This window comes from Phacochoerus africanus, chromosome X (genome assembly GCF_016906955.1).
Source record: "Phacochoerus africanus isolate WHEZ1 chromosome X, ROS_Pafr_v1, whole genome shotgun sequence".
NCBI classification, from domain to species: domain Eukaryota; kingdom Metazoa; phylum Chordata; class Mammalia; order Artiodactyla; family Suidae; genus Phacochoerus; species Phacochoerus africanus.
Genome location: NC_062560.1, coordinates 86954056 through 87015003, shown reverse-complemented (window position 1 = coordinate 87015003; position 60948 = coordinate 86954056). Strand labels below are relative to the sequence as shown.

Genomic DNA, 60948 nt, shown 5'->3' with positions numbered 1-60948 from the left:
AATATCCAGGAGACTAAATCATGCCTAACAGCTCTTGCTTCATTTGTTATTATGCAGTTAGAACTACCACTGGAAAATCTGCACACATTGGAGGAGAGATAAGATGACTTTTAGAAATAATCAAGTTATGTCAGATAAGGTATTTCGGAGCTTGTACACACATCATTCCAGTGAGGGTTATCAGCAAGATCTTGTGTAAAGTAATCAGTACTGCCAGAAGTGGTCAGTAGAGGGAGCAAGAGGAGTTTTTGGTAACTTTCTGTTGGTTTTGTTTTTGTTTTCGTGAACTTAAAAACAAGAGATGAGTAAAAGCCAGGATGAACCTCCTCACGAACTTGAGAACCAGTTTATACTGCGTCTGCCTCTGGTAAGAAACCCTTGAATCTCAGACCATATATCTTCAGTGTATAATATTAGGTCTGTTTCCATTCAATAGCATTTCTGTTTATTTAAGGTTGGCTATAAAAACTGAAAACATTTGTTTCCCAGGAATCATGTCCTATTAAGCAGTCCTTTCCTATCATGTACTCTTTTAAGCAATATTTCTTTCGTCCTGCACATGCAACCTATCATTGTGGGTTGATTTCCTGGCAAACAGGTGGGACAATGATGGATTCAGTCATTTATGACAGATGCTAACAGCCTCGCCCACTGGACAGCCAAGATAAGGCTCTTCTAAAAGAGAGTTCCTTTCTGTCACCTCAAAAGGGGCAGTGGAGGGATCAGCACTGTCTCCTCAAATTCATCACCATGGAAGACTGTTGAAGCTCACCTCAATATTGTGTTAGGGTCTCTTCTATTAATACCTGTATTCAAGTCTTATTTAGTCTAAGAAAAGTATATTAAGGATGGGCTTCAGAAAGGTATTTCTCCAATTAGGATTAATTAATATACCCAGTAAACTGCAGCGCAACCTTCCCTTAGCAACTACAACTGAAGTTGTAGCTCATTCCAGTAAAAGGCTGGAATGTAAAGCTGGAAGGTATTTTCTGTAGCTACTAAAAGACAGCAACGAGATTAGAATCAACCTCATCCTAACTTGACGTACACAGTGAACAGTATCTCGTGGTACCATGACATTTTTCCAAATGTTTGGGAAGTTTAAGGTTTTATTTAAGAGATGTCTGTCTCTGACACATCTCCTTATTAGCTGCTAAGAAGATAATTCATCCTTCTGATTTTTCAATTTACCTCCTTTTTAGGAACATGCTTCTACTGTCAGGAAGATGGTACATTCTGGAAGAGCCATGAAGGATAAACTAAAAATTGACTTATCTTGTAAGTAGTTAATATCCATTCATCATACATTGAACAGTAATTTATTAAGGGATTGCTATGTATCAGGCTCAATACTAGATACCAGAAATGTGACAGAGATTAGAATGTGGTCTCTGCCTTGATGGACTCGTGAAGAGAGGCTTAAGTCACTTCCATCTTTTCTTTTAAGAAGGAAAGAAGGAGGAGTTCCTGCTGTGGCTCAGTGGAAATGAATCTGACTAGTATCCATGAGGACACAAGTTTGATCCCTGGCCTTGCTCAGTGGGTTAAGGATCTGGCGTTGCTGTGAGCTGTCATGTAGATGGCAGACATGGCTCAGATCCCAAGTTGCTGTGGCTGTAGTGTAGGCTGGCAGCTATAACTCTGATTGGACCCCTAGCCTGGGAACCTCCATATGACATGGGTACAGCCCTAAAAAGACCAAAAACAAAAACAAAAACAAAGGAAAGAAGGAGAACTTACGCAGCTTGAAGTAATTATCATGGTGTATATAAGGAAGAACTTGGGGGTCAACTGTGGGATTTGCATCCTGCTGATTGTCTCCTATGTGCAAGTTTTGTGATTTCTCACTGTCCAAGGGAATGACAAAGGCATGAACTATCATGTACTGTTCTTTGTTCATGAAATTGACATACCTTTCTCTCATTTAAATAATATTTATTAGATTTTTAAATACAGAGATGTGTATAAAGAATAAAATTTAAAATGGCCCATAATCCTAGCACTCATTGACATGAATGCATGTCAGGAATACAAGTGCATGGATTAAAAAATTCAAATAAAACAGAAAGGCTCAAAAGGAAAAGTGAAACACTACTTCACAGTGCCCCAACCTCAATGCAAAAAATAACTTTTTCTCCTTGCATTTCCTTATAGACAAAACTTTTATGCATAATACTGACATTTCAATAGTCTCTCTACATTTTTAAGGATAATTTACGCAAAAAGTGTCATGTCAAACATGGTTCTTCATCTTTCTTTTTACATTTACTATTAGAAGATTACATTTGAATCCTCTTGTGTCAAAAGACATTCATGTTTGAGACATCTAGGCAGGATTCAGAGGTTGTCTGTATATACACATATATGTATATATATATAATATATATATCCCCATATGTCTATTGTGTAGAACTTTATCTTTGTGAAGCTAACTAGAGATTGTAACTTGAGACTTATTAGCACTATCCAAGAATCAGTCCTTCCCTTACTCAGCCCTTTGAAAACACCCATGCCCAATGACATGATCAAATGCTCCTGATGGTGTCCAAATGAATGGGTCCAAATGAATGGAATTGGCTTCTCAAGATGAGAATGAAATATTTACCACTTCATCCACATTTAGTTCACAACCATTACCAAGAAACCTAGCTACTTTTGATGGCGTGACATACCCTGGGGGAAAAAAAAGAGCTAGATATACTCTGCCTTTTTTTCTCTGGGAAGTTACTGGTTGCCTACATGATTCTAGCATCATGAGAGATAGTAAGTTTCAGTGAAAGACTCGTGTGTCCCACATAAGTCTTCATCATTAAAACCCCAGGAGTCTTAAGAGTACATTGGAAAGATGTCAACTTTAATCTTTTCAACTTCTCTTCAGCCGACGGACGTCATGCAGTTGTTGAGGTGGAAAATGTCCCACTAGCTGCTAAGCTGGTTGATTTGCCTTGTGTTATTGGAAGCCTGAAAACTCTGGATAAAAAAACTTTTTACAAAACAGCAGATATTTCCCAGGTAAGGGACAAGTTTTCTTAACCCATCTGCCCTCACATCCTTCAAAGAATTCCTTTCTCCCTCCTCTGCTTTCTTTCCATTCTCCTTCATCTGCTTGTCATGTCTCATTTTTGGCTCAATTTTACAGGAATACAATGTCATGTTCTGGTTTGGTGTTTGATCCTCAACTTTTCACTATTTATCCAAATAACTTTTAGAGCCTCCTGTTTGCCATTTATAGTGACTTTCACTACTTGAAACATATGAGCGTCTGGTATCTTCATCTGGACTTCCTGCTAAAGCAGTATATTGTTGACTCTGGAGATTTACATTGATTCTTATTCATCATCTCTGCTGTTGATTTTTGTTTGTTTGTTTCCTTTCTAAGTATAAAGACAAAACAAAACAAAACAAAAAACCCCAGCAACCTCAGAGTCCATATGCAGTATTGCCGAGATAGAGGATGAATATGATTGTATATAATACATGGTTTTCCAGAAATGCCAAGTAACATTCTCCTTATTTGTATGCTCCAGGGTTGCTGGTGGCACGAATGATCATGATCCATTACTAACCCAAGATTTGTGGCCATAGTCAACTTCTTTGTCTTTGTTAAATGTAGATGCTTGTGTGCACTGCTGATGGTGGTGTTCATGCTCCTCCTGAAGAACCAGTTACCTCTACTGATGTTACAGCAATCAGGAAAAATGAAAAACAGGGACAGAAAAAATATATCTGGAAGCATGGCAGTAAGTCAGTGGTCCCTTGCTCATTCTGGCTGACTACATTTATCTGCTGAATTCTGATTACTTGTGAGCTAGGGAACTGTTACCACACTTGGGTATTTGGTTCAGTAGGCATCCAGACACTCTTAGAGGAATGAGTTGTGTTATGAGCCAGTGGCTTATAGCATGACCTTTCTCTATCAAATTCAGAGAGGTCTGTGACTACCATCCGTCATTTATACATTTCACCATGTTGAATTTATTTTAGTTACTCCACCACTTAAGAATGTCAGAAAGAAAAGGTTCCGAAAAACAACAAAAAAGGTTAGTTGCATGCTATTTCTGTGTCTACTGGGTGAATTGGAAGAAGATTATGAGTAGGGGGGAAGGTATTCGTTTGTTCACTCATTTATATGTTCAGTAAACATTTTCTGAGTGTAAGCTAAATGCCAGGCACTGTGTGCTAACAATTGGAAATGCATAATGAAAAAAACCAGACTTGATTCTTGAAGTTATAGACTAGTCGTTTAAGGATCTAAATGTGTCATGAATTTGAAACTTCTGCTAACACTTTTAGTTTTCAATTCTAAAATCTAGTTTTAAAGTGAATTTATCTAGAACTTGGGAATTGAGAATTGCGGTTGTATTCCTAATCTTACCTCAGATTTGTTAGAACCCTCGGTAAGCTACAGGAGTACTATGCTTTGGCTTCTTTTTTAATTAGATTTTTGTTTTGAAATAATTATAGATTCATATGCAGTAGTAAGCAATTAAAGAGAGGTACTCTGTACCCTATACCCAGTTACCCCCATTGTAACTTTTTGCAAAATTATTGTACAATATCACAAATAGGAAATTGACATAATTACTATTCACCAATCTTATTCAAATTGCTCCACTTATACTTTTACTCCTTTGTATGTGTGTGCATGTTTATTTCTATGTGATTTTATCCTATGTGTATGTTGGTGTATCCACCTTCGCAGTCACCAGAAGGATCCCTCATTTTGCCCTTTTTTTTTTTTTTTGTCTTTTTGTTGTTGTTGTTGTTGCTATTCTTGGGCTGCTCCCACGGCATATGGAGGTTCCCAGGCTAGGGGTTGAATCAGAGCTGTAGCCACAGGCCTACGCCAGAGCCACAGCAACGCGGGATCCAAGCCATGTCTGCAACCTACACCACAGCTCACGGCAACGCCGAATCGTTAACCCAGTGAGCAAGGGCAGGGACCGAACCCGCAACCTCATGGTTCCTAGTCGGATTCGTTAACCACTGCGCCACGACGGGAACTCCTCATTTTGCCCTTTTAAAGCCACACTGACCTCCCTCCCACCCCATACCCCCAAGTTTTATCTAATCCCTAGCAATCACTAGTATGTTCCTCATCTCTGTAATTTTGTCATTTTAAGAATGTCATATAAATGGAATCATACAAAGTATAACATTTACAACTGGCTTTTGTTTTTCACTGGGCTTGATTCCCTTAAGGTCCATGCAAGTTATTGTGTGTATCAATAGTTCCTTCCTTTTTATTGCTGAGTAGTATGCCATGTTATGAATGAACCACAGGTTGCTTAATTATTCACTCATAGAGGAACATCTGGGGTTTTTTGGGGGTTTTTTTGCCGTTTTAGGGCTGCACCCACGGCATATGGAAGTTCCCAGACTAGGGGTCCAATCAGAGCTGCAGCCACCAGCGTACAGCAACGAAGGATCCTTAACCCGCTGAACAAGGCCAGAGATCTAATCCACATCCTCATGGATACTAGTTGGGTTAGTCATCGCTGAACCACAGCAGGAACTCCTGTTTCTAGTTTTTGACTATTATAGATAAAGCTACCCTCAGGGTTTTGTGTGAACATAAGTATTCATTTCTTTGGCATAAATGCCCAAGAGTGCAGTTGCTGTGAAAATTGCATATTCAGTTTTTTTGTTTGTTTGTTTTGTCTTTTTGCCTTTTCTAGGGCCGCTCCCAAGGCATATGGAGGTTCCCAGGCTAGGGGTCGAATCGGAGCTGGAGCTGCTGGCCTACACCAGAGCCACAGCAACGCCATATCTGAGCTGCATCTGCGACCTACGCCATATCTCACGGCAACGCCAGATCCTTAACCCACTGAGTGAGGCCAGGGATCGAACCCCCAACCTCATGGTTCCTAGTCGCATTCTTAACCACTGAGCCACAACAGGAACTCCTGCATATTTAGTTTTAAAAGAAGCTATTGACAGCACTTTCCAGAGTGGCTGCGCCGTTTTACATTCACACCAGCAATGTCCGTGTGATTCAGTTTCTTTACCTGTTCACCAGCAGTAGATATTGTTACTATTTTTCACTTTAACCATACCGATAGATATGTAGTGATCTATCTCATTGTGGTATTAATTTACATTCCCCTGATGGGTAATGATGTTAAGCATCTTCTCACGTGCTTGTTTGCCATCTATATATCCACTTCAGTGAAATGTATGTTCATGCCTTGTGCTCATTTCTAAATGGATTGATTTTTATTGTTGAGTTTTAAGAGCTCTTTTTTACATTCCAAATACTGGTCTTCTGTCAGATATGTGGTTTGCAAGTATTTTCCCCCAGTGTGTAGCTTGTCTTTTCATCTTCACACAGTCTTTCAAAGAGCAAAAGTTTTTTGTTTGATGAGGTCCAATTTATTGATTTTTCCTTTGAAGGATCTTGCTTTTTGTGTCAAGTATAAGAACTATTTGCCTAGCCTAGGTCCTGATAATTTATCCTCTTTTTTCTAAAAGTTTTACATTTAAGTCTGCAATCCATTTTTAAATTAATTTTTTTAAAGATGTGAGTTAGTTCAAGGATTTTTTTTTTTTTTTGCCTTTGCATGTCCAGTTGCTCCAGCACCATTTGTTAAGAAGGCTATCCTTCCTCCATTGTATTGCTTTTGCACCTTTGTCAAAAATCAACTGGGCATATTTGTGAGAGCTTTTTTTTCTGGGTTCCCTATTCTGACCCATGTGTTGATCACCAATTCTACAACATAGCTTTTTAATAATTCTTGAAATCAGGAAAATTATTCTCACTTTATTTTTTATTCTAGATTGTTGTAGCCATTCTAGAGCCCGTACCTTTCCATATACATTTTAGAATAAGTTTATCTATGTCTATAGAAAACCTTGTTGGAATTTTGATAGGAATCATATTAAACCTATAGATAAATTTGGGGAGAATTGATAGCTTTACTGTGTTGAGTCTTTCAATCTATGAACATGGTTATCTTGGCTTTATACTGTTAATCAACAGCATTTATGAAGTACCTACTAAATGTAAAACTACATTAAAAATAGTTTTAGGGAGTTCTCATCATGGCACAGCAGAAGTGAATCTGACTAGGAACCATGAGTTTGCAGGTTCGATCCCTGGCCTTGCACAGTGGGTTAAGGATCTGGCGTCGCCATGAGCTGTGGTGTAGGTCACAGACATGGCTCGGATCTGGTGTTGCTGGGGCTGTGGCGTAGGCTGGCAGCTGTAGCTCTGATTAGACCCCTAGCCTGGGAACTTCCATATGCCTCAGGTGTGGCCCTAAAAAGCAAAAAAAAAAAAAAAAAAAAGGAATAGTTTTAGAACTCTGTAAGCTTTGGTAAAGTAGTAGAACAGTTGTAATATAACTACTTGTAATATAACTTCATTGTTTCTTATTTCATAGCATATTGATTTCAAACAAATCGAAGAAATCAGCTTTACTGAGGTAGAGCAATCATAACATAATTTTATTGTTTACCTATAGTGTGTTTAATTGCATAGCTCGTTAATTCCAAACAAATCAAAAAATCATAAAGATTACTTTCAAGCCTTCCTTCTCACATGTAACCCCCACTCATATAGACATACACTGAATTTGATTCACTGAAGAATGAATTCATTGTTTAATGTCTGATAACTCCTAGAGCAAAAGATACAATTTGGTCAGTGACCCTGTGTATTTTAGTTTGCTTCTTTTCTGTGATACTTATTTTAAAAACCATTTCTTGGAAGCCAGAGTTCACTTTTACAAGCAGTTGTTTGCAATTGCTTATTCTCCCTCAAAGTTCTAATTTCTATTTGTGGCATGACGAATTGGTTGCTGTGGAGATAATTGTCTAAAACTGGATTTAAGGGAGAACATGTAGCTAAGACCCAGTTTTTATAGGAAACTCTCTAATAATAAAGATGTGGGGAAGTGAAATCTGGGAATTTGGATCTTTAAAACAAAATTACTTCTAAGTAACAAAAAAGAATTATAATTCTTTGCCATTGTGGGTCAGGGTAAATAATTAGTAACTGAGGCTCACAGGTTGTGCCTCTGAGAAAGATCTTTAACACAGAGGTGCAGATTGACAAGAATAAATGTTTCAAGTAATTTGATTGGGAAAAATAAGCTTACTCTACAAAAATACAGACCCTGATTAAAGTTTCCTTCATAAATAGCATTGTTTAAAGTAGGAATTTGATTGGATGTATTATAAAGAGACCTAATTATTTGAATTCATTTGTATGTAGGAAAAGGGCATTCCTGCAAAACACAGGGTGTTAAATGACATTCCTGGTATTCCCCCTTCCCCTCCTACTTTGGTTCAGTATATTGAATCTCCTGATGTGGAAAAGGAAGTGAAAAGATTGCTGTGTTCAGATGCTGAAGCCGTCAGTGCCCGTATCCTTTTATACTAATTATTTTCTGGGTAGTCTGTTTCACCCCATATGCACTTGATGACAGGCCCTCAATTCTGATATTTGTTTGCCAATTTTAAGGTACAGAACTCAGGATTTGGGGATATGTTACTTTCTAGCTAGGAACAGTACATTCCTGTAATAGAAATTATTTATTTGTGTGATTCAACATAACTCACTTTTCCATACTAGGAATCCAAGTACAAATGGCCTGAAGTTGGACTAAATTAAATAGCACTTTCAGCCAGAGAGCCTCTTCCCTTTCAACTTTGCCTTCTCCTTTCAGCTTTTTTCCTTGACTGCCTCTCCTTTCAGGATGGGAGGTCATTGCTGAAGGTGAAACCAAAGAAATAGAGAGTCAAGGCTCCATTCCAAGCTTTGGGATAGCCTCAGGAATGAGTGGCTATAAGCAGGGTCCTATCTCACCAGGTACGTTACTATAGGTATAGCAGGAGCTTCAGAGAGGGTGAGTGTTGACTGGGTACAGGACCATTCTCCATGGACTCACAGGTCAATCACAGAAAACGGGTGCTTTTGCCCTTCTCTCCTCTTATTGGTCCCTTAACTCTAGGGGCTTTAGATTGGGCTTTTCATATCCCACCCTGTTATTCTAAATTCCTGTGGGCCCTTGGATTCTCTAAATATTTTGATCATTGAATACATAATGAATGTTACAGTATTCTGCATTTCCTGTTCTTGTTTTTATAAAGGGAATGATCTTCCTGTGAGAAAAATTATTTTGAAAATTCATTGGTTGCCCAATAGACTTGACGGGGAGTATAATTGCAGCTGGAGTGGGAGTCATTTGAAATGTTTCAGATAGTTTCACCTTACTTTTGCTTAACACCCATAGAATATAATGTGCTTCGGGAAGTGTTCAGTGAGTCTAGCAGTAACAGTGATAATGATGAGGATGAGGATGATGAAGAGGAGGAGGATGACTATGATGATGTGGATGATGAGGAGGAAGAAGAGGAAGATTATTTCGAAGAGGATCCAGAAGGGGAGCTACAGGCCAAGTTCATTGAATCTGGCCAGTATGAAGCAAAGGAAGGAACCAGTTCAGTGGGTGAGTTAGAGGAAAAAAACAAAGGGATGGGACACAGTGGGTGGCAGTGCTAAAGACTGTCTGTAAACACACATTAGATGCAAAGTTAAGTTTGAGAAGTTATTGCTGAAATGTGTGGTAGAGTTTCACGGATTTTGATCTTGGTCTACTAGTTTAGTCCATGTTTAGATACATGAAGTTTTGTCTATCTCTGTTAGTCATGGAAATTCAGAAGCAGACTTATTACGTGGAGAAAAAGCTGCAACAGATTCGGTGCAAAGCACAAAGACAGAAGGATCTCATCAAGAAAGTGGAAAACCTGACACTCAAGGTAAATTCCTGTTGGTTGGTATAAAGATATCTTGATATTTTACTTTCAAAATCCCATCTTTGTGTTTCCATTCATGTCATCTCTACGCAGCATTCTTGTTCTTTTTGTAAATCTGAATAACCTCTTAGAAACCCCTAATAGAAGATAGCCTATTTCCTTTTACCTAGTAATGTTTAAAATAAACTTTATTGGAGTACAGTTGACTTACAAAGTTGTGTTAGTTTCAGGTGTACAGCAAAGTAAACCAGTTATACATATAGCCATTCCTTTTCAGATTATTTTCCCGTATAGGTTTTTACACAATATCGATTAGATTACTCTATGATCTTACAATAGGTCCTTGTTACCTATCTGTTTTACATATAGTATGTATATGTGTCCATCCCAGCCCCCTAATTTACTCCCCACACACACATTTCCCCTTTGGTAACCATAAATTTAGTTTCAGAATATTTGAGTCTGTTTTTGTTTTGTAAGATCTTTTGTATCATTTTTTATTAGATTCCACATATGAGTGATCTTATAGGTTGTCATGACTGGTTTACTTCACTTAATATGATAATTTCTAGGTCCATCCATGCTGCTGCAAATGACATTATTTCATTCTTTTTATGTCTGAATAACATTCCATTGTATATATGAACCACATCTTCTTTACCCAAGCCTCTATTGATTGATATTTAGGTTGTTTCCATGTAATCAAAACTGCAATTAGGTATCACTTCACACCAGTCAGAATGGCTATCCTCAAAAAGTCTTCAAACAATAAATGCTGGAGAGGGTGTGGAGAAAAGTGAACCCTCCTACACTGTTGGTGGGAATGTAAGCTGATACAACCACTATGGAGAACAGTATGGAGATTCGTTAAAAAAACTAAATCTAGAACTACCATATGCCCAGATATCTGACTCCTGGGCATATATCCAGAGAAAACCATATTTCAAAAATATATATGCACCCCAATGTTCATTGCAGCACTATTTACCTATTAATTTTTATCATCTCATGTAATCTGTTTGGGAAGGGACCAGGAGACTTGAGACAATAACTGATAATATTGAGTATTTACTGTGTGAAAGGCACATACAGAGCTAAGCATTTTACATGTATTATCTCATTTCATCCTGACATCCTTAAAATGTGGGCATTGCCACTATTCCCGTTGTATAGATAAGAAATTGAAATTCAAAGAGGTTAAGTAACTTGCCAAGGCACCACAGTAAGTGGGTAGGGCATAGATTGAATCCTGTTGCTCTGTACCAAAATATAGTCATTGCAGTGAAAGAGAATTAAGGTAAATTAATTTAAAAATTTTATAATGTCTGCCTGAATAAGAATTAATATTGTGCTTTATTGTTATCAATACATATTTTATTAACACATATTTCAGCTAAAGGAAAATGTATGTTTAGACCCTGTTTGCTTCCCTTTTTATAGTGAGGGAAATTCTGAAGCATCTGGAGAGTGACTTGCCAGATTTCTTTTTCTGTAGAGTTATGGTCATCGAAGGGGAGCAACCTGACACTATACTTATTTAGAGGGTTGTCCTTCAGAATAAACAAGTGAGATAATAATTGTGGCTCTACTTTGAAAGATACAGATATGTAATATTATTACGATTGTTGTTGCATATAATACTAGTTAAAAATAGCAATATTCTGCCCTAGTGCAGAGGAATGAAGGAGTCAGCACCAAATTCCAAGCCAGCTTTTTAAATAGTTCACCACAGTCAAAGGATTTGTGCTAAACTAGAAAAAGGTAACATGAGGCATTCCAACTATTTTTTTTTTTTATGGCAAGAAAAAAAAATGCTGTGTAGGGTGTATAAAATCAAATCAGATGACCCTGTAGTTGAGAAGTATAGTTGGGGAATGCTTTAAGTTCTCTTTGAAAAAGTACTCTTTTGTTACGACTGGTGATTTTCTTATCAAATTATTTGCCAAACTCTTTGTCTGTCTTGGTTCTCTTTTCCTTTGAGACTCCGCATTCATTTATACAATTTGTTTTCCAGAGTCATTTTCAGTCTGTGCTGGAGCAGCTTAAATTACAGGAAAAACAAAAAAGTGAGCAGGTGAGAAGTGTTTTTTCACATCAACCAAAAAACATTTGATACAAAGAACTCCCCTCCCCTCACCCAATCTCATTTCTGGCTGTTCTTTTCACAGGAATAGTAGTGGCCAGATCTTCTAAATATGGGTAGCAGGTTGGGGCAAAGTCTTTGTGTAAATTCACTCACTCAGCAGATACTGAATGCCTGTTAAGTGAAAAGCACTGGATGTACATGCAGTGTTGAATGAGTCAGGTGCATTACTTGTCCTCATGGAGCTAACAGTCTAGCAGGGAAGATTGGCAGTCAACAAATTTTTGTACAGAGAGTTCCCTTCATGGCTCAGTGGTTAACGAACCCGACTAGGGTCCATGAGGATGCCAGTTCAATCCCTGGTCTCGCTCAGGGTGTTAAGGATCCAGCATTGCCATGAGCTGTGGTATAGGTCACAGACACGGCTCAGATCCCGAGTTGCTGTGGCTGTGGCTGTGGCTGGCAACTATGGCTCCGATTCAACCCCTGGCCTGGGAACGTCCACATGCCGCAGGTGTGGCCCTAAAAAGTAAAAAAAAAAGAACCAAATTATTGTACAAATACAAAGGTGCAAAGAATAAAGAAGAGCTGTGAGGGAGAAAAATTCACTGTTGCTATTCGAATAAAAAGAGTCCTGAATTAAATTTAGGGATCTGGGAGTTCCCGCTGTGGCTTAGCAGAAACAAATCTGACTAGCATCCACGAGGACGCAGGTTCAATCCCTGGCCTCGCTCAGTGGGTTAAGGATCTGGCATTGCTGTGGCTGTGGTGTAGGCCAGTGGCTGCAGCTCCCGTTTGACCCCGAGCCTGGGAACTTCCATATGCCAAGGGTGTGTCCCTAAAGAAAACAAAAAACAAAAACAAAAAAAATTCGGAGGATCATGATCAGCCTTTCTGAGGAAGTGATATTTAAACTGAGACCTGGAGGATAAGTCCAGACAAAAAGGGTATGAAGAGTTTCTTGGGTGGAGCATATGCCAGGTCCCACATGGGAAGAGAGCTTGGCTTCTCTGAGTACCTCTAGAGTATTTAAAACAAGTAGGAGAGTGACTTAACATGAGGTTGGAGAAGTAGGCAGAGGCCATATTGCATGGTCCCTTGCAGGCCATGTTAAGGAGGATGGATTTTAGTCTTAAGTGCAATGGGAAGTTTCCAGGCTAGGGGTCAAATCGGAGCTCCAGCTGCCAGCCTATGCCACAGCCACAGCAATGCAGGATCTGAGTCACATCTATGACCTACCACAGCTCATGGCAAAGCGGGATCCTTAACCCACTGAACGGGGCCAGGGATCAAACCTGCATCCTCATGGATACTGGTCAGGTTCATTGCCGTGAAGCAACAACGGGAACTCCCCCTTGGAGAGTTTTAAGCAAGAGAGTCACATTTAATTTTAAAGTTTTTTCCTTTTTTTTTCTTTTCTTTAATGGCCACGCCTGTAGCATATGGAAGTTCCCACGCTAGGTAGGGGTCAAATTGGAGCAGCAGATGCCAGCCTATGCCACAGCCACAGCGATATCAGATCCTTAACCTACTGAGTGAGGCCAGGGATCAAACCCACATCCTCATGGAGACTATTTTGGGTTCTTAACCTGCTGAGCCACAACAAGAACTCCTAATTCTAAAGTTTTAAAGATTGATTTGATTATTATCTGTAGAATGGATTGTGGGAGGACAGAACTAGAAGCAGGCTGGCCAGTTGGGAGGCTGTGTTGTACTCTAAGTGATGATGGTAACTTGAACTAAGGAGGTGGAAATGGAGATGGAAAGAATAATTTTTGTTCTCTTTTTTAAATTGAAGTATAGTTAATTTACAATGCTTTGTTAGTTTCAAGTGTATAGCAAAACGATTCAGTTATACATATATATTATTTTTCACATTCTTTTCCATTATTGTTTATCCCAGGATATTGAATATAGTTCCCTTGTTGTTTATCTATTTTATATATAGTAGTGTGTATATATATGTTAATCCCAAACTCCTAATTTATCCCTCCCTTTGCCCTTTGGCAATCATAAGTTTGTTTTCTTTGTGAATCTGTTTCTGTTTTGCAGATAAGTTCATTTTTTAAGATTCCACATAGAAGTGATATCATGTAGTATTTGTCTTTCTCTTTCTGACTTACTCCACTTAGTATGATAATCTCTAGGTCCATCCATGTTGCTGCAAGTGGCATTATTTCATTTGGAAACAATATATATTTTTAACTGCAATAAAACTGCTTTATAACAGTTTTATTGGAGTATAATTCACATACCATACAATTCACCCATTTAAATTCAGTGGCTTTTAGTATATTCACAAAATTGTGCAACCATCACTACAGTCCATTTTACAATATTACAACATTTTCATCCCCCTCCAAAAGAAACCTCTTCCCACTAGCAGTCGTTCCCCATTTCTTCTGAATCCCTCCCACTCCCACCCCTGCTTGGTCCTAGGCAACCACTAATCTACTTTCTACTACTTTGCCTATTCTGGTTATTTCATATAAAAGGAAACATAATATATGGTCTTTTATGTCTGGCTTCTTTTACTTTGCACACTGTTTTCATGTTGTGGTGCTTTCAGTACCTCATTTCATTTTATGGCAGAATAACATTCTATTATACAGATATACCACATTTTGTTTATCCACTCATACATCAGTGGACATTTGGGTTGCTTCCACTTTTTGGTTATCATGAATAATGCTGCTGTGAACATGTATATATGAGATAACGTATTTTAAAGGTAGAGTAGATGGGATTTGGGTCAGTTACTGGATGTTGAAGGGAGGGTTAAGGATGTATGCCATATTTCTAACTTGAATGACTGTATATTTAAAGCCACAAGAGAATGAGCAGAGTGAAAAGGGCAGTGTGGGATAAGGGAGGGTCAGGTAGCTGTTGCAGACATACATGTATGCAGATCCCAGCCCCATACTGTTGAGGGTAAGAGTTTTAAAGAGACTGGAGATCATATTATGAGGATGGACTTAGCATGAGGCTCTTAAGGTAGTGATGCCATCCCCCATGCCCGTCCCCATACTAGCAATCCAGGAGAATTCTTGTGTTCTGTATATTCCCTTCCTCTCAGCAAATCACTCACTCAAGTACTGCCTTTAAACAGCCATGTGAACAGTTAATGCTAGAATTGCTTTACCACCCACTAACCAGCTTTGCTTTCCTCCATGTAAGTAGTTAGTATTAGGGAGTTCTATTTTCAACACAGAACAATAGCTGTAAACTTTATTTGCTCGGAGCCCTTTATGGTGGCTCATTGATTCAACATAGATTTATTGGGTGCCTACTTTAAGCTAGGCTCTGCAGGGAACTACAGACTGCTTATGACACAGTCTCTGCCTTCAGTTGGGGAGAAATCCATGAGAGGGGTATGAATTTAAAGGAATGAGAGCTCACTTTTGTCCATGGAGATTACCGAAAACTCTGTAGAGAGGTGGTGTTTGTTTGGGGCCTTAAGAGATAGGTCGGGTTTTTTTTAGAGCAATAGAGAAATGAACGCATGCTGTATAGAAAGTAGCCTGCACAATGGTTCAGAGGTTGTGATGCCAGGCTTAAGAGTTTAGATTTTGGGGGTAGGTCATAATAAACCATAAATCTTTTTCACTGGGGGAGTAACTCGGGAAGATATCTCTGCCAGCAATATAGAGGAGAAACTGGACTGGGGAAAGACTAGAGGAAGATGCAAGTGATAGAAGGATTTAGAACTTAAAATTGATTGGATTTTCAGGACAAAAGGGGACAAAGAGAAGTATGGAACCTGGGTGATCGGAAAATAGTGTGCCACTAGCAGGAATGAAGACAACTTGAAAAGGGTTGTTGGCAGGTTAGGGGATGGGGAAGATGATGAGTTGAGTTGGAAGAACTTTGAAAAATGGGAGATTGGAGAGTGTCTTATGCATAGAAATGATCATTGAAGCTGTGGGGACAGGTGAGTTAGCCAGGTTGCCTGTTCACCACAGACCCTGAACCTGGGGAACCATACCCCCCTTTAGAGGGTGGTGGGAGGAGAAAGAGCCCACAAAGGGGAATGAACCTGAGAAGCCAGTGGTTGTAATCATGGTCGGCATCTGAGTGAAAAGTTGCTCTCAATCAATTATAACAGGTAGCAATTATAGCAGTTCTGTAGCTGATATATAGCCCAGGATCATTTTGTAATGCTCCATTCTTGTCATTCCACAGAATGGAATCCCACACTGGTCTGGGTCAACCTAAATTAAATAGTACTCAAAAACAATCTTTGTCTCAAAGACAGTATACCTCTCTAAGTGTTACTGGTCACTTTGCCATTTCAAGTAAAAAAAGAAAAAGTTCCATCCTATATCACAAAAGGCTCAGGGCTTCTGATTTAGAAGGCATCAGGGTAAGAGGAACATTATCAGGCTCCTGATTGGTTAGGACTCTGACCGGGTTTTCAAGGGTCTCATAATGTGGGAGGCGGCAGCAGCTAAGACTCGGTTTAAGACCCAATGTGTTCAGTGGGACAAGAGGCTATTGCAACTGCCTCACCTTATTTTTTATGGCTGCGCCCATGGCATATGGATGTTCCCAGGCTAGAGGTCGAATCAGAGCTGTAGCTGCTGGCCTACACCACATCCACAGCAACGCCAGATCCAAGCCGCGTCTGCAACCTACAGCTCACAGCAACACTGGATCCTTAACCCACTGAACGAGGCCAGAGATCGAACCTGCATCCTCATGGATGTCAGATTCATTTCTCCTGAGCCGCGACAGGAACTCCTGCTTTATCTTCTGACTCTTCAGCTGTGGCTACATTAATCCCATCTCCTTTGTCCCTACAGTGAGCTGTGTTCTCTGGACACTCTTCCCAGCAAGCATATTAACAGCAAGCATATTTAATTTCTTAAGCATATTCAGTTTTAAAGCTTCCTTTTATAAGGTTGGAGTGGTGAAGGACAACATCATTATGTTTGCGTTCTTGACTGTGGCACTGTTCTTTGGAACAATGTAAGACTAAGTTAACCTTACAAATGCCGAAGTACGATCTTTTCTTTGGGTTTATATAAGCAAATTCTAGATCAAGAACGGAACTTAAGATTTCAGATGAATTTTTTTCATGTTTTCTGCCTTACCCCACAGCTTATTTCTCTACGGGAACAACTAAACTATTTTCTGGAGAAGTGAGGAGAGCCTTCAGCCTGGCACATAAATCCTGGATTCACCATCCAGACTGAAGACAAGATGAAATTGTTCCTGCTGCTTCTCCTTTCATTGCCTTATATTGAATCATTTGTATTTGTTTCTCTGAACCTTTTTTGCTAGTTATATTGAAAGTTTGTAGCCATGTAGAAAGGTACAGAATATAAAAAAGTAGTAGACCTAAAGACCCAACTCATCTCTAGGACTTTGCTTCTCTTTATCAATTTGAGAATTACTTATATTGCCTCTGTCCTGTGGTGCCATCAAATGATTCAGCCTTGCTTACCAAAGTCAGACCTTCTAGCCTGAAGGCTATATAGCTAGTTTGCATACATTTTAGCGTTTTCTTCTTCTGTTTGTTTAAAATAGTTCCTAAAATACAGAACAAATCAAGCCATTTCTACCAAGGGCTAGGACCTGCCACAGTGAATTTAAGTGCCTACCTGGCAACAGCCGATACTAGATTGTGTTCTGTCTCTGTTCAGGCATTAGAGGCTGATTTCCTGCTGCTGCTGTCTTTGTTCCATTGTTGTGTTTTTAGGATGATGTCTAGCTGTTATTTGGCAGCTCTGGGAATAGTTAAAGCAGAGATGAAATTCTGAGCTCTTATCCTTTTTCTGAGCCTCTTCATTCTAACCTCATCAGAAGAGGTTAGGAAAAAACAGATACCTCTTATGCCTGTGAAAACCTCCTTAAAAACCCTGGGCTGGTTGGGGTTTTTTTCATCTGTATTAAGATTTTCTAGACTGTATTCTTTAAGCAATAAATAAATTCCTTATCTTAAGTGGATTACTATCACTTTATTAAACAGCTCCCATGATAAGTATATTAATATCCAGAAGGAAACTGGTGAGACAAGCAGTAAACTCCACAATTAGGAAATAACAAAAGATGCTGTCAATACTGGGGCATCCTTCCAAAGAGCTCTTAGGATAACTCCTAATGAACTAAGCAAATCATCTCATATTCACCATACATCATTGGGATTTCAAGAGAAGGTACAGAGAAGTGATAAAAATGGCAGCTCCAATATTTTCGTTGAATTATGTTGTGGTGGAAGGGACATAAGGTTGGAATCCTGGCTCTGCTACCTTCCTTGGGCAAGTTCCTACTCCTCTTGGAGCCTCTGTTTCCTCATCTGGAAATCAAGGCTGATTATGCTTATCACCAAGAGGCATCTGAAGGTTTTCTGGAAGTAGCCCGGCTAGACCCAGGTCTGATCCCAATTGATAAAGTTGGTACCACTATAGGAAATGAACTGTCAAGTTTTCTCTGCCATTTTTAGTGCTCCTATTCCAAGTTGAAGGTAATAAGCCAAGGGCAGAGAAGGGGAAGTCAGTATGTATGGGCAGGGCCTATGGAGGAGGGATGAAGACAGAAAGAATGCTGGGGACAAATGCAGGAATGAAATGAGACTAAGGGAGAGAGACAAGGACAAACAAAATGAAGCCCATATCAGGAGAGAAGTTAGAGGACAACCTGAAAACCAAGATGATTTTTTATTTTATTTTATTCTTTTGCTTTTTAGGGCCACACATGAGGCATATGGAAGTTCCTGGGCTAGGGGCTGAATCGGAGCTGCAGCTCGCGGCCTACAGAGGATCTGAGCTGTGTCTGTGAACTACACCACTGCTCATGGCAAGGCCAGATCTTTAACCCACTGAGCGAGGCCAGGGATCAAACACGCTACCTCATGGATACTAGTCAGAGCCACAGTGAGAATTTCCCAAGATAGTTTAAAAAAAATTTTTTTTTCAGAAACCCAGAATTTAGGAGTCGCCACTGTGGTGCACTGGGTTATGATCTGGCTTGTCTCTGTGGAGGCACAGATTTGATCCCTGACCTGGCACAGTGGGTTAAGGATCCAGTACTGTTGCCGTTGTGGTCGCAGCTCTGGCTCAGATTCAATCCCTGGCCTGGGAACTTATATATGTTGTGGGAGCAGCCAGAAAAGAAAAAAACAGAAGAAGAAAAAAAAAACCCACAGGGACTTCCTGTCATGGCACAGCGGAAATGAATCTGACTAGGAACCATGAGGTTGCAGGTTCGATCCCTGGCCTTGCTCAGTGGGTTGGGGATCCAGCGTTGCCGTGAGCTGTGGTGTAGGTCACAGGCAAGGCTTGGATCTGGAGTTGCTGTGGCTGTGGCGTAGGCCTATGGCTACAGCTCCGATTCAACCCCTAGCCTGGGAACCTCCATATGCCGTGCAGCCCTAAAAGGACCAAAAAAACAAAAACAAAAACACAGAAACCCAGAATTTAAAAGATGAGAAGAAAGAATATGGAAAAGGAATTGTCAGAGGCAGAAGCTGGGAGAAGAGGCAGGATTTGAAAAGAAGATAGACCTTTCCAGATGAAGGCTGACAGGGGACTGGGGCAGAAACCCACACTACCCTGGCTGGAGAGACCCAGGCCAGTGAGAGTGGCACATATGCCACAAGTGGCGTCCAAGGCTGAGAGAGGTAGAAGAGCCCTAGTTCAGCCTCTGTCCCGAAACTGCAGCCCAAGAGCAGCCAGAGCTCTGCTCAGAGGCAGTGGGGGAGGAAAGACAACAGGAGAAGGGGCAGCAGCACATGCGTGTACCTGCAGTGCCCTTCCACTCCCTCTGCTACCACATCTCATTGCAACCCCGCGGAACTTCCTCCCCACTGCCCTCCAGTCACCCAAGGCTTATTGCTGCCCTCCCTCCCCACAACATGTGATACCTCAGGAAGTTTTCCTTTTCTAAAACCCAGTGATTCTGACTTTGACGTGTTGCACAACTGCACTTCCAATATGGTATCCACTAGCCACATGGGGCTTTCGAACACTGGACACACAGCTAGTCCAAACCAAGGTGTGTCTCTAAAACATGCACTGGGTTTCTGCAGGGGAACTGCTCTGTGCTGGCTCCCTGACAACCTTGCACTCTCTACAGAAGCCAGGTAGGCAAGGCTCAACTTTAGGTGGCCCCAGGCAGGATGCCCCATGATTCTCCTGGAACCTGGGAAGAAAGGCAGCCTCCTGAGAATTCGTGACAAGACCATTTCTCATTCACCTCTCTATTTTGAGAGAAGCTGTCACACAGCATATTCTCATCTGCCTCCCTCATTCTGGTGAGGCATGGGACTTTCTGCTGCACCGCCCCCCCCCCTTGCCCCAAAGGGTCCAGCTGCAGGCCACAGAGCTGCTTAGCCTCAGTGTGGGGTTGGTACTCAGCAGCACGGTGTCCCGCCATTCATGGTGCATGTCATCTGGTCCCTTTTGTCCCAGTGTCATCCTATAGGACAGGGACACAGGGAATGGATACAAATGTGGGCCTTGCTTTTGCTGTTTCTATAAGTAATAAAGTGCCTGGATCTGTGTGGGTTTCTTGTTTCTTTACCAGCTGAATCTATTGGCCTGCTTGATAGATTTTCTTTTTCTCTTCTTTTTTAGGGCTCCACCTGCCACATGCAGAAGTGCCCAGGCTAGGGGTCGAATCAGAGCTGCAGCTACTGGTCTACACCACAATCACAGCAGCTCCGGACCTGAGCTGCATCTGCAATCTATGCCGCAGCTTGAGGCAATGCCAGATCCTGAACCCACTGAGCGAGACCAGGGATCAAACCCGAATCCTCATGGACACTATGTCGGGTTCTTAACTGGCTGAGCCACAACAGGAACTCTGATAGTTTCTAAGACTTAGTAAAATATATATGTATATGTGTATATACATATATAAATATATGTATATACGTATATACACATATATACATATATACACATATATAAATATATATATACATATATATATAAAAATCTCAATAACGGTTTTGTACTGATTACATGTTGAATATTTTGGATATATTGGGTTAATGAAATCTTATTAAAACTAACTTCGCCTGGTTATCTTTACCTTTTTAATATAGCTGCTAGAAAATTTAAAATTGCATGTGTGGCTCACATTATATTTCTATTGGACAGTAATGTTATATAGATCAGTGAGAAAAGAAAAATTGGTGGTGGCAAAGAGGGACCGACAGGATTTTATTTTGCCAGAAATGGCATTTAAAAAAAAAAAAAGCTAGCATGGGGAATTCCTGTTGTGGTACAGCAAAAACGAATCCGACTAGGAACCATGAGGTTTCAGGTTCGATCCCTGGCCTTGCTCAGTGGGTTAAGGATTCAGTGTTGCTGTGAGCTTGTGGTGCAGATCACAGATGTGGCTCGGATCCTATGTTGCTGTGGTTATGATGTAGGCAAGCGGCTATACCTCTGATTCGACCCCTAGCCTGGGAACCTCCATATGCTGAGGGTACGGCCTTGAAAGAAAGAAAGAAAGAAGGGAAGGAAGGAAGGAAGGAAGGAAGGAAGGAAGGAAGGAAGGAAGGAAGGAAGGAAGAAAGAAAGAAAGAAAGAAAGAAAGAAAGAAAGAAAGAAAGAAAGAAAGAAAGAAAAAACTATTACTAACAATTCCTAGGAAGTTTTAACATTTTTAGCACCCCGCAATATATATAGCCATAATCTCAGAATGAAGGATAGACTTTTAAATTGAATAAATGTAACTTTACAGAAACTCACTGCATTATCCAGATTTTTCTCTTATTGCTTTAGGCTAGTGAAAAATTCCTCAGATTGTTGAGGATGACATTGAAGAACCTTTGCTATAAAGAGCTCATCCTGGAGTTCCCATTGTGGCTCAGTGGGTTAAGAACCTGACACGGTGTCTCTGAGAATGTGGGTTCGATCCCTGGCCTCACTCAGTGGCTTAAGGATCCAACATTGCTGCAAGCTTTGATGTAGGCTGCAGATGCAGCTCGGATCTGGTGTGGCTGTGGCTGTGGTGTAGGCCTGCAGCTGTGGCTCCAATTCAACCCCTAGCCTAGGGACTTCCATATGCTGCAGGTGTAGCGGTGAAGAGCTAAAAAAAAAAAAAAAAAAAAGAAAGAAAAAAGAAAAGGGAGCTCATCCCATGAGTAGCTAACTAGCTAATTTGGGGCCTTGTGTGGGGCTTTGAGGGGTGGCCACCCCAGGTAACAGTGGCAGATGGGGCTGGTGAGAGTGTCATGTTTTTGTACTTCATGTATTGGACTCATCTGGTCACCTATGTTTTGCAGTGTTCCTGTGGCTTCCTGGACCCACCCTCTCCTCCCACACCCAAATGAGGGAAAGATGTGGAGTGTCAGAGTCAAAGGGTATAACCAGAGGAACCAAAGTAAACAAATACAAATTTATTCTTTTCAAAGCAGAATTGAAGGGGAAGGGGAAAAGCACCACAGTGAGTGGCAAAGTTAAACAGTTTGTTCCCAGCCCTGCCCCTTCATCCTAAACCTTGCTAGACGTGTGAGCCACCCTTGCCACTTCCCTGAATCCCATCCTCATGACCAGTCCTTACAGCCAGCAAGCAGCATAGCAGTCTGGCCTCAAGACAGCCCTGGGGACAGCAAGGACATTCAGCAGGTGCCCCTCCAAATGCAGCAGCTGTGGGCGGAGATGGAGGCTGGGAGCTGAGCCCTGGCCTTGAGCCCTGCCCTCTCCCACAGTCATTGGTGTTCAAAGAGTAAGAAGGAGCTGAAGTATTCCTTTGTTCTCAGGGCCAGACTTTGGCAGGAAAGCCCAGAGATAGAGCTGCCCCCACTTTCTCCTCCAGGACTGTTCGTGTCAGAGCAGCTACTTTCTTCAGTTATCTGTCACCTACGTCAAGGGAACTTTGAAAAGAATCTTGGCCTGAAATGGCCTCTGAGGCTGTGAGTCTGCCACTGAGAATGTCTGCTTGAGGAATGCTCTAGCCCGCAGCTGAATATGGAGCCTGGATCCCAAACACACACACTTCAGGCATCATGGGTATTCCTTAAAATTCATCTGGAAGGAAAACATCTCCTAGGATTGGCCTCTGCTGGGCCTCAGGCTTTCTAATTACATTGGCCTGCCAGCCCAGCTCCTAAAGTACAACAAACTCAAAGATTTCTCTATAAGCAAATATTTCCATGGACTTTGAAAGAAATGGGCACTTGGGGGCCTTGATTTCAGCTTTTCCATTCTGGAGGGAAGGGCAAATATCCTCCTGGGTAGGACTCTCTCTAGGGAACCATACAACAAACAGCCTGATATCCTCCAGCCAGTCAGCCTTCCTAATAATTTCCCAACCTGACTCCACTCTGCCCTCACCAAGAGCAGATGCACCCTCATAATGGCCTTTTGGCCTCTATCAGATTCTGTCAAGAATTCATCACCTATCAATCCTAACTGTTCCCTGATACTACTGACAACAACCCCAGCAAACACTCACATCCCTTATCACTGATGCTAATCTCACAAGTCAGAGGTTTTCGTTAGGCTCCCTACCCAATGGCTCCCTTCCCCACCCTTCCAGTACAGGGGCCATAAACTACACAGCATCACACATAATACCTCTAGGAGACACAATACATGACAGATGCCTAACATGCAACACATCTCAGTAAATCCCGCTTGAATTTGAATTCGCAGTGCCCAAAGATCCATTTACCTCACTGCAGACAAACTGCCCACGTGGGCTGCAATGACTGTCATTGGATCCTCCATCGCTATGCTCACTTCAGGCAACAAGGTAAACACAGGACCACAAAGTGTCAGTGACCAGGCGACTGAGAATTCAACTCTCGACTTTCTGCTCTGGTCCACCTACAGCACAAATCCTACATAACAAGATCTACATCTTCTCTACTGTGGCCCGCTATCATTGCCACAGGCCTTCAACAGTCCAAGAGCTTCCAGGTGGAGAGGGGGTTATGGAAAGGATTTTCCAGAATTTTCCAGGTCAGATTGTTTCATAATATCTACCCTCCTAAGGCTTAGGCAGGCATATGCTTCAAAGACCCTGAGCTCTCTGTCCTGGAGCAAATTTCTTCTCTCCTAGTCCTACATACAATCTAGGCTCCTACAAATATGGCTCCCCCCAACCCTGCCGCCTGATGCCAAGGCTCTGTGTTTGATCTCCACCTGCCACCTGCTCACCATATATCACCAGTTCTCCTGCCCAGGACCTCATGAGCACTAAGGCAGATTGTCCTGATGAAGCCTGACGCCCTGAACCTGTGGCTTAGTGCCCCCTGGTGATTCTAGAAGGAGGCGATCCTAGGCTTCTGGATCCAAGCCACTGCCTTCCCTCCCCTGCAGTAGCTAAATCTAATTTCTCAGCAGTTCTACCCACTGGCCAACTGCTTGATTGTTACAGGACACTCCAACCATCTCATACCCATCTGACCTTGGTGGCAACTGCTACTTTCTTCAAGGCCCTGAGCCAGACAGAAACTGGAAGATGTCTCAGTTGGCAAAGGCTACTAAAAGCCTATTTGTTCCTCCCTTTCCACATGGGGTGAGTAGACCTTGGACTTGCTCTCTTTTGGCCCCTGAACCATTGTTTGGAGGAGCCCAGGAAAATTCACCTGAGGCCCACATCTCAAGGGAACAAGATTTGGAATGAATGAAGTGAACAGAGGGACTCTTCCTGTTAGATTCCTCTGGGGCCACAGGCTTCTGTTGTTTTGGTCTTGAGGACAGCTCACCTCAAACATGAATGGAGAGACATCCTGGGGGAGTAGCCAGGATGCATCTATCTGTCCAACCAGAGGCTGGGACTAACAAAGAGCAAGGAAGAACATTACTACATCAAGAGGTATTAGAATTTAATGTGTGAGTGAGGCCAGGGAAGTACTGACATCCAGTAGCTATGTAGGATAGGGATGTATGCATATAAACTGAGGCAAGTTAAGTCAACTGTGGGGTGCTAAGTTATAATGCTCCTTTTGATAGAAAGCTGCCTAAATGGGCTCTGACTTTGTTTAAAGTTCTCAAGTCCACTCCCCCCACCCCCATCCCACCCCCCACTATCTACTCTGAATAGTTTCTGGATAAAAGGAAGAGTTAACTCAGTTTGAGGATGGGGTTCACCTTCCAGAGTTAGAGACACTAGTTTTACGTAAAGGAAGGATTTGCTGTTGTCTGCGCAGAAGTGGCCAACTCCCTGATCTGTGGCCAGTGGCTCCTAGGAAGGGCCACTGTTCTGGGTGGCTTGTTGCATCTGCCTTATGATTAGCTGGGGGGCAGTCAGCCACCTTGTCTGACTCAGCCTAAGAAAGAAGGGTCGCAACCTGCAGGGGCGTGGGGCAGTAACACTCCTTCAGTCTAGAGGGTGGCTTCCCCTTCCTGACCCAAGAAGAAGACCCCCTTTGCTGAGCAGCTGCTGCCCCTCCACCAGGGCTATGAGGGCCAACTCAGAAGAGCCAAGGGTGGCTTCAGCTGGGTTCCCAGGATGCAACCCAGCTGGTCTCTCGGGATGCTGAGGTTTTTCAGGAGAGGATCCGGGGAAAATACCTAAGCCCATAAGTATTTCTTTAATGTTTCCCAAAGTAAGGTGAAAATAGGAACCTAAATGAACCTTGAGAAAGGTCTGCCAGGGACTAAGGCAGACAAAACTGAAGATAGTCAAGGAGGAAACAACATCTATGTAGCATCGGGACGACTAGAGCTATGCCCTCGAGCTGAAGCTACATGACACATGTTGCCCAGAATTTTTCAGGGGCACTTTGGGGGTGGGAGTGTCTTTGGGATACCCTTTTGCCTCCCTGAGTTGGGCCAGAGAGTAGGGCTAACTCTGGTATATTCCTAATGCTGGAGCCCTGGTATCATTACACTCCCCCATCTCCATGATTCCATGGAGAATGGAAAGGGGCTATGGGCACTGCTTTATTCTGCCAGGCAGCTTCACTGCTCCCCATTAAAATGGCCTCCAAATACCATTAGCCTGGGCTGCAACAGAAGTGTACTTAAGGGACTGGCCTCAGACTTGAAGATTAAAGGACACATTTCCAGAGTCAGAGGAATCATGTCCCTCCATCCCCCATCCCCACACACCCACCTCACATACCACCAGATCCCTTCTGCTGCCTGGAGCTCGAATAACTCTGGCTGAGGAGTGTGGGGCCAGTGGGGACTGGAAAGGTTGGGTGAAGGCCAAGGGAAGGCTTTGACCAGAACTGGGAGAGGACCATGGACTATGGGATGGGGATCTGGTTTCCATCAAGAGGCCAGCAGGGTGTTGGCAGTCACATCAGAACTTCGCACGCTGGGGAAGGCATGGCGCAGCTTCTCCATGATGTCCTCCAAGCACAGGCTGACATCTTGGCTCTTTGACCCCACATCATCTGAGTTGGAAAAGAGAGATTTAGGAAGAGACCTAGAGATTCTCTTGTGAGGCCAAGGAGCTGTGGTAGGACGCTGCCTGCTGAAGGGCAAACCTATGGCATTTGTATCTTCCAGGCACCTAGGTACCCACGAGATGTTGGGCACACATTTGTGGAATAAAGAAATGAAGGAATCAGTCAATAAGTCAATCTTCCTCCACCCTAAGCTCAAGGCCAGGAGGAGAAACCAGTCCCAGCTATAGCAGAACTTTGGGCAGGAGACCTGGGGCAAGACAAAGCCATGGAGGAAGGGGCTAAGAGGGGTCGGGGGAACTCACCTGCAGCCTCTGTGTCTGGAGTAGTCTGTCCCTTCTCCTGGGGGTGACTGCTTTCTGACTGCTGTGGTGAGGAAGCCAGGGACGAGCCTGCAGAGCCATTGCCATCCGATTCGGTAGGCGGCTAGCAAGAGGTAAAGCGTGGCTTAAGTGGCTTTGCATTCCTGACCTTACTTTGACAGACTCTTGAGCTTTGAAGGGTCTTTAGAGACCTCATGCCCAAGCCTTCTCTTTTTATTATTTTTTTTTTTCTTTTTACGATTGCACCTCCTGCAGCATATGGAAGTGCCCCAGCTAGGGGTCAAATCGGAGCCGCAGCTGCCGGTATACACCATAGCCACAGAAACACCAGATCTGAGATGTATCTGTAACCTATGCCGCAGCTTGAGGCAACACCAGATTCTTAACCCACTGAGCGAGGCCAGGGATCAAACCCACATGCTCATGGACGCTATGTCAGGTTCTTAACCGGGTGAGCCACAATGGGAACTCCTCATGCCCATCCCTTTGCCCTTGGACTTTAAGGAGCTTTTGGTGATGCCTCAAACAGTGGCATCCACTTTTAGGAAACTTCTTAGATATTCAGTTACCGAATAGCTTCTTTTTTCAACATGAATCAAAAGCTCCCAGTTCTTATCAGGATGGCATTGTCTCAAAAGATCTCTTGCTGTCATTTCAGCTATAATTAAGCTATTTAGAATGCAGTTCCCTTTGGAAATAGTAGAGTTGCACGCACACTTGGTTCATGACATAGTATCAAATGTTAAGACCTCCAGGAATTCATCTAAAGACCATACCTTGGAGGATCTAGAGAAGAGGCATGATGTGGTATTACTAGGTATGGCTAATGGCAATAAAAGGTAACATTTCTGAAGTGTTTATTATATTCTTGGCATCATGCTAAACTCTTTTCTTTTTTCTTTTTACAGCTGCACCTGCAGCATATGGAAGTTTCCAGGCTAGGGATCAAATTAGAGCTGCAGCCGGATGCTATGCCACAACCATGACAACACCAGATTCAAGCCGAATCTGTGACCTACACTGCAGCTTAGGGCAATGCTGGATCCCTAACCTACTGAGCAAGGCCAGGGATTGAACCTGCATCTTCACAGAGACCACGTTGAGCCCTTAACCTGCTGAGCCACAATGGGAACGCCCATTCTTTAAAGGAATTATTTCATTTTATGTTCACCACAATTCCATGAAGTTAGTGTACTTTTATCCCTGTTTCACAGATGCAGGAACTGGGGTTTAGTGATGGAAAATAACTCTCCTAACATCCTACAGCCACTAATTGTCAGAGCAACATTCAAACCCAGGGCTGTCTGACTCTAGAACTATACTACATCATATACACTACCTCTCAAAGAAGAAAGGGCCCAAAAGTAACAAGTGACCCTTTCACAGCAAAAATGTTTCTCTTGGGAGTTCCCGCTGTGGCACAGGTCGCTGCAGCAGTGTGGGTTTTTTGTCTTTTTTTTTTTTTTTTTTTTTTTTTTTTTTTTTTAGGGCTGCACCCGCAGCATATGGAGGTTACCAGGCTAGGGGTCCAAATGGAGCTGTAGCCGCTGGCCTATGCCACAGCCACAGCCACACCAGATCTAAGCCACATCTGCGACCTACACCACAGCTCATGGCAACACCGGATCCTTAGCCCACTGATCGAGGTCAGGGATCAAACCCATAACCTCATGGTTCCTAGTCAGATTCCTTTCCACTGAGCCACGATGGGAACTCCAGTGGTGTGGGTTTGATCCCTGGCCTGGCACAGTGAGTTAAAGGATCCAGTATCGCTGCAGCTGCAGCTCGGATTTAATCCCTGGCCCCAGAACATCCATATGCTGTGGGTACAGCCATAAAATAAAATGAAAATAAAAATCTTTCTCTTGGCAAGCATGTCCAAACTTGCTTCTTTCCAGCAAACATCTAAGAAGCAAAATCAACATTCTGGATGATTCTTTGAACTCTGTTCCTTCAATACCATATTCAAGTATGTGGGGAAGTGAGCCCTCCAAAGCCCTTCCTCTGCCCTCAGCCCCAAAGTGGCTTGAAAGTCACATGTAAGGACAGAGTGGAAGCTAGGTGCAAGAGAACCAGCCAAGCCATGTGACATACCAGCCCCTTCCTTCTCCATCCCCCGCCCCCTCCCCCCCCCCTTTCCTGGTTGCCAGCCCAGTTCTCTTCTGAAAGTCTTCTACCAGCCACTGCCAAGGAGCAGCTCTCACCCACCCTCTTGTGCTCGGATGCTGCTCTGGTCCTTCCTCGGCCCCAGCCTCACCTGCAGGAGCAGCTCCCTTAAGCGCTGCAGCTGGGACTCGAGTTGCTTGTTGTGGTCTTCGAGAATCTGCATGCGTGTCTCCAGGCGGCTCTTGTGCTGCCGAAGGATCCGAGCCTCAGCCAGCAGCTCCTCATTGCGGTGGTCCTGTGCCACCTCAGCAGGGCCCTCCCCCAGGGTGGGTGCCTCGGCAGCCTCCTCATGCTGCCACTTCAGGCGCCTCAGCTCTCCCTGGAGGATCCTGTCAAGGATGGAGAAGCCAAGTCCAATGGCCCTCATGGGGTATTGACTGTCCCAGGCCCACTGTCCCTTCCTACCTAGGTGTGAACAATCCCTTTGTTCTCCCATCCCCCCCCCCACCCCCCGCAGCAGCCGTGCTCTCTCTGGCTTGAATGGCCAAATCCACTTCCTCTTCAGCACGTATGTCATTTATTCTGCCATCCTTAGGCCACAGAGCACGGAGAGCTGACATTTCATATAACAAATGTCTCAGGGCTTTGATGTGCTGCCTCAGGGATTCATTCCGACCTTAAAATTGGACAGAAACACAGTCTGCAAATAAATGAGGCATTGGGGCCACTGACTCACCTACTCCATTTTCAGATTTTTAGATTCCAGGGGGAAGACCTAACATAAAGAAAAGATCACCCATCTTTTCTCTTCTCTCCATTACCCTCCTCCTCTGTCCATTTTAAACACCCGTTGTTGAGTCATCAAGGAAACAGATTCCAAAGAGATGATCTGTGTTGGGGCACATTACTTCTTCTTTTTCTTCTTCTTTTTTCTTTGCTTTTTTAGGGCCAACCCTGCAGCATGTGGAAGTTCCTAGGGGTTAAATTGGAGCTGCAGCTGCTGGCTTACACCACAGCCACATCAAATCTGAGCTGCATCTGCGACCTACACTACATCTCTCAGCAATGCTGAATCCTTAACCCACTAAATGAGGCCAGGGATTGAACCTGCATTTTCATGGATAACTAGTTGGATTCTTAAGCAGCTGAGCCACCACGGGAACTCCTGGGATATTACTCTTTATTTTTTGCAACTCTCTCCCCAGTGTTTCCCAGGGCCTCCCCACTGTTGCTCTAAAGCAGTGTTTCTTAAACTATCCATAGTGAAAAACCAGGGGGATTTTTCAATCCATTATGGATCAATATGTGGTCTGAATGTGCATGGCTAGTACACAGCTCATGCCACACAAGTTCAACAACACTCAAGCTGGTCTGTACCCTATTCAGTGAAGACAAGTCCACTAATTATGGGCTTGGATGTCATGGCAATGTCAAATTGCTCTAAAAGTTTTTTTAAAGCTGACTTTCTATTTATGTATTTATCTTGCTTTAAACCAGTAACAAATTGTAGATAGACCCTATTCTAAGAACTTGGTACTCCAAATACAGCCCACAGGCCCGCAGCATGGGCATCTTCTGGGAGCTGGTTAGAAGTGCAGGAAGTAAGGCCCCAGCCCAGCCCTGCAAATCAGATTCTGCATTTTACTGGGCTTTCCAAGTGCACACTAGTGTTTTAGAAGCACAGTTCTGGGATTGCTATTGATTCTACTACACATGACCAAAGTGGCTTGGACACTCCTCAAGACTCCTGTTGCCCTCCATGTGTTATGGAGGTCAAGGCCATCTGCAAAATCTTCTTCACCTTTTCTCTTCCAGTCCTCAAATGCTCAATGCAATTACTGTCCCCCTTTTATGGCTTTCACTAGGTGATAAGGATCTCCTTCCATTTCCAACAACTGAAAGTTCCTTGAGGGCAAAGATATGCCTCATCTCTTCTGGATTCTCTGTTTGCATTCTCTCTACTTGTACTACTGGGGACTTGTAGATATGTGGGTTGAGTTAAAGGGATTCAAATAATTATTGGGTGAGCTAACTTTTTTTTTCTTTTTCTTTTGTCTTTTTAGGGCTGTGTCCGCAGCATATAGAAGTTCCCAGGCTAGGGGTCAAATTGGAGCCTAGGCAGCTTATGCCACAGTCACAGCAATGCTAGACCTGTGATCTATGCCTCAGCTCAGAGAAATGCCAGATTCTTAACCCACTGAGCAAGGCCAGGAATCAAACCCACCTCCTCATGAATACTAGTCAGGTTCTTAACCCACTGAGCCACAGTGGAGCTGTGGGATAGCTCGCTTTTATTGAACCCTTCCAATAAGCCAGACATTGGCTAACATATTATATGCCTGATCATTTGATCTTCACAGGTGACTTGAAGAGGGACGTTCTATTATCATCATCATCCCTATATTACATATGAGGAAAGGGAAAATCGCAGAACATAAGCAACATGTTTAAGGCCACATAGCTAGAATGTGGAGATCCAGGACTTGAATTAAGCTGTCTGACTCTAGAACCCACGCAGATCTGTGCCACTGCCACACCCACCGGTTCTCATCCTCTAAGTGAGCCAGGATCTTTTCGAGCTCCCCCTTGCTTTCGGTGGCCATGCTGCATGGAGCCTGCTGTCCGAAGGCTGGCTCCCGGTCTGTGATGGGGCTGGAGTGCCGAAGCAGATACTGGTCCTCGTCTCTGTGGGGGGGAGGGGTGTGAGGAAAGGAGGTGGCCAGCCACTGAACCAGGAACAGCTCAGGGTGTGAGTCCTCAGCTCCCAGCTAAAGCCCCAGGAGACATATGCTGGAGGATTCCCTCTCTAAGTTACATAGACAGGGAAAGGCCATGTATTCGGGCTTAAGAGGGATGAAAGTAAAATAGATAACCAATAAGGCCCTACTTATAGCACAGGGAACTATACTTAATATTTTGTAATAACCTATAGGAGAAAAAAATCTGAAAGAAGAATACATATATATAATATGAATATATATTCTAGAATATACATATTATATGTATATAATCATATATGTATATGAATTACTGTGCTATATACCTGAAACTAACATGTTATTATAAATCAACTCTACTTCAATGAAAAAATTTTTTTAATTTTTAAGAAGGGAAACAAAGAGGGATGAAAGTATTCAAAGGTGGCAGGAGTTGTGGTTGGGGGTAGCAAGAGAGAGTGTTTTCAGAATGCTGGGGTTTCTGCTTCTACTTATAGCAACCAGGGAAACCATGAGCAAATTATTCCTCTCTCTGTGATGTTCCCCCATCCCACCCCCATTCGCTTTCTCACCACCACTGGAATCATTGCCTGCCTGAGTCCCAGTCCCAGGGCTAGATTTATCCATGTGGTAGCAGTTCCTAGGTCCTCTAGGGAGGCCAGGGACCTTCCTAGAGATGAAGGGTCCCTCCTCTGGGCTATAGCACCAGGGATTCTCTCTGGCCATGCTTTGGTCAAGTCTCTGGTGTCTTCCCAGAGTGGATGTGGCCCTAGATGGGGCATTGGCTCTGAGCATAATAGCTCACTTCTGCAACTTTATATGGGGGCATATTCTTCTTTCCTTGGAGTTGGGCATAGAAGGGTGGGATCTTGCAACAGGAAGGGACCTTGGCAGATGGCAGGGAGGTAATGCGTCATTCATGCCTCAGCTCAGTTGATAGAAGACAGACTGCTTCTCTTATTAAACACTGTGCCCCCAAGCAGCCTTCTGTACTGAGGGTGTCAAAGACCCTAACCACCACAACCCCCTCCTCTTAAAGATCTATCCTGCCCAAATGGTGGCAGAGGGATCCCAAAGAAAGCTATTCCTGGCAAATAAGCAGGTGTGAAAACTCACATGCTGTCATCTGGAGACAGGCTGTCATTAAAGAAGGAGCAATTTTGACTTTCCATCTCAGCAAGCCTGGGAAGAAAGAGCAGGAACAGAAGGGAGAACAGAATGTGAAGCCTGCTTACATCTCAAGGACTCTAATCCCACAACAGGATAATCAGCTTTGAGGGCTGTCCCAAGTGCCCCTCTCCCCAGGCATTGGGCCTCACTGGCTGCTGCACTATGTACTGTGCATGTCTCCTCAGCCCTGACCCCGTTCTCTTTGCCCCCACTGAAAAGCCTTCTCCCCTGGACTCCTTACAATTCCCCTCCCCCAAAGCTGGTGGTACCTGCTGGCAAAATGCTCAATGCGGGAGTGTGTGTCAGCGTGTGGCAACATCGGGGAAGAAGCTGGCCTAGAAGAAAGCAGCAGAGACTCAGAAGACCAAAGACTGGGTAGCCGAGCACACTGTTTCCTCCGCACCACTCTTCCACATACACACCACCCTACCACCGTCAAATTAGGAAGGACAAAAGCTGATGGGAACAAGATACAGAGATTTAATTCTAGTCTATTTCTTAGGTCAGATTCCTGGTCAGGCCCAAGCCAAACTGTCACTGGTTGGGTTGGCCCTGGAATACTGCCCTAGCCCACGTGGGACTCAGCCCCTTCACAGCACATCCCCAGGCTCAGTGAGGATGCCCGTGGTCCCTGCTCAGCCACCAATACTCACGTCTCACTGTAGTCGGCCTCCAGCACTGATTGCACAGGCAGATAACCTCGCTGAGGATGTTTGCTGAAATAATGCTTTGAGCGGAATTTGTTCTTTAAGGTAGTGGCAAAGTCCCGCATGTTTTCACTGGATGTGGTCTAGGGGGAGACAAGATAGAAAGACTCACCTTAAAGGGCTATTCCAGGGAGGTTTGGCTTCTCCCCTAGTGCAGGGAATGTGATAGTTCATTCTTGTTCATGTTTACCACACCCCACTCTTAGAAAAAGACCTAAAAGGATACATGCCAAACTGTGAACACTGGTTGCCTGTGGGAAGTTGGACTGGAGAGGTGGGGAACATTCTGAGGAGAGAAGGGGACTTCGTTTTAAACACCTCTATATAATTTGACTCTTTTATAATGATCTTCTATTTGTTAAATTTTAAACATCTTTTACATAAATTCTAGGGATGTAAATGATGAGCAGGAGCTACAGGATTATCAGTCTACCATCTTAAGCCAGTTTTCCATGTGTGACATTCATGATTTTTTTTTCTTTTTTGGCTGCCCCGGGGCACATGGAGTTCCTGGGCCAAGGATCAGATTTAAGCTACAGTCTTTCCCTATGCCACAACGCTGGATCCTTAACACCCTGCGCTGGGCCGGGGATTGAACCTGCATCCCAGTGCAGCAGAGACACTGCCAATCCCATTGCATTACAGCAGGAACTCCAATACTGTTTATTTTTAAATGATTATAAATGAAAAATAAAGGGCAAGGTCCCCGCTTCCACTGGATCACATATGTTTCTGTGCCTACGGAATTTGGAGAAGAGGTGACAACTCAGGGAGATGGATCATGGAGATGGGGAGGTAGGATGGAAGAGAGCAGCAGCGGGGGTGGGTAGCTAGGAATATGCTTGGGACTTTGAGAGTATCTGTGGGGAGAGAGGGATAAAGGAGTTTAGAGAGCAGAGTCAGCTCAGGAAGCTAAGCCTGTTGCTGTGCATCCTGAACACAACAGGGGAGAAATTCTATGACTAGAGTTCAGGGATGCTGACCCACCTGAGCCCTGGAGGCTGTCTGTGAAGGGCACAGTTTCCAATGAAACCCAAGTAGGTTTTGGGTAAAGGAAATGAAAGAACATACCTCCCCCCCCCCAAGAGATTGAGTAACGAATTTGAGCATAAGCATCAGTATTGACTAGAAGGGATGGAAGCAATGGCAAAGTGGCAGATGAAGCCCAGGAGGCATGAACAATTCAGGAAGCTAAGCAGGCAAAAGTAAAGTGAGGGAATAGAAGGTGAGTCATCTGCAACTGCCTTGCTCTATTTTTACCTGAGACTTTTCTCTACAGGAGAATAGTAAGTATCTTTTAGATGGCCAAGGGTATCCTATGCTGCTCTAGTGGGGGAGAAGCCCTGCTGGATGAACAGAGAGGTTGGGATCCCCCAAACTGGTGAATCACCAGGACTGTTTGGAGAATGCTCCCCAACAGAGAGCAGAATACAGTGAGCTAATGCCTGGCAAAGTGAATCAAGGGCCCAGAAGCTGAGAGCAGCCTGCCCCTCCTGCCCAGCCCAGAGGCTTCATACCGGGGTGTAATACTCCATGATGGGGTAGTGCAGTTTGTTGCCTTTGCTGGCCCTGCCTGTCAGGAAGCAGGTCTGGCAGATGTCCACGTTAAATTGTTTCAGACTCCGGTACCTTGGGGAGAGGAGAGGTGGCAGGAAAGAGGATCCAATGTACCATAGTGACCTCCCCCCTCCCCTAACATCCCAATATACACCCACATTAGAAGGGGACAAGGCATGGAGCCATAACCTCCTATATGGGGAGCACTGAATCACCTATACATCTCAGTGGCCTATACATCTAGTCTTCACTAGATGACGAGTCTTACCCCAGAGACCATAAATCTTTTTAGGGCTGCGGCATGTGGAAGTCTCCCGGCTAGCGGTCGAATTGGAGCTGTAGCTGAGGCCTATGCCACAGCCACGGCAACACATGATCCAAGCTGCATTTGTGACCTACACTGCCATTTGCAGCAGTGTATCCTTAACCCACTGAGCAAGGCCAGGGATTGAACTTGCATCCTCAGAGACACTATGTTGGGTTCTTAACCCACAGAGTCACAAGAACTCCCTCACCATATTTTTTAAAAAGGAGTGTGGGACAGGGGTAAAGATCTCATTATATCAAATAGCCTTCTAAACAAGGATGGCCCAAAAGGTATCACCACCTGACTGAGAAAAGGTACATTTCCAATATGAAGACAAGTGATTTTACCAGCCATAAGCAAGTTAGCTAAAAGTTATTCCCCAAAGTTATTTATAATAATAACTCTATTATGGTGGAATACAGACTGGCCCTTCAGATCCACTTCCAAAGCCTGATTGGACTGCCCCGACTTAGTAGCATAGGATGGTGAAATGTCTAGACTTAGCGCAGTCAGAGGACCTGCCATCTGGTCCAGGAGCTACGCTAGCCAGCTATGGGAATGCCACCTCTGTGCCTCATTTGCTTATAAAAAGCAGCATGTCTGTAAAGAGAGTATTGCTAGTGCTTTAAAAAGGCACGGCATTATAAATCATCTATACTTTAATTTTTAAAAAGTAAAAGAAAAAAAAGAAAACAGTGTCTAAACTGAGATGTTCTACTAGTATAAACATCATATTTTGAAGACATTCTGAAAAAAATGTAAAATAATGTAAAAAACAAGGTATAATAATTTTAATACTGATTACATGTTGAAATGATAAATGTTTTGGGTATATGGGGTTAACCAAATATATTACTAAAGTTAATATCACCAGTTTTTTTTGTTTTGTTTTGTTTTTGTCTTTTGTTGTTGTTGCTATTTCTTGGGCCGCTCCCGCGGCATATGGAGATTCCCAGGCTAGGGGTTGAATCGGAGCTGTAGCCACCGGCCTACGCCAGAGCCACAGCAACGCAGGATCCGAGCCGCGTCTGCAACCTACACCACAGCTCACGGCAACGCCGGATCGTTAACCCAGTGAGCAAGGGCAGGGACCGAACCCGCAACCTCATGGTTCCTAGTCGGAGTCGTTAACCACTGCGCCACGACGGGAACTCCTGTTTTTTTTTTTTTTAAAGGTAAGAATTCTATGGTGGCCTAGTGGTTAAGGATTCAGCCTTGTTACTGCTATGGCTTGGGTTCAGCCTCTGGTCCAGGAACTTACACATGCTGCAGGTGCAGCCAAGGGGTGAAAAAAAAAACCAACCAACAAGAAAATCTTTAAGGAAAGAAAAAGGTAAAAGCAAGAATTTTATGGGAGTTCCCTTTGTGGCTTAGCAGTTAAAAACCCGACTAGGATCCATGAGGATGCAAGTTCGATCCCTGGCCTCACTCAGTGGGTTAAGGATCCAGCATTGCCATGAGCTGTGATGCAGGTTTCAGATACAGCTTGGATTCTGAGTTGCTGTGGCTGCGGCATAGGCCAGCAGCTGCAGCTCTGATTCGACCCCTAGCCTGGGAACCTCCATGTGCTGTGGATGTGACCCTAAAAAGCAAAAAAAGAAAAAGAAAGAAAAAGCATTTTATGATGAAAGCCAAATTCAGGATAGCAGCTACTTTGTGGGTGGAGGGGGGAAATGCAATCAAGGAAACTTCAAATATATTGTTTTTTAATGCTCTTTTCCCCCCCTTTTTTATAAGGGCCACACCTGTGGAATACGGAAGTTCCCAGGCTAGGGGGCACATTGGAGCTACAGTTGCCACCTACACCACAGCAACACCAGATCCTTAACCCAATGAGCAAGACCAGGGATTGAACCCACATCCTCATGGATTCTAGTTGGGTTCGTTACTGCTGAGCCATGATGGGAACTCCCAAATATATTGTTTAATGTATTATATAATATGTAATATATAAATTAGTAGATATGTGAAATATATATATTATATAATATATAGCATATTGTAAAATATTATTTTCCTTCTTTTTTTTTTTCTTTTTATGGCTGCACCTGGAGCATCTGAAAGTTCCCAAGCTAGGGGTCAAATCAGAGCTGCAGCTGCAGGTCTACACCACAGCCACAGCAACACCTGATCTGAACCATATCTACGACCTACACCTCAGCTCACGGCAATACCGGATCCTTAATCCACTAAGTGAGGCCAGGGATGTAATCCACATCCTCATGGATACTATGAGGGGTTCTTAAACCACTGAGCCACAAAGAGAACTCCTTGTTTTATTTATTAACCTTGGTGGTGGGTGCCCACAGTGGGACACTGGAGCCAGCTCTTACCAGCTCGTGAGAGCCAGTTGTTAAAATTTTATGAATTCTCCAAGCCAGTTGTTAAATATAGTCATTATATAAAAATTAAGTCATATAAACTCATAATTAAGCAAATGGTATTAAAAACAAAGGTAATAAATACTCCACCTCATCACTTCCTATTTCACTATTATCTATTATGCTCTTGAGGTTGTCTACATCTATTGTACCTGATGGCGGAAATACTTTTTTGTCTTTTTAGGGCTGCACCTGTGGCATATGGAGGTTCCCAGGCTAGGGGTTGAATCAGAGCTGTAGCCACTGGCCTACACTGCAGCCACAGCAACACCAGATCTGAGCCGTGTCTGTGACCTACACCACAGCTCAAGGCAACACCAGATCCTTAACCCTCTGGGTGAGGCCAGAAATTGAACCTGCTTCCTTATGAATGGTGGTCAGATTCACTTCTGCTGAGCTATGATGGGAACTCTGGAAATACTTTAAATGGTGTGCAACCATGCATCTTTTCCGAACCTCCTATTGGCAGCTTGACATTGGCCATGGTGGGAGTATTTACATCATGGAAACTAGCCAATGCATAAATCAGGTTACTATTTCGCTTTCTGGACAGTAGGTTGTGAACCATCTGCCAGCACACATTTTGGTACAGAGTTCTCATATGTCAGGATGCTGGGGCTTCTGGGTTCTATTTAATACTCCCTGGGAAACACTGTGTAAATTACTTCCCTTTCTGTGTTGTTCTCCCACCCCATCCCCTTTTGCTTCTCTATATGATTTTATAGGTCTAAATATTTCATAATACCACTAAGACAAAAGAAAATATTTCATCATTTCTGTGCAATCAGAAAGATTATAACAGTATATAACAAATACAATAGATTAGTTGTAATTATCTAATTATGCAATGCATTGTTTTGTAATATATAATTCAAATGTAACATGGCCTATTTATTATTAATATCATTCCAGCAGATACTGCCTTCCCTACCTGAAGCCCTTGATGGGACACTGCCTACAGATAGAGCACTTGGTCTGATGCTTCACTTGTTCAGCAATGGTGACCCGATGCAGAACAGCCAGCCACACCATAGACTGGGGCTCCAAGTTGACCCATTCCAGGAACTGTGAAGCTTCAATAACTGGCTTCCCAGTGCTCTAGGGAAACAAGACCAATGGCAATATCTGAGGCCCAAAGTGTTTCATTCCTAGAATGACAGCCCTCTAGGGAGGTGGAGAAACAGCCAGGCCTGTTCTTCAGAAATGTCCACTTTCAACTGTGTCCTAGTTGGTCCTCCCCGAAGGAATTGGACCCTAGAAGCTCAGAGAACTCTCTGCCCTCTTATTCCAGCCCAACAAACTTCCCTACCCCTGAGTACTTCAGATCAAAACCCTAGCTCTTGTCTTCCCTTCTGCCCACCCTCCCTCCTTCCTTTCCTTTCCTCCCTCCCTTATTCCATACTCACAAAACGGAAGCAACTACGGACACTGGGCTCCACGTTGCTGCCGCCAAAGGCTGCTACTTCCCCCAGCTGACGGGGCACCTGAATGGCCTCATGAAGCAGGACACCAAGGTGGCGTTGGTCACACTGACTGCCTGAGTTGGCCACTTGGCTGAAGAGGTCTGCTGGTCCCACGGAAGTCATGGCCAACCCCAATCCACAAATGGCCAGAGAAGGAGCAGAAAAAGAAGACAGGGAAAGAGCAAAGCACATCGACTTAGCTAATGATGTTGGCAACTGGAATACCTAAAGGTCCATCTATTACCTCCTAGAAGCCCAGAAGTTCTAAAAAACTGCATTCTCTGGGTGCAAAGAGAAAAAAGTGAGAGAGACACAAGGAAGGAGAGTATCAGAAAGAAAGGGGAATCAAGGGGGGGAATACAGATGGCAAGCTGTGTGTGAGAGTAGTGTCAGACACAGATGTGACACTGCTGGGAAAAAAGATTCTTGAGAAGCTAGATGAAGGGGTAGGGGGTTCAATGGTGCCGGAATATGAGTCTCAGTTGGTCTGTCCTATCCCTTTCTGTTCATATAGCCCATGTAGTCTGATACTGCAGTAATCTGGTGATTATCTGCACAAATGGAAAGAAACACTGCCATGGATAATCCAAAAAGAGGAGATAATTTGACACAGTCAATCATCGGAGAATTAGCTCTAAATGACTGTGGAGCAGATTCTGGTATTTACATTTGAATATGGGCTACATCTGCCTTTGTGGGAACTTCCCCATCCCACCCCAACCTTAGAAAACCTCCTCCAGAGGTTCTCGCCTATCTGCTTCATACCTCACCAGGGCCCAGGAAATCAACAAAAGTAGAAGGCAGAGGGCCTGGGTTTTAGTTCTGGATCCATTATTGAGTAGCTGGTAAAACCTTGGGTAAGTCAGGAACCTCTCTATGCTGCAGTTTCCTTACTTGTAAATTGAGACTAAATCATCACTATCCATCCCATCTCAAAGGACCATTGAGAGAAGTAAATTATGTCATAGCTAGGAACATGCTTTTTAAAGTCTTCTTCTTTGGAGAGTTTTCTTATACTGCTGTCATCCCTCTCCTGTGAGCTGATATAGCACATATCCTCTGCCATTCAGATTATTCTAATTAGCACTCTAAAAAAATGCTTTCTGTGTACTTCTGTCTCCTCCTCTGGACTTGAAACCACTTGAGGCAGGGACCATGTCTAATTGGACCTTGTACTCACCACATTTAGCATAGCAGTCAGCACACATTAAGCACTTGACAACTAATGATGCTGCTGCAGAAAGATGCAAAATGTGTACAAAAGAGGGAGGATGAAGGAGATAGCAAAGGCTCTGTACACCAGAGAGGTTAACACCTACCGAATTACCTAATGTCCACCGCCCAGACAATGGGCGTTATTGCACATAGCCTGCATTTTCACGGGGGTCAGTCTCCAGAAGAATATGTCACATGGCTTGAGCTTCAGACTGGGAGAGGGCTAAGCCTGATAGGCCACAGGGAAATGGAACTAGAAAGTCCAGGTCCTGGGGATCCCAGGATGCCAACTCAGATCGTCATCAAGTCATTACACCAGATCAGAAGAAACCAATGCCCTGGGAGGGACAGGGGGACTAATACCAGGCCTTAGACCCATCTTGGCCTTGGGCTGCTATGGATTCTTTGCAATAATCTGGACCAGGAAGCATTACAAAGTATAATAGTAGAGTAGCCCTCTGCTGAGTCATCAGACTGACCTTCTGTTTATCTTACCCCCTTCATCCTCCCACCACACCTCCTCCCTCCACCCAAACTTTGGAGTTATACTCACACTGCAGTTTTTCCTTCACTTCTGTGCCACACAGGCATGCAATGCCAGTCTTAAAGGACAATGCCCGCATCTTTCCACTGCGACCACTAGGTTTAAAAGAAGAAACTGACAACATGACTCTCTGTAAAGGGTTAACATTTGGCAGTCATTTCCCTCACAGGGTTGAACCCGGCAGGGTTCTGTGACAACCACGTCCCAAGCTGAGCTGAGTCCAAGTCCACCATAGGAACAACCCCTTCCCGCTACACCCATTCCAGGTGTCCCACTGAATTTCCTCCTGGAGGCTGCTAAGACCTCAAGCCCCTACCTATCAAAAACATTCAGGAGCCAGTTGAGGCTCATGTCCACACAGAGTGGCACGTTGACCAGGATGCCTCTTTCTTCTTCCAGCCGTTCATATAAGGCAGTCAGGCAGTGGATGACCTCCACCACATCCATCACATGCTCACTGGCTTGCAGATCATGCTCATTGAAGATCTCCAGGGCTGTGGTTAGGGTTACCAGGTCCACTGGGAAATAAAGGAGAGAAGGAGAAAGTACAACCAAAACTAGAACCTCAGGGACTAGACAAGGAGATCTGGCCACCAGCATCACCTAATTTGACTCAGTCTCCAGACTAACCATTTCTAAGTATGAAACAAGCTTGCTCTTTACCAAGACCCTCAACTGAAGTAGGGAGAAGGCAACAAAGGGCCCCCTAAGTCAATTCAAAATGTTTCTAAACCGGGGAGTTCCTGTCGTGGCACAGTGGAAACGAATCCGACTAGGAACCATGAGGTTGCAGGTTTGATCCCTGGCCTCGCTCAGTGGGTTAAGGATCCGGTGTTGCCATGAGCTGTGGTGTAGGTCGGCGGCTACAGCTCTGATTAGACCCCTAACCTGGGAACGTCCATATGCCATGGGTGCAGCCCTAAAAGGACAAAAGACAAACAAACAAACAAACAAAAAATGTTTCTAGACCTGTATGTTCTTTGACATCGGTTTCAAGAAGATGGTGGGATTTGGGTAAACTCCCAGGGTCAAATAACATGTTCAAGTTTTTCTGTCTTTACATGCTTTTCAACTGCAAATAGGTTTGTCTGTGAACCTTAATCTCAGAACTTAGACACTGGTTATGAAGGCTCAGGTATGCCTAGGTAAATGTGATATATCTCAGGGGGACTTTTAAAAAAAATTTTTTTTGTAGGGTTGCACCTGCAGCATATGGAAATTCTTGGGCTAGGAGTTGAATAGGAGCTGCAGCTGCTTCCTACACCACAGCAATGGCAACACTGGATCTGAGCCACATTTGCAACCAAAGCTGCAGCTTGCAGCAACGCCGGATCCTTAATCCACTGAGCAAGGCCAGGGATTGAATCTGCATCCTCACAAAGACAACATCACATCCTTAACCCGTGGAGCCACAACAGGACCTCCTTAGGAGGACTTTTTACTTATCAACCTAGCCAGATACATCTGAGCCAGGAAGAGTGAATGGACAATGTCTCTGATAAAAGACAGAAGGCACATTATATCTATAGACAGGTTATCCCCTAACCACTGACATTTGCTTTAATAGTTCTGCTGCTACATCCAAAAATCCCAAGATGGTGAAAGAACACAAGCCTCCAGTGGCTCCAAACCATTTGCTGAGATACTTCATTTTTTTTTATTATAGTTGATTTAAAACGTTCTGCCAATTTCTGTGGTACAGCAAAGTGATTCAGTTATATATATACATATATATATATTCTTTTTCTCACATTATCCTCCATCCTGTTCCATCACAAGTGATTGGATATAGTTCCCTGTGCTATACAGCAGGATCTCATTGCTTATCCACTCCAAATGCAACAGTTTGCATCTACTAATCCCAAACTCCCAGTCCATCCCACTCCCTCTCCTTCCCCCCTAGCAAACACAAGTATATCCTCCATGTCCATGATCTGTTTCTGTTTGAGATACTTCTTGCCATAAAACAGTTGCTTCATTATCCATGTTGGGCAGGGAAGAAGGGTCAAGGAACAGGAAAACTGTGGGGTAATTTGGAAACAAGTCTGGGGGTTGGGGAGAATAGAAGGGCCCTGGAAAGATCAGATGTCCACAGCCAGCATATCCTAGTGTTTGGAGAGTCCCTATCAAGCCAATCAACAACTCTGGCCAAGGGGGAATGAAAGTGAGAAACAGCCAACATAAGAGGAAGATTAGGAGTGGGATGAAGTATGACAGGAGACTTACGACGCAATGCCTTCTGGACTCTGCGGAGTTTCATGGCAGTGCGGTAAGCTGAGAACTTAATGTTGTTCAGATCAGCTGCAAAGAATGGAAAGAGATCCACTCAGATCAGGGAAATTCAAATTAAAACCACAACAAGATACCATGTTACAGCAAAATATAAAAGTCTGACAATAACAAGTGTCAGCACAGAAATGGATGAACGAGAATGGCTGGTGGAAGTGTAAACCGATACCATCACCTTGGAAAACACCTTGATATTACCTAGTAAAACTGAACATCCATATATTCTACAACCCAGCCAACTATATATCCTGGAGCAATGATTTTCACACTTTTTTTCACCAAGCAGCCCTGATTTTTTAGCTCCAAATTAGAAAGGACCCAGATGTCCATCAACAGTGGAATGGATAAGGAAACTGTGGCATATACAATGGAACACTCCACAGCAATGAAAATGAATGAACATGCATATTGATCACATGCATCAACATGGGTAAAATTTACAACATAATAATGAGCCAGGGAGTTCCCGTCGTGGCGCAGTGGTTAATGAATCCGACTAAGAACCACGAGGTTGCGGGTTCAATCCCTGCCCTTGCTCAGTGGGTTAACAATCCGGGGTTGCTGTGAGCTGTGGTGTAGGTTGCAGACACTGCTCGGATCCCGCGTTGCTGTGGCTCTGGTGTAGGCCATTGGCTACAGCTCCGATTTGACCCCTAGCCTGGGAATGCCCATATGCCATGGGAGCGGCCCAAGAAATGGCAAAAAAAAAAGACAAAAAAAAAATAATGAGCCTCTTTTAGAAGCCAAAGATGAAGCACACGAGAGTCACACTCATCATCACCTGGATAGTGTCTTTCAAAGCAGATCTAGTTCACACCTATAAGCATGATGCCTTAATGTGATGATAAAATCATTTAAGGGGAGTATAGAGCTTCCAGTTGAAGGAGATGCAGAGAGGAAAGGAAGGAAGGATGCTGGAAAAAGGACAAGGACTCACTTCTACCCTCACCTGCTTGTTGAATGGGATGCCCTTCTATTCTTTTTTTTTTTTTTTTTTTTGGCTGCATCAGAGGCATGTGGAAGTTCCTAGACCAGGGATCAAACCCAAGCCACAGCAGTGACAATGCCAATTTCTCAACTGTTAGGCCACCAAGAAACTACTTAATTTATTTCTTACTGAGGTAACATTGGTTTGTAACATTATATGTTTCATGTGCACAATGTTTTATTTCTATTTCTGTATACACCACTGTGTGCTCACCACCAAAAACTTAATTTCCATTTATCAACATACAGTTGATCCCCTTTACCCATTTCACCCTCCCCCATGCCTCCCTCTCTTTAATCACTACCCTGTTCTCATGTGTTTGTTTTTACTTGGTTTGTTCGTTTTTTTGTTTATCCATTTTTTTTATATTCCACATATGAGTATTTGTCTTTCTCCATCTGACATATGTCACTTAGCACAATATCTTCAAGGTCCATCTGTGTTGTCACAAATGGCAATATTTCATCTTTTTTATGGCTGAGTAGTGTTCTATTGTGTGTTTTTGTGTGTGTGTGTGTGTGTGTGTGTGTGTGTCCAGCTATCCCACTTCTGGGTATTTACTCAAAGGATAAGCAAACACTAATTCAAAAAAGATTTATGCACTCCTATGGTCATCACAGCATTATTTACAATAGCCAAGACATGAAAACAACCTAAATGCCTATTGACAGATGAATGGATAAAGGTTATGGTATGTATATAGTCAGAGATTTGCAGACTCATGGGGTTTTTTGTTGTTGTTCTTGTTTTCTCATCATTCCATTGTGATACTAAGAAACTAAGAAGCTTAATGAAAAATAAAATGCTTATGTTGTTATATAGACACACACACACACACACACACACACACACACACAGCCAACTGAATAGAATAGAACACTGCTGCCTTCTATTCTTATAGGTCAAAGGCAAGTGTATAGATCCCCACCCTATACAGGAACCTTGAATTCTTACCTAGGGTTTGGTATAATTCAGTCATCTTGGGATGGTCCCAGCATGTGGTCTGAGCCTGGTGACTACAAACAAAAGCATCAATAGCGCCAAGGTCCATACCACCCCCTGCTCCACACCCCCCACACACGAGTATATCACTCAGTGATAAGTTGTATGCAAGAAGCAGCAGGTCTGAGAGTGAACCCTGAAGATCCCAAAGCACAAGGTTCACCTTTACCCATGTAGAGTCTTGAGTTCTTGAGATGAATAGGAGAAAACACTGGACTGGATGGAGGAATCCCCACAGAAACGGGATGAGAGTGATTGGTAGGAAAAAAAAAAAAAAAAAAAGACAGGCGAAGGACAGGGGACAGGGTGGGCAGGTGACTGACCCATTTCTGATTCAGATGCCCACTCACTTGATGTAGTAGGGAACTTTATTGGGTGAAATTGCTCTTTCCCAGGGCACTTGAACAGAGGCTGGTGAGAGAGAAAAGAAAGAGAAAGAAGCTGGCCACTAATGCTCTCCATGCCCCCAGTAACTCCTCTGTTCTATCCTCCCAGAGAAATAGCCCAAAAGGGGATGCCTGACTCTTATTGCCAGCTCTTAACAGCTGCCAAGAATGGGGCAAACATTTCTTTTTTCTTTTTAGGGCCACACCTGCAGGATATGGAAGTTCCTAGGCTAGGGGTTGAATTGGAGCTGCAGCTGCCGGACTGCACCATAGCCACACCAGATCTCATTGCAGCCCAGGGCAACATCAGATCCTTAATCCACTGAGTGGGGCTAGGGATTGAACCTGCATCCTCACAAAGACCATATCGGGTTCTTAACCTGCTGAGCCATAACAGGAACTCTGGGGCAAACGCTTATAATGAACGCGCTTCTCTTCCTGATGTTAGGGTGAGGGAAGGAGAAAAGTTTGTCACCAATACCCTTAAGTGCTAGAGACATGACAAAGGCATGAACAGGAATATCTGGCCTTGGCCATCCTGCTGGTCTTCTCCCTGAGCAGGCTGCCATTTTATATGTTCAGCTCAGGCAGCTGGTGTGCTGCTGTAGATATGAAGTGGGCCCTAATTTCTCATGGGGCTCAAAGCACTCCCCAGAGAAGGTCAAGTTTTTCAGTCCTGTGTGACAATGGGGCATGGGACTGCCCATTCCTCTCTGGTGAGGAACTATGGAAAAGGATTCCTCTCTTGGCTCCATGTTTTTAACCTCCAGATCTTGCAAGAGAAACTCAGTCATTGGCCTACCTCCCCATTGCAGTTTCCCTCGGTGTGAGAGCCCTCTGTGAGTACAGCTGCAGGCCAGTGATTATAATTCAATAGTTCTAATGCCATTAACATTTATTGGGTTCCTGTAGTTCCTGTCGTGGCACAGCAGAAACTAATCAGACTAGGAACCATGAGGTTACGGGTTTGATCCCTGGCCTCACTCAGTGGGTCAAGGATCCGGCGTTGCTGTGAGCTATAGGTCGCAGATGTGACTTGAATCTGATGTCACTGTGGCCATGGCATAGGCCGGCAGCTGTAGCTCCGATTGGACCCCTAGCCTGGGAACCTTCATATGCCTCAGCAAGAAAAGAAAAAAAAAAAGACAAAGAAAAAAGAAACATTTATTGGGTTCCTACTGTGTGCCAGATACACTGCTGAATGCTTTGTGTGCATATCGAATTTTTCTACCTGTACATTCCCACCATTTCCACTGCTACCACTCTGATCTGGGTCACCATCATTCCTTATCTCAAGTGTTGCAACCTGCTCTTACACTTGCCCCCAAGCACTGTGACTCTGTTGAAACATAAGTCAGATTATGTCATCCCTCTGCTCAAACCCCTATAATGGCTCTCCATTCCATTCGAAATAAAATCCCAAGTTCTTACCAGAGCCCTCTAGGCCCTCCATGTGCTGGCCTCCTGCTACTACTCTGACTTTGTTACTCACTTTTATGCCAGCCTACTTGCAGTTTCTCAGGCATGACCCTGCCTTAGGATCCTAGAAACTGTTCCTTTTGCCTAGTCTGCTCTTCCCTCGGATATCCACATGGCTCATCCCCTCACCTCCTTGTGGTTTCCACTCATTTGCCACCCTCTCCGTGATGCCTCTCCTGATCACCCTATTCAAAATTGCAATGCATCTCCCATTAAGTCCAGCACCCCCTAATTCACGCCTCCACTGATTTACCTTTTTTCCATTGTATTTGTCACAAATTGACCATATATATATATAGGGCCTATACATGGTCAATATATATATGTGTGTGTGTATATATGTGTGTACACACACACACACACACACACACACACACACACACACATATAACTTATTTGTTTATGGTCTGGCTTCCTCCAGTAGAATGTAAGCTCCAAGTCCAAGGATTTTTTTGTCTGTTTCATCACCCCAGTGCCTAGAATCATACCTGGCCCACAGCAGCCCATCAATAAATACTGTTAGAAAAATAAAGTCATTTAATTCACATAATTCTATGAGCTAGATAACATTTCCCTCTTCTTTTTATATACAGGAAAATTGAGGTTCAGAAAAGTTAAGATATGTTTTTCAAGCTGGCACAGCTATAAAGTCAAGGAGCCGTGACTCAGATCTACCTCTCTTTGACTTAAGGCTTATCCTTCTAACCACTACACTGCTGCTTTATCCTACTGATTCTTAGACTCCAAGGTATACTGGGCTCCCACCAGGCCCTCAAAGGACAACAGTAGACTCTCTTGGAAAGCGGCTGAGGTTCTACCAAGTGAAGTCCAGTTTGTAGAACATACAGGAGAGGAAGTGCTGTGACCCAGGCCCAAAGTCCCGGTGGGCATCCTGGAGCTGCTTAAGCCTCTCGCCAACTGACACCTATGGAAAAAACACACAGGAAGTCAGTGGATTCATTCCAGACATTTAGAGTGGGTTTTCCAGGTGCATCGGGCAATCTTTGTGAATTCCCTCAGAGGCTGGCTCTTCTCCAGTTCCAGCTCCTCCCACCATTCACCCAAGTCCTAGCCCTCCCATGGCACTTGCACAGGTCAGAGAGGAGCATCCTTAATTCCAGAGCAGAGTCACTCTTCATCTGTCCCTGTCAACCCTGAGTGCCTACTCATAGACAAGCCCTTCTCAGATTTTTTTTTTACTTTAAAAAGAAAACTGTAGAATAGATTTACAAGGAGATCCTGCTGAATAGCATTGAGAACTTTGTCTAGATACTCATGTTGCAACAGAAGAAAGGCTGGGGGAAAAATGTAATTGTAATGTATACATGTAAGGATAACCTGACCCCCTTGCTGTACAGTGGGAAAAAAATAATAATAAATAATTAAAAAAAGAAAATTGTCATATATATATTAATTTTTACAACATTTGAAAGCATCTCATTCCAGAAAGGATATGAGATGAATCACTTCCTTCAGTTTAGAGGCTGAAAACCCTGTTTTTTGGCCCCAAATTCTCTACAACTCTCTTGCAACATAGATCCCATTTCAATGCCCCTTCCCTTCCTTTGGGCCTGGAGAAGTTCCCCACCAGCCTAGTTACACTGAGCCTTCCCCCTCCTCCTGTGGCTCACTCCAGCCTTCTCCCCTACCTGTAGCTGTTTCCACCGGATGTTGATCTGCTCCAGGGCTCGGGAATTCTCCATTGACAAATGCACATCAGATATGGCAAGCTGATGGGCCAGATCGTTCACCAACTTCACTCCATCTTTCATGGGGGAGAATTCTTCTTTGAACAGCTGCAGAACCAGGACCCAAGTCCCACAGCAGATAGACAAGTGGAAAGAGGAACCATGAGTCATTCATCGCAATTCCTCCCTCCTTACCCAGAAATTTGGTTTTAATAGCACACCCTCGGTTCTTACTTATTAGGGCAACCAGACTAAGGTGTGGGTGGCCGTTGTCCTTATCTCTTCCTTTTCTACTCTCAGAAAACACCAGAGAAACAGAAGACAGAAGAACAGAGGAAACTTCAGCTAAACTAGCCCCCAAATCCAGCACAGAAACTGGGAGAGACTCTGTTGAAGTCAAAGCCAACTATTGGGTCTCAGCAGCAAGAACACTGTCAGGGTCTGGGAGGAGGATCTGGTCTGGGGGTGCACTGTAACCAGGGGAGGGGCCCGTATACCTTAAGAGCCTGGATGTGCTCAGGGAGTGAATCAATGAAGAGATCCCCAATTGGCTCCCATGTGGCTCGGACACCCTCAGCCTGGGTCAGTGTTGTGCTTAATTCCTCCATTGCCCCTTGGATCTCCAACAGCTGCTCCAGAGTGCGTTCAATATGGCGGTGCTGGTCCACACAGCGGGCTGTTAGCTTCTCCCATAGTTCACTGGCCACCGTTGCCTGCTTCCACACAAAGCGGCTAAGATTCTGGATCCGCTGTCTGGGAGAGGTATCTGCAAGGGCAGGCAGAAGGTCAGGTCAAGCCAAACACAGAGGGGCAGCAGAAATACAGAGACAGACAGCCCTTCGTAAAGTCTGTGTGTGTGTGTGTGTGTGTGTGTGTGTGTGTGTATTTTGTTCTATGTGATTTTATCACATGTGCAAGTTCATGGATCCACCACCACAATCAAGAGACCATATTGGTGGAGCTCCCATTGTGGCACAGCAGAAACGAATCTGACTAATAAACATGAGGTTGCAGGTTCATTCCCTGGTCTTGCTCAGTGGGTTAAGAATCTGGCGTTGCCGTGAGCCATGGTGTAGGTCACAAAGGCAGCTCGGATCCTGTGTTGCTGTGGCTGTGGTGTAGGCCAGAAGCTGTAGCTCTGATCCTGCCCCTAGCCTGGAAACTTCCATATGCCATGTGTTCAGCCCTAAAAAAAAAAAAATAAGACCATAGTGGTGTTTTCCACTTATTATAGCATGAAGATTTCCTCATATTCTTAAAAAATGGGCAAAGTAAAGAGTGAAATATTTTAAAATATTTTAAGAAGTATAGTGAGGCAAATCATCCAGAGTCCGATTCACATGATACTGGAATGCAATTTTGCCTTGGCATATGCTGCTCACTTCTTTCCAAAGAAGGAAGGCATGTTGTGAAGACCTAGTACAAGAGGGGTTAGGGTGACTTGTCCAGCTTTTCCACCAAAGTTCCTAAGTTGTAGGTTTCCTCTTCCTCCTTTAGGCCTCCCTTCAGCAGTAGATAATTGTCCTGCTCTTTTGAGATTTTCTATGAGGCCCACTGGGTAGTAAATTGAGTATTAGGTAAACTTGAGAGGGTCAACAGCATTGAGAAAGGGCTCCATTAAGGAAGGGTCCTTTCAAGCTATTCTTGGCCAATCTCAGAGGGTTGAAGCCTCTTTCTGGAGAAGAGGGCTTCCTGGGCCACCACTCAGACCTAAGCACCATGAATCCCACCCTGCTGCCTTATTTAAACCTAGATCTACAGTGATCCGAGCTATCAAGGGATGGGGGCCAGAAGTCACCAGAGTCAGTATCAAAGAGCCACAATCAACTTTATTCTCAAATGTCATCACCTAACTTTTTAGATTTTTTAAAAAGTTGTTTATTTGCTTGTTGATTACAGCAGTGTCACCTGCCTCTCTACGTTGGAACAAAGCAGTATGTTGGCCTTGTTTTTGTTTTTGATATTTAGGGCCATATCCACAGCACAGGAAAGTTCCCAGTCTAGGGGTTGAATCAGAGCTGCAGCTGCCAGCCTGAACCACAGCCACAGCAACGCCAGATCTGAGCCTCGACTACAACCTACACCACAGCTCACAGCAACACTGGATCCTTAACCCACTGAGTGGAGCCAGGGATTGAATCTGCATCCTCATGGATATTGGTCAGGTTCGCTTTCGCTGAGCCACAATGGGAACCCCCAAAGCAATATATTTTTTAAGAACATACTACTACTTTTTATTTACTGAGTCATATTAATGCACTTGAGTCTTTCGAATTTTTCATTCATTTGTTTTGCTTTTTCATGACTCATTAGATGGTCACACATGATGATCCAGAGAGCCACATCCAGCTTTGGGGCACACATTCATCTCCCCTGCTCCAGGCTCTGTTCTCTTTGCTTTTTCTTATCATGTGAATCTGGCACCCTTCCAACTTTGAACTCCTAGGAGAAAATTATCCTCCTAGATAACGGCTGATAAATTGAGTCTGGAGAGGGCAGGAAGTGCTGAATGGCTCATAGCTTGAGAAGAAGATAAAAGAGAGGAAGACCACCAACCTTTGCTCTCAGAACGAGGCTCCTCCAATTCTTCAAATGGGTGCTGGGACAGGAAGGCTTGAGCTGACTCCAGCACAGAGTAGATGTAGGGGCCCCGAGACTTGACATCTTCCATAAAGGCCTGTGAAGTTTAGCAGCATGGTCAATAGGGAAGTAGAGTCTTTCAATTCCATCCTGCAATTGACAACCTTTCTTCTCCTAAGTGCAAATTGATCTTTAGCATGATTCTGTACCTTTGGGCATTCAAATTAAAAGAAGAGCAGTCCTCTCTATAGGCAGAAGGGTAACCCTCTGACACTAGAAAGTCTGTTTATTCTGAAGTGGGTGTCTGTGCCATGAGGTAAAGAAAAATGCAAGGATTCGGGGCTAGGAATCTTGGTTCTCTGGACGATCAGAAAATCCTCTGTAAGGGGCTTAGAGAAATCAAAACCAGTATGGGCAAGATTTATATGGAAATTTTAATTGCATTTTTGTTGAAATAGACACCGAGAATAGTACCCAAATCAAATGTTACATTTGACGAATTTCCATAAAGTGATTCCATGTCTGCAACCAGTACTGAGATGAAGAAACAGAACTCTACCAGCATTCCGGTGTCACATCGCCTAAATATCACTTCTTCTAGTGCATTGTGTATTCATTTTAAGAAACATCTGTTGTCTTTTGCTGATTATAGGCATAATATATGTCACAGAAATCTTAGACATTTTAGAAAACTCTGAAGACGAAAATGAAAAAGAACTCTAATTTTATCACTCGGAGTTAACCATTGTGAAGATTTTGATATAGTTCTTATGTTTGTAGATGTGTGTATACATGCACACATCTATACTGATTTTATTCAAATGAGATCCACCTGTATATAGTCTTATATCCTGTGTTTTTTTCATTCAATATTACATTATGTTCATTTTCCCATGTCCCCATTAAAAATCAGGGTAAGATTTTAAGGGAGGCCAATATTTGATGGAAAGAAGAGAGGGTAAAGATTTGATTTATTCTCTGGAGTACTACCCCCAGACCAGCAGGGTTGCATATGGGTTCCTGTGACTTTATTTGTCTAAGCAGAGATTGGGTATCCGTCTGTTGGGGTGTTGCACAAGAACACCCTTCCTGGAGTTTCCCTTGTGGCTTAGCGGTAATGAACCCAACTAGTATCCATGAGGATGCAGGTACGATCCCTGGCCCCACTTAGTGGGTTAAGGATCCGGCGTTGCCATGAGCTGCAGTTTAGGTTGCAGACGTGACTTGGATCTGGCATTGCTGTGGCTATGGCACAGGCTAGCAGCTTGCAGCTCCAATTTGACCTCTGGCCCGGGAACTTCCATATGCCATAGGTGCGGCCCTAAAAAGACAAAAAAAAAAAAAAAACCTTTTCCCAATGGAGAGGCTACACACCACAGCTTCCTCCATAACTCAAACCTACCGCGTGTGTCTCCTTCTCCTGTTGCACCAGGATCACATCCCCTTGTAGAGGCAGCTGAGCTGACAGTTCTTCATCCTTTTGGCTGAGCCAGTCAATAATCTCTTGGAGAGGAATCTGAAGCTTTCCACTGTGGTCTGAGAAGGCCTCTAGGCGGGCACTGCACACAATGGTAAGACAGTGATTTTCAATCCTTTTATTAAGGTGGCAAAACTTTCTTCCCCCAACAAATATGTAGGTGGAAACTTAATCCATAAGCAGATGAAATAGATGCTGCTCTGGCGGAAGCGGGAGAATCCCTGGAGCCCTCCCTCTGGCCCAACCACAGAGGCTCCTCAGGCACCTCAACAAGGAGCATGGTACTAAAACACTTGGCGGACATCAGCTAATTCAGTTGCATGCCCAACATCAGGCTGGGAAAGGGAGCAAACTGAACTAAGCAAGGGCATTAGAGGTGACAGCTGTCTGGTTGCCCTCCTGTCCTGGAGGAACTCAAGTCATGCCAAACTGCTCATCCACAGAGGCTTCTCAGAGTCTGCCCTCTGAGCAGGGGGCAGATGCAATAGGTGTAAAGGGCACGTCAGGTGGCTGAGTGTGGGCACACATGTGTGTGAGGCTGCATACAAATATAAGCAGCCCAGGGGTCCCAAAGGATGACGGGAACATAAGCTAGAAGTTTGACATACAGAAAAACATGTACCGCATAATCATCTCAGTCTGCCTTCCCCTACAAATGAGCCATGAGCTGAGGTCCAAGTGTTAGGAAGCCAGAAGCCAGCCCAGGCTGTGTGCAGCCATCCCCTTAGCCAACAGGTAACTGACCATTGCCTCCCTACCACCTGGACCAAGCGGTCTACCTACACTTTTGCTTCCATTAATTCTCAAAGCAGCCTGGTGAGGTAGGCACTGCTATTGCCCAGAGAGGTTAAGGAATTTGCCCAAGGTGACACAGTTAAGTGTATGATTTGAACTCAGGTTTGCCTGATTCCAGAGCCTGCATTCTTTCAACTCGTCCACAATGTCTCATCCCCGTCAGAGCCTATTGGAAGCCAGGAGTTTAGTCTTTGATGACAGGAAGTGGAGAAGAAAACCCTGTGTGTGTGTGTGTGTGTGTGTGTGTGTGTGTGTGTGTGTGTGTGTGTGTAGGGTGCTATAGAGAAGGGTGGAGGAAAGATGAACAACTGATACAGAAATTACCCTCAAGCTCTTACCTTAGTTTGGGGAGGTGTGGGTGGATGATAAGCAATGGGTGGGAGCAGAGGGATGAAAAGATGGGATAGACAGCAGAGGCGATCTCCCAAGATGGAGGACAGTTATGAGAAGAAGACAGGGAGACAGTAATTATATCGACCATTTATACCTCAGTGCTTTTTTTTTTTTTTTTTTTTGTCTTTTTAGGGCTGCACATGCAGCATATGGAGATTCCAGGCTAGGGGTTGAATTGGAGCTACAGCTGCCAGCCTATGCCAGAGCCACAGCAATGTGGGATCTGAGCCATGTCTGCGACGTACACCACAGCTCATGGCAACACTGGATCCTTAACCCACTGAGCGAGGCCAGGGATCGAACCCATGTCCTCATGGATGCTAGTCAGATTCGTTTCTGCTGAGCCATGATGAGAACTCCCATCAGTGCTTTTAAGTTCAGAAAACATTTTCAATCTCAACTGAATCGTCACAACAACACTGGGAGATAGTTTAGACAAGTATGATTCCTCTAGTCATTTTTTTCCCACAAAACAAAACAAAAAATCCAAACAAATGGAAGCTAAAATTCAGAGATTACTCAAACCAATTCTCCAAGGTGACACAAGTACTTAAGACTGAGGCTCAAATCCAAGTTTCCTGACTTCTAACCCAGGGTTCTTCCCCCAGTGCCAGAGAAGGAAATGGATGAGAAATGGAGGGTGAGGCTGATAAGAAGGGGACCCACATGCTGAGAGGAGGAGGATGAGCCTGACACCATCCCAGCCAACTCCCTCAAGCCCCTGGTTTGAGGGGCCAGGTCTTACCGGAGGTTGTGAGACTTCTTTTTGATTTCATTCCAACACAGATTCATGGCTGGTGGTTCCAGGGGTCCAGCGGCACCAACAGACCCGTTGAATAGCTTTGGGCTTAGGCGGGGCACCCCAGCGCCATGGTGAGAAGGTGCAGGGGTGGCGGCAGCAACTCTAACCTAGACAGAAACACAGACACCTCTGTAATCCCTGGAGTGTTCCACACCCTGGTCTGCACCAGGCCAAGAATGGACTAAGTATAAACAGGGAGAGAGAAGGGCTGGCCCTGGGTTGTGTTTGGGGGTGTGTGTGGGGGGGTAGTGGTGAGATAAATGAAGGCTCTGTGGCTCTGTTCATGGCAAGGTCCTCCCTTGGTAAAGGACGGTCACTTTTTTTTTTTTTTTTTTTTTTGCTATTTTAGGACTGCACCTGTGGCATATGGAAGTTCCCAGGCTAGGGGTCGAATTGGAGCTGCAGCTGCTGGCCTACACCACAGCCACAGCAATGCCAGATCCGAGCCGTGTCTTCGACCTACACCACAGCTCATGGAAATGCTGGATCCTTAACCCACTGAGCAAGGCCAGGGATCAAACCTGCATCCTCATGGATCCTAGTTGGGTTCGTTAACCACTGAGCCACATGGGAACTCCCAGGCCGGTCACTTTTAACTGCTGACTCCTATCATGATCACTCATGATTGTAAATTCTGCCAGGACTATAGCCCAAGCAGGATTCTGGAAGCACTTGTGTTAAGTAAGAGCTGCTCAGAATTGCACAAAGACTGGCAACCATGGCATTCAAGGTGAGCCATAGGCTCATACTCCAGAGTTCCACAGTGTACCCAGTATTCCAAAAAAGAAAGCTAAAGGGCTGCTCCACAAAGTTCCAGAGAAAGAGGAAGAGAGAGAGAGAGAGAGAGGAGAGAGAGACCACCTAAAACCACAAGTAGTATAAGTCCTACTTCTGACATGAATCTAGGACTTGGTGCTCCCTCTCCCTCTCCTCCTACTCACATTTCCCGCCACCATCGGGAAGGCTGGAAATGGTCCTAAAGAGCTCTGTTCATCTTCCATGAGTTGAGAAAGGGCTAAAGCACCATTTTGGATCCCAATCTCCCAAAGGCTCTGACTAGAGTCAACAGAGAAGAGGACCAGCTGCAGACCACATCAAAATCTTGCCTTGGGCTCTCAAGCTCAGAGCCCATCGCCTGCTCACCCTGTAGGATCTCCTGGGGTTTAGGAGAATGAGGGCTGTGCCAAATAGTCCTTCAGAAGTTAGTTACCTCCAGCGCCATGCCAGACCTGCCCAGCCAGGGGCAGGAGGGGGTGGAAGGCAGGGGATTGTGGAGGGAGGAAATCTCAGCCTGAGAAAACCCACCCACCTGCCTGCCTGTCTGTCTACTTGCTTGCCTTCTGGAAAGAACATGGTCCTGTTGGTGGCTCAGCCTCTTCTAGTCTCTCCTTCCCCCCAAACCGTACTTTCTCCCCACACAAGACTCTCCAGGAGGGAGTTCCCGTCGTGGCACAATGGAAACGAATCCAACTAGGAACGATGAGGTTGCGGGTTCGATCCCTGGCCTTGCTCAGTGGGTTAAGGATCTGGCATTGCCGTGAGCTGTGGTGTAGGTCTCAGATGCAGTTCAGATCCTGCGTGACTGTGGCTGTGGCGTAGGCCAGCAGCAACAGCTCCGATTAGACCCCTAGCCTTGGAACCTCCATAAAAAGACAAAAAAGAAAAAAAAAGAAAAAGACTCTCCAGGCAAATCAGGAAACCGATCATCCCATTAAAACCACAGCTCACAGCCACACACCAAAAGGGAAGTGAGGGAGCAGCCAGGCTCTGGGGCAAAGTTCTGATGAGGTCAGTTGCCCTGCATCCCCAGGAGCTGATCCTACCTGTGCTGCCTGGGAACCCGGTTGCAGGATCGGGCAGCCCCATGATGATCCCTCCACAGGAATCCAGACCCTGTGCCTGGATGGCCACAGGCAGAGTCCTGACAGGCTCTCCCAGGGAGGGCGGACAAGGCTGAGCCAGGCCAGGAGGCGGGATCTGTCACCCTGTTTGTTTACTGACCCTCCAGGAATCCAGAGGGGGCGGCTATGTCAGGGCTCAGGATGGTGAATCAGGGCTTTGTCCCTGGGGAATTCCGGCTCGCTCCCAACTGGGCCCGCCACACCGGGGCCAGGAGGGCCCTCCCAGGCTGGCAAGGATGGCGGGAGTGGGACCGGGCATTCCATGGTGCTGAGGAGGTGGGCACGCAGAGGAGAGCTGTTGTTGATTTATGGTCCCTTTCCCTGGAAGACAACAAAGGACTCACTCTGCCTCCAAGCCCACCCCTCCCCTGAGGTGGAGGAAAGGGTCAGACCACTTTGGTGACAAGCCCCTGGTAAGCTATTTTCCCAAGGCCTGGCAGGGCAATGAGCTGGGAGATAAGCCCTATCCTTGATTAAGTAAGCATCCTCAGAGGCACACCTGGGGACAGAGCTGTGGGATGCCAGGGTTGGTATGGTGAGCAGTAGAAGACAGATCCAAGCCTGCAGTGAAAATGAGGGAGTGCCTTTGCAAGGAAAGGCAGGACAGCCTTGTCCTCACAGACCTCCCACTGTACTCTAAGCCCAGGGGGAGATGGACGGTCTGTGGGCTTCCCCTCCCCCATCCCGGACTTCTGCAGGGGGAGGAGAGGGCAAGACGGTACCTAGCCGGCTCCATGCAGGGATCCAGTGCCAGGGAGCCCCCTGAGCCCTTTGCAGTCCCAGGCTGCTGGCTGAGGGGCAGGGCCCTTTCTGGAGGTGGCCACGCTTCTCTTATTCCAGCCGACTTGCCTGGGGAAAGGTTAACATTCCCTAGCTGGGCCCTCACCCCTTAGCAATGAGGGAAAACACTTCGTTTTGACCAAAAAGGGTTCTGTTCCCATCCTCATTTATCTCCCACAGAGTCTTCTGGGCTCTCCACAGTTCCACATTGTTTCCATGCTGAGGCCCACCTACAGGAATAGTTAGAGCAGCTGCCTGACCCTTTCTGGGGGGTCTGGGGTGGAGCCATCCGGGATAGAGCTATCCGGAGTGGATGGGGGATGGCAGGGGATGGCAAGCCAAGAGCAGGGAGTGGCTCTAGCTCCAGGTCACAGCTTGGCTCATGCTGAGATAACTGAACTCAAGCCGGTCTCACAGAGTCCACCGGACTGGGAATGCCCCAGAGTTAGAAACAGCCTCTTGTGATCCAGCTACAACCAAGTTGTTCTGGTTCTGAAGGAAGCGCCCACAATAAGCTGGGTTTCACCCATGTCAGCCTTTCATTCCCTCCAGGCTTCTTCTTGGTTTCCTAAGCCCCACTTGGCTCCCTTGCTATGTGCCACCACCCCGTTGTCCCCTCAGAGTTCCCCCTAATACTCACAAACCCCCTTTAGCAGAGCTAGGGAGACAACAGGCAAATAACAGATAATCATTCTTTTCTTTGCCTATCAATGGCCTTCTACTTCTGGCTTTTGTGGCCAAGAAATTTGCTTCTCACCACTGGCTCCCCATAGGGCTCTCTCCTCATCTCTTGAAACTTTAAGACAAAACCAAGGCCATAGAGAAGGAAGGGAAGAAAGTAGACGGTGACCGAGAAGAGGGGTTGGTCTCACCATTCTTGGTCACAAAATGAAGCCCTCAGATCCCCCTGCCTAAGTGGTGAAGCTTGGAGGCATTGTGCAATGAGCAAGGCAAGCCTTCTGGAAGGATCCATGCTTCTCAATCTTTCCACACTATAAAGGGGTAGGTGCACAGGAGGACTCTAAGTTGACAGTAGCTTTGAGACTATGACAAGTGGCAAATTCTCTCTGGCTAGATGTGCGAAAACAGCTCAGGAAGGCCTAGATTTTATGCCTCTTTGGACTTTCATTTCCCTTCATTATTCTCCCTCAATGGGCTCCCCAGCACTTCCATTCCTGCCACTTTTGTCTCTCCCTTCTTCCTCTCTGTATATTCAGCTGCTGTGTGCACCCCTGGGAGTGACTTAGCACCACAGCCTATTTGTGCAATACTAAGAACATAGTACTTGCACACACTCCCATGGCCTGTGGACCCAAAAGCATTGTAGGGCAAGCCAAAGTATGGTTATACTTCTCCCTTTGTCTTGTCAACTTTCCCTTGGTCCTTCCTCACTGTCGGGAAAGGATGCCGCCCTCTAGAGATTACTGCCTCTTATGCATCTTCCACAACATTCGCAGACAGGTGCACACAGTCCCATTGCTCCACTCCTGGAGGAGGAGAGAGAGGGGTAAGGCAGCTATGAAGCTCAGACAATTCTTAGTGGGGCTAACCTTGGAGCTGCAAGTAAGACTAGGGACTTAGGAGGAAAAACCAATGGAAGGAGAGAGAATATTTTGCAGGTGCAGAATATGAGGCCACAGAGAAGCCAAGACAAAGGAAAGTCCTGATTGTCCTAGGCCATGCCCTGAAGGATTACACTCCTCTGGTACCTCCCTTAGGAGGCTGATATGAAACCAACCCCCTCAGTCATCGTGGGCCCTTTGGTTTGCCCAGCCCGCCACACTTTCTTGGCCCATGCCTCCCATGAAAGGCCTCTTGACTTACAGAGATGGGCCAGGAGGAGGCTCTGTGCTATCCAAAGAGTTTCATGTCTATGGAGAGTATCTCTGAGCCTTAGGAAGCATGAATATACCCGCAAGAACACCCACAGATCCTGTGTCCACCCTGTCTCCACAGGTCTTTCTTTTGCTCTTGTCCACTTACCTGAGGCTGGGGGCAGGTGCTTCGGAGGCTGCTGCTATGATGGAAGTGGTCCACTGCTCGCCATTCATGACATCGTGGGAAGGTGGAAGGGCATCCCTGCATGACCAGAGGTTGCATCAGAACCAAGGCTCATGAGGGGGCAAGGACGGGCAATGCACCAACTGTTGAGCATAAGCACCTGGAAGAGTGACAAGGAGAGGTCTAGAGTCACGATCTAGAAAAGGCCTGTGAATCCAGCACTTCCCCAGAGGTGCCTTGACTGGTTATGAAAATAAGTACTCAAAGCTTATTGACCTACACAATAGTATTTCCCAGGCCACCATGTACCATCAAAACCTGATTTAATTATTGATCAATGAAGCGTTTATTGTCTTTCTATTGTGCTTTGTGCTGGAGACACAAAAATGATATGTGGCCTGAGATCTCACAGCCTGGGGATGGGGTGTAAGAGGTAGAGGAGGGCAGTCATGTAAGCTGATAATGACAATGAAACACTGTGGCAAATGCTATAATTGAGGATTGGCCAGAAAGCTAGGGGAGCACAGAGAGGGAAACAACTAACTCTATCTGAGAACATGCAAAGATTTCAGAGAGACTGCATTTGAGTTGAGTCTTGAAAAGCGAGGAAATGTTTGCCTGTGCAGAGAAAGGGAGAAATGTACTCCCAGCAGAGGGACCCACTTGTGCAAAGGCAGATGTCACCAAAAAGCCCAGCATATTAAGAGAACATTAAGTGTAGTGTGGCCAGAGTTTAGGAGGCACAGAGATGAAAAGACATGGTGCCTATCTGAAGAATTCACATACAAAGAGAACAAACATTGAGAAAATCAAGCCATGAAGTCTTACCTGCATTAATAGCAGGAGTATTTATGGGATGGAGTGAAGGGATGAATGAGGTGAGTTCCACCTGGTCATGTCAGGAAAAGTCTCCCTAGAGGAAACATTGGTTTTTTTTTTGGCCACCCTGCAGCATATGGAGTTCCTGGGCCAGGGATCAGATCTGAGCCACAGTTGTGACCTATGCCACACAATGCCAGATTCTTAACCCACTGTGCCGGGCCTGGGATCGAACCTGTATCCCAGCACTCCAGAGATGCTGTCAATACCCATTGCACCTCAGCAGGAATGCCAAAGGAAATATTCTTGAGTTGAGTCATGAAAGAGAAATTAGATTGTCATTAGGCAGAAAATAAAAACCAAAAAAAGAACATTCCAAATAGCACAAAAATAAAATGTATGGTGTGCCCAGAGTACACGGAAGGTGCCTTGTAGGGAGATGCAGATGAGGCTGTGGCCAGATTGGGTCATGCCTTGAATTATAAGCAGAGGATTCTAGGCTTTATCTTGTAGACAGTAAGGAGGTACTGAAGATTTTAAGCAGAAGCGTGACACGACCAGATTTGCATTTTATAAAGATCCCCCTGGCTACCTCGTGGAGTGATTCTCCCAGGGGAAGAACCCATAAACGACAGAAGCTGTCATAATAGACAGGAAGTTGCAGTGAGGACGGAGCAAAGAACATGGCTTTGAGATACATTGAAGAGGTAAAATACACTAGGCTTGGTGATCACTTGGATGTGAAGAGTGAGGAAGGTGAAAGAGTCAAAAGTTTCTAATTTAGGAGCTGGGTGGATAATGTTGTCAACCGCAAGAGAAGGAAGACAGAAGGAGATACAACTTGGGTATGGTAGAGGGATGATGGCAGCATTCCCAAATAAGCTATTCTTGAGACATGTTCAGCTTTCAGTGTCAAGAG

At 44.6% G+C, this 60948-nt stretch overlaps 2 protein-coding genes across 2 annotated transcripts; one reads left to right on the top strand and one right to left on the bottom strand.

Annotated features, from left to right (window-relative positions):
* The first annotated feature begins 301 nt into the window (after window positions 1–301).
* TAF7L (TATA-box binding protein associated factor 7 like) lies at window positions 302–17754 on the top strand. The gene is made up of 12 exons (XM_047765183.1): window positions 302–367; window positions 1203–1278; window positions 2879–3012; window positions 3614–3740; window positions 3985–4040; window positions 7383–7424; window positions 8294–8366; window positions 8699–8812; window positions 9237–9452; window positions 9650–9762; window positions 11774–11833; window positions 16943–17754. The coding sequence occupies exons 1-12, from the start codon at window positions 302–304 to the stop codon at window positions 16985–16987; spliced, it is 1122 nt and encodes a 373-aa protein (XP_047621139.1). The 3' UTR covers window positions 16988–17754.
* A 7080-nt stretch (window positions 17755–24834) lies between these two features.
* DRP2 (dystrophin related protein 2) lies at window positions 24835–59364 on the bottom strand. The gene is made up of 22 exons (XM_047764584.1): window positions 59193–59364; window positions 54472–54635; window positions 52464–52620; window positions 51038–51158; window positions 48979–49247; window positions 48443–48589; window positions 47640–47718; window positions 45279–45339; window positions 44881–44942; window positions 42876–42950; window positions 40966–41167; window positions 40659–40744; window positions 38834–38991; window positions 38359–38525; window positions 34700–34811; window positions 33129–33265; window positions 32745–32810; window positions 32422–32487; window positions 31130–31273; window positions 28740–28977; window positions 26465–26585; window positions 24835–26147 (listed from the first exon to the last, which is right to left on the bottom strand). Exons 1-22 carry the CDS (start codon window positions 59307–59309, stop codon window positions 26023–26025), a joined length of 2874 nt encoding a protein of 957 aa, XP_047620540.1. The 5' UTR covers window positions 59310–59364; the 3' UTR covers window positions 24835–26022.
* Window positions 59365–60948: the final 1584 nt, after the last annotated feature.

Excerpts from the sequence above, each read along its gene's own strand:
- TAF7L (XM_047765183.1), top strand. The coding sequence starts at position 302 with ATGAGTAAAAGCCAGGATGAACCTCCTCACGAACTTGAGAACCAGTTT. Across the intron at positions 7,425-8,293 it reads AAGAAATCAGCTTTACTGAG|TATATTGAATCTCCTGATGT; the intron begins GTAGAGCAATCA and ends ACTTTGGTTCAG. Across the intron at positions 9,763-11,773 it reads TGGAAAACCTGACACTCAAG|AGTCATTTTCAGTCTGTGCT; the intron begins GTAAATTCCTGT and ends TTTGTTTTCCAG.
- DRP2 (XM_047764584.1), bottom strand. The coding sequence starts at position 59,309 with ATGCAACCTCTGGTCATGCAGGGATGCCCTTCCACCTTCCCACGATGT. Across the intron at positions 48,590-48,978 it reads AGCACATCCAGGCTCTTAAG|CTGTTCAAAGAAGAATTCTC; the intron begins GTATACGGGCCC and ends CTGGTTCTGCAG. Across the intron at positions 44,943-45,278 it reads AAAGTTCCCTACTACATCAA|TCACCAGGCTCAGACCACAT; the intron begins GTGAGTGGGCAT and ends TTTTGTTTGTAG.